The following is a 61,049-nucleotide window of genomic DNA, read 5'->3' on the forward strand; positions in this document are numbered from 1 at the left end:
GCTAGGGAGTTGTGTGTGTGTGTGTGTGTGTGTGTGTGTGTGTGTGTGTCTGCACACGTGCACACATGCACGTGTGCTCACGAGCCAGTCTGTGGGTTTGTCTTTGAGACTATCCCCCTGGGGTGGTTGTGTGAGTCGGCGTGACTCCACAGGGTGTGTAAACACATGTCTGCAGTGTAACTGCGTGATAACATCGGACACAATTCCCCATGTGTGCATGCGTGACCCTGTCCAGGCAGCACCAGGGGTGTATGCACATTCTGTGGGTATCTGTGTGCTCCTGTGCCTTCACGGGGCAGGGGTGATTTGCACCCCTGCGTGCCTCCATCCAACAGCCTGTGTGAATGTATGCACCAGCCTGCATGACTCACTCTGGGTGATGCTGGTGTGTGCACAGAGGTGAACACCACCTTCCATCCTTCCCATCCTCCTTGCCATCAGCGCCCCCTCAGGTGTATCTGACACCAAGAAGCTAGAGCCTCCTGCTCTTCCTGCATGCCTCCGCCCAAAGAGTCTTCCTGCAGCCTGACTCAGGATGCACCCTGATCCAGCTCTTCCTGCTTCCCACCTGACAGCCGTCTCTGAATTCCTTGACATAGGGGCTGGTCTCCAGGCTCAGCTCATCCTCATTGGCCCCCCGGAGCTTCAGGGGACTGCCTTGGGCCATCCCAGAGCAGGGGTAGGAGACATCCTGATGGGCTGAGACACTGAGCAGCCGCAGGAAGGTTAGCTGCACCACACCAACTGGGGAGCCTTCTGAGTCTACGTAAGAGAACTGGCAGGAGAGAGGCTGGTGGTGAGGGGCAGATGGAGCAGGGCTGGCAGAACATCTACAGAAGCGGGGTTCCCGTGGCTGGGGTCATGGGCAGGGAACGGGTGGGCAGAAAGAGCTGAGGGAGAAATGAGGGACCAGAGCAGGAGGCTGGGACTGACTGAGGGTAAACAGAAGGCAAGCTTTGTCTAGGGTTGTCGAGGGAAAAGGCAGCGGGCTGGTGGTAATAAGGGAAGAGCCAAGGAAAGAAGGGGCGCAGGCTCTGTAGGGCCAGGGCGCCTGTCACAGAAACCTACAAGCCCCTGGGACTGCAAGTGGGGCAGGGGAGGGAAGGGGGGCAGCCCTCACTTGCGTGACATCATCTCTGGGTGTCACACATGTTTCCCCTCCGGCTGTAAAGTTGCAGAAAACCCGGAAGGCATCCCGAGCACAGCCCTGGTTGGGGTCCACCCAGTACTCTCCTGTTGGGTGAGGGAGAGGAAAGGGTCAGGGTCCCCACAGGCGGGACCCAAGACACTCCTTGCCCCCCTTCCCACTCCCACCCCGCTGCTCCAAACCCCCACCCTCCCCACCATGCCCTCAGTCTCCAGGTCCCACTGTCCCCTGGAATCCCACAATGCTGCCCACCCTACTTCATGCCCCATCACCACATTACACCCCTGCCCGTCTCTGGCACCCTTCCCCACAGCAGCACGCCCAGGCCCCCGATGGAGGGGGCAGGAGCACTGACACCTCACGTCAGTACAATATGTGGTGGTAGATTCACACGCGTGCCCGTCTGTGTAAATGCAAGCACGTGTGTACACATGTGTATGTTTGTCACTTCCTGCAGGCAGCAGGCTGATCGTGAGCCGGTCAGCACCGGGAGGACCAGATCAGTTGTCAAATATTGAAAAACTCCCCACCTGGCTGGTGAAGAGCTGCCGTTCCAGGCCCCTCGACCCCCACCCCCACCCCACGCCTTCCCCCAAGAAGTCCCTGCATCCACTCTGCTTTTCATCCTGTTGTGACGTCTCCTGAGGCTGGCACTGACCATCGGGCAGCTCCGGATGGCAGAGCTTCAGGTCCTGGCAGGTACGAGCGGGGCTGTCCTGGGTCCCTGTCGGCCGCCTCATCTGCTCAATCTCCTCCCGCAAGGAGTCGAGGGAGCCAAAGATCTCCTCCAGCCCCCCAGCACTGCCCGGAGCCCCCCCAGTCGGCATGGCCTCATCCTCCTGCATCAGGCGGCTTCCATCCACGGAGCGCCGAGTCTTCTTGGGCATCTGGATGGGCAGGGGCTGGATCACCTCACCGGGGGGGCCCTGGGTGGAAGGAAGAATGGAAAAGGTGAGAGACAAATGGATAGGAAGTGGAAGCCAAGAAACCAAGAAAGAGAGGCAGGGGCGGAGCAGACAGAGGCGGGCCCTGACTTGCAACTCACCGGGTGTCCTGGAGGACCCTGGACGCCCTTCTCTCCCTTGGGTCCAGCTGGGCCCTGCCGAAGGAGTAAATGAGCTCATGGAGGAATCAAGGGCTCATGCATGCAGTCAAGGCCAAAGAAGGTTCAAGTCAGTCTCTGGGCTGGGAATGAGCAGCTCTGCTGGAGGGAGCATGTTTGCCCTGGAGAGGAAATGTCAAGTCTGGCCGGGGGAAGGGGGCAGAGCTCCGAGCTGGCTGGGGGTCACTCACTGTGGCTCCTTTGGCTCCTTTGGGGCCAGCAGGTCCCTGGGAAATGAGGAAGAAGAAAGAGATGGTCACCATGGGGGAGGGGTAGGACAAGGAGGAATGGAGAGGCAAAGTCATGAGTCCACAGGACCCTGGCTTTACTATAGGAGGGGCAGGCCTGAGGGAACACGGGGACATTCCAGAGGCCCTGGAAGGACGGGGGAGGAGACACTGTGTAAGGACATATGGAGGACACTGGGGCCTGTTCTGCTTGGCTGGTGGTTGCCATGGATGCCACTGGGGGATTATGGAGGGAGAGCAGTAGGGTTTAGGGGATTTAGTGAGGAACAGATGGGGTACTCACGGGGAGGCCGGGAGGCCCTCCAGGACCAATAGGGCCAGATGCTCCGGGAATACCCTAGGAAGGAAAAGGGCATGGTTCAACTGGGTCCCCCTCCACACCCCTCCTGACCCCCCACCCCCCAGCTGAGTCTCCACCTCCACCCTCCCCACCCCCACCACAAATCCCCACACTCATCCTCCCAGACCTTCCAGGACCATGTCCTCACCGTCTCTCCCTTCTGTCCAGCAGAGCCCTGAGGGCCAGGAAGTCCCCGATCACCCTTCTCTCCCTGCTCCCCAGGGGGCCCAATCAGCCCGATGAGACCTGGGTGACCCTGGAGAAAGGACAGGTAGTCGGTCAGGGGGAGGCAGAAAGGAGACACACGGATGCAGAAGGAGGAGCCCACAGGGGTCAGAGCCCAAATGACAGGAGAGACTCGGGCAGGGGGCCAAGGATAGAGCAGGGCCTATGAATAGCCCTCGCTGAGCAAGGACCCCAGAGACTCGGTGTCGGAGCCCTGAAGCACAGCGGTAGACACTTGGGGCCCCCATAGTCCTCCGGGCTGAGGGTAAGGGGAGATACCCAGCCGCAGGTCTGTCACTCACCTTCTCGCCCTTGGCTCCAACATCACCTCGCAGGCCAGGAAGTCCCGGGGGTCCCTGTGGGGAGATAGAAATCACTCTGTCCATGGAAAGGTGGGACCAAGCTCTCCCCAGAGCCATGTCCCACCTCCTCCAGGGCTTCAGATGGATGCCCACTGCCCAAGAGCACCACCAGCCTCGCCCCACCCACCCCACCCAATCCAGAGTCACTCACCAGAGGACCTGGAGGTCCCGCCTGGCCTGTGGCCCCAGGACGGCCTTGCTGACCCTGCAGATTCAAGGGGACCACAGAGATCAGGAGAACTGTCCCCACACGGGCACCCTTCCTAAGGCCCCTGACCCCTCCTACCCTCAGCCAAGCTGCTCCACTCCATGACTCACCACTGAGCCTGGGAGTCCCCTTAGACCATCAGGACCAGGTTTCCCTGCTGGGCCTACTGGACCCACAGGGCCTGTCTTCCCTGGGGCACCCACAGCACCGGGATCCCCCTGAAACATATACAAGGAATGAGTCTTAAAGGGCAGAGGAAAGGGGTAAGGGTGGAGGTAGGGGGTCCAATGTGGAAAGGATGAGGCAGAGACAAGGGGCCAAACCCCAGGAGACCCAAAGCAGGAACAGGAATAAGTATAGGGAACGCCCCCTTGAGATAAGAGGCTCAATATGGGGTAGACATCTGGAGAGAGGAATCTGAGGAACCAGAGGTGCCAGAAGATGGGGGGAATATTCCAGCATCCAGAATGGCCTCTACCTCACCTTGGCTCCCTTCTCTCCTTGCCGCCCCTCAGGACCAGGGGTGCCGGCAGGACCCTGCAGGTAGAGACAGGAAGGAAAAGTCAGTGAGTCACCAGGCTCAGCTGCTTACCTGTCCTCCGGGGGCCATGAGCCTGTGCGTGTGTGTGCGCTTGCCTGCGCGTGCGCGCGCACACACACACGTGCATGCACCAACAGAGTTGCAGAAGCTGATTCCCAGACGAGCTGGTACAGCTGTACCGGTTGTTAAAATACCGAGGAGTTCTGTGTATTCAGGGAAGAGCCACCTGCCCGCATACTGTCTACCATCCACACACCTTCTACCCCAGCAAATAAAGGGTTAATCCGTGGCCCAGCAGGGACCCTCCAGGAAAGCTAGCCCTTCCTCCAGCGTCCATTCTGACCAATTGATGGGTACCACCCTCCACACCCCGGCAAGAACATGCATAGCAAAGCCCAGGAACAGACATGCTCCCTTATACACGGCACACTTACAAATACAAATGTCCACACACATGCACCCCGCCCCCAGGCAGCTCCCTGCCCATCCCATCTCCGCTGCCCCCATCTCCTATCCACCCAGCCAAGGACTGCCCCTCAAGGTCCCGGATGTCCACCTCACTTACCCGCTTTCCAAGTGGTCCAGGAGGTCCATTCTCCCCAGTGGGACCAGGGGATCCCTAGGGAGGGACAGGGGTGGGTGAGTGTTTAGCCTCCAGCCAATGGAGTGGGGCTTAAAAAGGGGGTAATGGGCCTGAAGGCTTGGGCTCTGTAGTGGAGGGATGGGTCACTGGTCACTCACAGGCTGTCCTGGCTCTCCATCCTCTCCTCGGTCACCCTTCACACCATCCTGGCCCTGCAGGGATGCAGCAAGGTCAGGGTTGCCCCAACCTAGCTGGCGTCACCCCCAAAACTGCCAATCTTCCCATCCCTCTGCCTGCCCTGCCCTACCCCCAGCTTCCCACACTCAAGCCAGTCAGCCGCACAAAGGCCCATGCAGGAGCCCATCCGCTATCTCCCTTCCCCTCCCATAAGCAGACTCACCCGAGGGCCACCTTCTCCAGGAGGGCCAGGATCACCAGGAAAACCAACGGGACCCTAATGCAGAGAAAAGGGCTGAAGTCACCACCCCCTAACCCTACCCAGAGCCAGCACAGACGCTCAGAGCACATGCCACACCCTCCCTCCCCAGCCGGTGCCCAACTGCACAACCGGGGGAGATGGTCCCTGGCGCTCTCTTTTCCCCACCTCATGTGCTGCATGCTTTCTGATGCTTTCAGGGAATTAATTAGAAGGCATCTCTCACTTTCTTTCCCTGGACTTCACACCTTGCCATGGATATCATACATCCCTGCCAGGAGAGCTCATTCCAGAGCCTTCCACCCAAGTATCCCCCCATTCCTGGGTTCCCCCTACTCCAAGACCCTCCCACTCACAGACACCCCTATTCCCAGGTCTCTCATTCACAAAGCCCTCCTCCCAGCCCCTCCCCTAAACTCACAGGGTTCCCTTTGGGGCCGTCATCACCGGTGGGGCCTTTAGGCCCTGGTGGTCCTGCCTCTCCTGGTTGCCCCGACTCTCCTTTCTCTCCACGCTCCCCGCGTGGGCCCTGAAGGATGAGTAAGAGGGTATGGATGGTCCCAAAGGGGTCTCGAAGATCAAGGATGCAGCCCCTGCTTCCAAGACACCTGCAGCCTCCCCTCCACCCCCTCAGTGAAAGCAGGATGCTCACGGAAAGTCAAGCCCAGAAGGAGTCCTCGGGTCCCTCCTTCCCTCCGAAGAAAGAGCGTGGGGCTCACTCAGACCCAGGGGTCCAGCCTCACAGAGTGTTAGGAGCACAGGCTCCTGGGCTGTAGAGGAGCTCCAGCTCCAGAAGGTCACAGTAACAGGGGCTGGGGTTGAGGAGGGTGTTGGGGATTAGGGAGCAAGGCCTCAGAGATCTCACTCACCTTGACACCGGGCTCACCCTGGACCCCTGGAGAGCCTGACTCTCCCGGCTCCCCCTGCAAGGAAATTGGGTTCAAAAACCTCCTTTCACCCCCAAATCTCAATATTCCCCATATTTCATTCTCTTTTGCCCCAACCCCAACCAAAGCTGGCAGAAGTCCAACCCTCATACCCCACCCCAAGACAAACCCCTTCATTTACTCCCTTCCCAGTTACCTTCTCTCCAGGGGGACCTAGGTTCCCAACACCTCCCGGGGGACCTTGTGGACCCTGGAAGAGGAGCAGAAGTAGGAGTCATTGCTTAAGGGAGGGGGTAGACCCTGAATGAGCACCCCAAGGTCACAGCGGTGAGATAGCGGGAGGCCTTCCAGGGCCGGCAACTTCTCATGGCAGCTGAGATGAGACTAGAGTTTATGGTCTGGGAAAAGGGAGGCAAGACTGGCCACAGTGATCTGAGAGGACTCACATCAGCTCCATTGGGTCCAGCTGGGCCTCGAGGTCCTGGGGGGCCGGGTGGTCCCTGAGGAAAACAGAGCAGAGATGGGGAAGGGAAGAGAAAGGAAGAGCATTAGGCACACAGGAATGCCAGAGGGTTGGGTGGGGTTGATATCCTAGGGGGGGGGGGGGGGGTTCAGGGGGGGGGGGGCAGCCCCCCCAGGAAGCAGCATGCAGGGAGCAGGGATGCTGGGAGTGCTGGATGGAGGGGGAGAGGGGGAGAGAGGAGCAGGTGGGGTTGGGGCCAGGGGGTCAGTGGGGTCACTCTCACCATAGGGCCCACATCTCCTGTTTCTCCCTTCTCACCCGAGGGGCCTGGCAAACCCTGTGTGGGGGTACACAGCACAGACCAGGATGACCGACCCACCAGAGAACAGCTCCAGGTACACTTAGCCTCCAGTGCCCCTCCCTCCGATCCCACATGTCCCCCAGTCCTCAGCAGCAGGGGCTGGTCAGACCCCACTTCTCAGCCCCTGCCTCTACTCCCCCCAACTCACCTGTAGGCCAATGGGTCCCGGGGGCCCATTGAATCCTCTCGTTCCTTCATCACCTTTGGCTCCAAAGTGTCCCTGGGGTCCCCGAGCTCCGGGCTCCCCATCTGCTCCCTGAGGTGGAGGGAGGGCAGGGACAAGGACACAGAGATGGTCATGGGTCAGGAGTTCTCTATTCACAAACTCCACACCAAGCTGGGCACCAGGTCCAGAGCCCTCACTCCCATGCTCAACTCCAAGGGTGAAGGGGAACTGAGGGCAGACTAGAAGTTGCCAGCGCCCCTGGTGGGGCAGGGAGGGGAGCAGACGGGGCATCAGTCACTCACCGCGGCTCCAGGCTGCCCCACAGGACCAAGGGGTCCAGGGGGTCCAGGAGGGCCCTGGGGGGAAAAGGAGAGTCAGAGACACCAAGACAGGGAGAGACCAGGTGGAAACAAGGCTAAAGGCCAGAGATCAGAAGTCAAAAGTCACAGTCACTTACATGTTCACCCTTGTTCCCTTTAGTGCCCTTCTGTCCAGGGTCTCCCACCTCACCCTATGGGGACAAGGCAGATGAGATATTAGAGAAAAGACCCAGGTGGGGCAAGGAGGGTAAGACAGGGATGGGGATGGGAGGCATGTGCAGATCAGCAATCTTATCTGGAAAGATTGGGCCCAGGGTCTGTAGGTTCCCACACCTTGTCTCCATCCTCTCCTGCCACACCAGGGGGTCCAGCAGGACCGGGAAGCCCCACAGGACCCTGCACCCCATCTCGACCAGTTGGACCAATGGGGCCCTTCTCACCCTGGAAGAAAAGAAGAAAGGAGTCTTGAGCCGGAGACGACCCTCCCCCTCCAACACCCTCACAAGGAACTCTCTGTAGCCCAGCAGCTCACAACTCACAGACCCCTCCCCAGTGTCTCTCCCCAGGGACCCCACACTCACCGGGACACCTTTCTCTCCTGCAGCTCCAGGGGGACCCTGTGGGCCTGGGCGCCCTGGGGGGCCAATGGGTCCCCCCGATCCTGCTGCACCTCGCTCCCCAGGGGAGCCCTGAGACAGGAAATGGAGTCAGATCCCCACAGCCCACCCACACCAGAGAAGCCCTGAACATGGTTCCCAGGAGAATAGCCCCAAATTGAATACACAACGGCGGATCCTAGACTCCCTCTGCCCAGTCCCACAGCCCTGCCTAGATCCGGATGCCCCTCTTCATCCCTCCTCACCCACTCTTTCCTGGCTCCTCCCTCCCGCCCCTCAGGTCCCCCAGACTCACTGCAGGGCCAGGGGGACCCGCCGGACCTTCATTTCCCTTCAAGCCGGATCCACCCTGTGAACCAGAGATGGGGAGTCACAGATGTGAGTCGGGAAGGCAGGGAAGGATGAGGGGAGGGGAGGCAGACTTGGAGAAGTGAGTATGGGGGTGACACTGAGCGACTCCAGGATGCCAGGTGACTTGTTGGGGGACTGAGCTCTCACTCACAGCAGTGCCAGGGAGGCCTCTCTCTCCTGGGAAACCCCTCAGACCAGCAGGTCCATCCTTCCCTGGAGCCCCTGGGGGACCAGGGTCACCCTAAGATGAAATGAAAGGCCATGAGCCACAACCATGCTCATGAGATCTCTGGCTTTTCTCAAATCCCCAACTATATGTTCCCTTTAGCACCCCAACCCTGGTCTCCCAAGTTCCCCTCTGCCTGACCCCTTACTGACCTTTGTTCCTTCTTTTCCAGCTGTTCCAGTCAGTCCCTGCTCTCCTGGGGGGCCTGGGGGGCCCGGGTGACCCCTCTCCCCCATGGGCCCAGTTTCTCCTGCTGCTCCCTAAGAAAGAGACAGAAAGACTCCAAGCTGACCCTCTGCCCCGCTCCCCGCCCAAAGAGGCCACACTGCCATCCTAAAATGACCCCTCTGGATGCCCTTTATCCCCACCCCAAAGCTAGTGGGGAATTCCTGGGGCTCTCTTAGGCCACTGTGCTGGAGTGTAGTTCCCCAGTCTGGGGTAACTGCACCACCCCGCGTCCCCACTGGGGAACTGCCCCTTTGGGACACGAGATGAGAACTGGCCCAGTCGGGATCCTGCTCCAAAGGGGTTGGGGCGTATGATCGGGAAAAGGGAGCAGAGGATCAGACAAACTAACTTCAGGGTCTGGGGTCCACTCTCCTCAAGGGGGCAGCCATACCTGAGGTCCCACCACCCCTGGAGGACCAGGGGGGCCAGTCTTCCCTTGGAAACCCTGAGAAAGGAAGAGGAGAGAGCAGTCAAGGCATGTCAAGCACAGACACTGTGGGACAGACCCCAGATTCCTGGAGGAAGGGCAGAGTCACCACGGAGTCCTTGGCCATGGGTCTGAGCAGCACCAGGACAATCCCTTTGCCAGAAGAATCTCCATGGTGGGCCTACCAGATAGTCCTGGAAGGTCTGGGGGAGCCAGGGGCATTACTTACCACTTCCCCTCTCTGGCCTGGGTGTCCCGGCAGCCCGTCCTTCCCAGGGGGACCCTAGAAAGGGTTCAGGCATCAGGTGAATGCTGAGCTGGGAAGGAGGATGGCGAAGAATTCACAGAACCCAAGTGGGTCAGAGGTCAACTTACTGGAGGTCCTTTGGGGCCAGGAAATCCATTGGGGCCTTGAGGTCCAGGGAGACCCTAAAGACAGAGCCAGGTTGAATGAGAAGAATGGGCAGGGGGTGCATATTCCCCAGCCCCCTACCCAGGGAGAGAGGGCGAGGGTTCCACTCAGGCTCCCTGGGGAGCACTGGAGAACAAGAGACTCAAGCCATACTCACCCTTTCTCCAGGAGGACCATGGGGGCCATCACCACCTGATGTTCCCTGTCAGGGGGAAGAGAGTCAGAGGGGAAGAGGCACTGCCTTCTAGCTCTGCTGGAGGTCAGAGGAGTCAACCGGGAGCCAGGCTAAGGGGCAGATGGTGGATGGAGTCCTGCCAAGACCACTAACCTTAGCGCCAGACTTCCCCGTGGCACCTCGGGGTCCCCGCTGACCCCGTGGACCCTAGAGAGCGGGGAGGGGAGCTGTCAGAAAAACCCAAATGCACCTCTTGGGATCTTGAGCCACATGTCTGCCCCCCGCACTCACCGTGGGGCCCCGCTCTCCCCGAGGCCCTGACTTCCCCGACAGGCCCTGGTGGGAAGGAAGCAGAAAGAACACATCACCAGAGGTGCGATCCCACCCATAGGGCAGCCCTGCCCTCTGCACCCCTTCCGTTCCCCCAGCTTACCCGGGCTCCCTTCTCTCCACTGGCACCAGGAAAACCAGGAAATCCCAGGGACCCCTGGTGAGGATGGAGAAGGAGAAAATTGAGATGTCATGAAAACAGAGGCCCTAGAAGAGCCAGTGGGGGTCAGGAGAGGTGATGGAGGCAGCAGGGTGGGAGGCCTGGGCTCTTCCAAGAACTATGTGGCCTTGGACACACCACCCACACCCCCCGCGGCTGCCTGGCCCTCTGTTTCCTCATCTGTAGAATGGGGTTGAGCTAAGTTCACTCTAGGGTCCCCCACCACTGTCAGTCTATGCTTCCTAGAATCAGGGGTCAGAGAAGGGAAGAAGAGAAGGGGCACAAATGGGGCATAGTATCACCTTGGGACCCTGGCGTCCAGGGTAGCCAGGCAGACCAGGAACACCCAGCTTGCCCTGTGGAGAGACAGGGAGCAGTTGGGAAGGAATCAGACACCACACCATCCCTGGAGACCCCAAGCCCCAGAGACAGGAGCCAGCCCCCACCCAGCGAGCCTCCCCAGCAAACCTCCAGGCCCCAGCCCCTCCTCTCCTGCTCCACAGGCTGCCTGGCTTTTGTCCTCCATCCTTCCTGAGAGTGGATTTTCCCCAGCTCTGGGACTGGGATCCTGCCTCCTCTGCGCCTTTAAACCCACGGCTCCATGGAGTTCCATGATCTACCCCTGCCTACCCCCCAACCTCAGCTCCCCTTCCCCAGCACACACTCCCTGCACCACTGAGACCAGTCCCCTTGCAGGTTCACACACCACACTCAGGATGGCCTCTGCCCCCCGACCTGTGTCTGCACCACCCCAACCCTCCTGACATGCACCCCCTTCCTCCTGGTGCTTCAGGGCCCACCATGCTCAGCCAGCGGTGAAGCAGATGTTAGGAGCTGGCAGGCCTTCCTAGGCTCAAATGCAGGCCATGCCCATGACCGGCTGTGGTACGAACAAGCATCTTTACTTGTTGCAATGAACGTTCTCTGCAGCCCGGGGCTTAGGACAAGCAGGCGCAGGGCTGGCCCTCAGTGAGGGCATGGAGATTAGCTCTGTAGGTCACCTCCTCTGACTGCTTGACTCTCCCTTCTTGTAATTCCCACTGCTCTAAGTCTGGACACATTTTCCTTCTGCCTTGTACCTACATTCCTTATGCCAGCCTAATGCCTTGTCCCTACCTCTATGCCACGTAAATTCTCCCGACAGGGACTTTTCCTTGACTTCTTATGTATCCCCACCTCACCCCCAACTGTCAGTGACCAGGGGGTGCCTTCTACAGAGAGGAGCATAATTAACGTATCATGGTCTTCAAATGACTCATTGACTCCAGCTGTGGGCACCCCCAAGCCCACCCTGATCCCAGTGTTCAGGCCCTTATCCCCTCCACGTCCCCTGTCACCTTTTCGCCCATGAGCCCGGGGGGGCCAGGGTCTCCAGTGGGTCCAGTGCGTCCCTTCGGCCCCTCGGGACCATCTTCTCCCCTAGAACCAGGAACTCCAACCTCTCCCTGGGTAAGACAGTCGAAGAGGTGAGTGTCAGGAACTGGTGGTGTGGGCTGGGCCCCAAAAGGAGAGGTGGGCCCCGGTGAGGCTGAGTAGGGTCCCAGAAACTACTGCAGGACAGGGAGCCCCACAGGGACAGGGAGAACACTGCGACTATCAGGCTGGTGGGATGCAGACTGTGCAGGTTGCCATCCTGCCAGGTTCGGGCTCCAAGGGAGAAAAGCACTGGAGATGGGGAGTCTGGGGTTTCAGGAAACAGGCTGGTGATTGGGGGCTCCAACATGGAAGAACATCAGGACTTCGGGTTGGGGAGGCCATTGTGTGGGTTTCTACTCACCCTGTCACCTTTCACGCCCATGTCCCCTTTGAACCCGGGAAAACCGTCCTCGCCCTGAGAAAGATGGGGGTGAGAGGTCACCAGAGATAATAGGGGGTCAGGAGGTAAAATGGGGCATTTCAGAAAACATGGCAGAAGGGTGGATTTCGGAGCTGGAGATCAGCACAGCGCAGGCTGGAGGGAAGGAAGCGGGGCAACTGCTGGGCAGAAGGGGTGGTGTGGGGCAGGATGGAGGTGCTGGGAGGCTGGGGGCGCCTCTCTCACCTTTTCACCCTTATGACCCTTCAGACCACGAATTCCATCCACACCCTGGAATTAGTAGGCAGACAGAGACAGATCAGGGACGGAGGTTGGAGTGGAAGGATCGAGCTCCTGAGACCCCAGCTGGCTCCCCTGACCACAGTCCTTTATCTCCCACCCTGGCTGTCCATTACCTTGACACCTCGAGGTCCTGGGTATCCTAGGGGACCCTGAGGTCCAGATGGGCCCTGGAAGAAGAAAGAAAGGTATCTAAAAAGGGGTTTTGATGTGTGACTGTGGAGGCTCAGGGCATGGAACAAACAGTACAGACAACAATGGAGTCTGGATAGGGATACAGGGCATGGAGCTGAGAATATTTCAGAGCCACATGAATGGTAAGACAGGGAAAACCCAAGGACTTTGGGGCCCCAGAGTCTGGGTGGAAACTCCCTCTGGGTGAAAGCAGGTATGGAAGATCTCACCTGGTTTCCTTTGGTTCCAGGAGGACCTTCCTTTCCAGGGTGACCCTGGGGGTAGGGGGAAGAAGAATGTGACCACTGGCCACTGTCACCTTCCCTGCACCCCTCCCTTCCCCTCTTTAACTCCACTTCCCCTTGTGACCCTAATGAAGCCAACTGACCAGGGGCAGGCACCACCAGTGACCTCCCAGTGTGAGGAACACACCATGTGGATAGTTACCAAACGCACTTGGAGGTCATTCACTGGGATGGAAGGTCAACTGGAATTTGGATTAAGAGGTGCGGACCCACTCACCGGAGGCCCGTCAGAGCCAGGCATGCCAGGGAGCCCTGGTTTCCCTCGAGGACCCTGCAGGGGGAGGAGGTAGAGGGTCACGAGAGGGATCAGATCAGACGGTGGCTGAAGTCCTAGCCACACAGTGAAGGCTCTCCCTACAACCAACCTCTCCAGCCCATCCCCTGTCACCCAATCACTTAGTCACTTACCTTCTCTCCATGAGGCCCAATGGCACCCTGGGGCCCGGGGAGACCCTACTCAGAGAGAGAGAGAGAGAGAAGTCACAGGGCCCCACAGGGGTGGGCTGCTCTCTCCTGTAGCCAGCATCCCCATTCGGAGTATGGGCACTGGAGTTTGAGACCCTTAATTTCCATCCAGGGTCTGACCTTGTTAAAGGTGGGGAGGGGCTGGAGAGGACAACTCACCTGGGTTCCAGGAGTGCCCTGTTGTCCAGGAGGTCCTGGCTCTCCCTGGGGTCCCTAGAAACAAGCAACCAGGCAGAGGTCAAAAGAAGATGCTGACGGGACAAACTGAGAGTGGAGAGCTGAGTCCTAGCTGGGACAGCAGAGCACAAGAACCAGAAGCAGGCAGGACGTCAAACTGGTCACCAAGAAAACAGGACCTTGGCTAAGGTTCTCCATGCCCATTACTCACCAAGCTCCCTTTGGGACCATGGGGACCATCCATGCCTCGGACTCCCTGAAACATGAGAGGGGCTTGAGCAGGCTGGAAGGCAGGGCCTGGGCCTTGGAAGGACCTGTGGTTTCTGGGAGGCCCGGCCATTCCAGAGGGTGGGACGGGGCAGCCTCATGTTGGTCAGACCTCCAAACCTAAGCAAACATAGCCGGCCCAGATCCACAGGGCGTGGGTCTATGGGTCTGTGGGTTTGCGGGTTTTTGTTTTGTTTTTCTTGAAGATTATTTTTTTAAGCTATGCTCAGAGCCTTTGGTGGACTGTACCACAGGACCCTGCAAGGGCACCTGGGATTAAAGGCTGGAGCAGAGCGAGGTGGGGCCAGGGAGGGGGAACCGGAGGTGTGGGGAGAGAGGCAGCTAAGAAGGGTGGAGAGTTGGAAGGGTCAGGGGGTGACGTCAGGGTCAGAAGTCAAGGACAGTCACATACCGGGGGCCCAGGAATACCAGGTGGGCCTTTAGGGCCAAGGAGACCTCGAGGTCCCTGCAATCAGGTGAGGGGAAGAAATGACATGCATGGGCAAGAAATAATGTGTGCCTTTTGTATCCATATCCCTCCCCTGGCATCCCCAGAGCTCCACCACTGGCCCCCTAGTCACTCACCGACTCTCCAGGCAGTCCCCGAGGCCCAATCTCCCCATCATCTCCCTGGAGGAGAAGGACATGATGAAACAGCCTCACCCTCCATACCTCTCCCATACTGACCCCCTGCCCTGGCCACAATACTTACCCGCTCTCCATCCTCACCAGGGGGTCCAGGAAGGCCCTGGGCACCAGTATCACCCTGGAAAATGGGGACCAGGTAAGAGGGGCCTCAGAGCCCCCAGCACAGACACTGACCCTCTTCAATTAACCAACCAGTTTCATCCATTGAGCTCCTGCTGGGACCCTCAGCCTCCTTCCCTTGCCTTGCGCTCCCTACCCCTCCCACCCCCCCACAGAAGGCCTACACCCTCATCACAATGCACTACCCCCAATATACTCACCCGGTGTCCCTTCTCCCCAGGGAGCCCTGGGAGTCCATCAAAACCTCGGTCACCCTAGGGGAAGAGGGGCAGCCCAGGTGAGGTCCTAGCTCTTTTCCCTCCTCATCCCTCCCTCCTGTGTCCTGAGTGGGGAGGTGCCACTTCATGGGGAAACTTTGGGAACTTGGTCATCCCCAGAAAACAAATGAGCTTAGACGGGGCTGGAAGTCACAGGCATCAGAGAGGGACCCAGGCCTGTCACCTTCACTCCAGGTTCTCCAGGCATCCCTCGGGCTCCATCAGCACCTGCTCGGCCCTGGGGTGCAAAGGAAGTGTCAGAGCAAACAGAGGCATAGTCCCCTACACTCTGAGTCCTGTCTCCCACCCACACCCACCACACCCCCACTCACCCTTCGCCCAGCCTTGCCAGGAGGGCCTGTGAGACCTTGAGGTCCTCTGGGGCCCTGGTGAGAGAGAGTCAGGGCAGGGTTAAAGAGCACAGACAGAAAGGGAGGCACTGGATGGGGGATCAGATGGCTTGTCACCTGAGGTCCTAGGTCTCCTGATTCTCCTTTCAGGCCAGGGCTCCCAGGTTGTCCCTGGGACAGAGAAGAGAGAGCGGCTATGTTGAAGGACATACCCAACAATGACTTCAAAGCACTCCCCAAAAGTAGCAAAATAACTTTTTTTTTAAAAGATTTTATTTATTTATTTGAGAGAGGGAGTGAGAGAGCATGAAAGGGGAGAAGGTCAGAGGGAGAAGCAGACTCCCCAAGGAGCTGGGAGCCTGATGCGGGACTCGATCCCAGGACTCCGGGATCATGACGTGAGCCAAACTGAGCCACCAACTGAGCCACCCAGGTGCCCCGCAAAATAACTTTTAACTTGGTCCCTTTCCAGAATTATCCATACCCACACACACAAATAAAGAACTCTCTACCCCAATATCAAACAAACTCACCAAGGGTCCAGGGCGGCCTGTGTATCCCATGGGGCCAGGGGGTCCCCGGAGCGCCAGCTAGGGGAGCAAGGGACACGGCAGATCTGAGGAAGAGGCATCAGGAGAACTCCCAACCCCAGCACACGCTCCAAATTCAGCTTTCCACTCTTTTTTTTTTTTTTTTTAAGATTTTACTATTTATTTGACAGAGAGATCACCAGTAGGCAGAGAGGCAGGCAGAGGGTGGAGGCAGGGGGAAGCAGGTGCCCTGCTGAGCAGAGAACCTGATGCGGGCTTGATCCCAGAACCCTGAGAGAGATCATAACCTGAGACTTTAAAGGCAGAGATTAATGCACTGAGCCACCCAGGTGCCCCTCAGCTTTCCACTCTTAATTCTCATTCCATTGCCTTGTATTCTCCCCAACCTACTTCCCTTTCAGCCCCAAACCAACCAGACCTTACCTGCCCCACATTTACTCCAACCTACCCTTCCAACTCCTCCTAAAGTCCACTTGCCCTCCATACCCATCCCTTCACCAACATCCCCTCCAGCCTTACGTACCCGTGCCTGCTGCAGAATCGCCTGGGCCTGAGCCTCCTGGGCTGCCACCACAGGGCCCTTGTCACCCCCACCACTGCCAAACCGGAACTGAGGGGTAGAGAGAAAGAAAGGTCCATATTCTCTTCCAGGAAACTCATGTAACCCTCCCAGTCAAAGGCTTCATCCAGCACTTCTCCCCTTTTCCCAGGTGCAGAGACACCCCCTGCCCCATGCCCTCCTCCAGTGTCTCCTGTGGAAAGTTTTCAGACAATCATGTATAGGTTTTCAGAAACTCTACTTCTGTCTCCCTGCCCCCTGCCCCACTCTCTGTCTTCTTCCTTCAGAAAAACTCTCCTTTGTTTCCAGAGTCCCTGAAATGTGGATTTTCTGCCAAGTTCTAGACAATCCATGTTTGGTTCTGGGTCCTCTAATGAGGCCCTAGTCCATCCACCTCAAAGATCAATCTCTTTGTGTTAATGGTTTTTCAAGACTCCTCCTTAGCTTTCCTGGTCTTCTGGTTCTTGATAACAGAACAGTTTCCCCTGCCCCTCCCATTCCAAAGCCCAGAATACAACTCACTGGAAGCATAAGAGATGTGCCAGGAGGGCCAGGGGCCCCATCCGATCCAGGGAGCCCTGCTCGGCCAGGGGGGCCCTAGAATAGGGAGAAAATGAGGAGAGGTGGACAGTTAGGGAATGTTTGGGTCCTGGCATCAGTGTGAAACTCTCTACAGAATAAATATAAACTTCCCTATATCCTTCCTGAACCATCCTACCCTCATACAGAAAAATAAGGGTGAGATACCAGATTACTCCCCTCCCCAACCAGAGCCTGTCCTCTTTTCTGGGTGTTGGGGAGCACACCAACCCCTTATTCATTAATCAGCCATTTAATGAGGAATTACTTAGCTTGGCACCCCTGTTGGGTACTAGAGGCTCCTCTGCAGTCCTCTGCACACACATACACACATGCACGCACGCACACACGCACTACTCCCTTACCCTCTCACCAGGGTCTCCAACTGGGCCTGGGTTGCCCTGGATGCCAGGGGGACCAATCAACCCCTGAGGAACAAAAAAGGAGTGGGTCAGGTATGGGCATTCAGATAGAAGAGGGGTATGTGACTGAGGAGTGGTCTCTACAAAAGAGATTTGAGGATCTGGGAAGCTTTGGAAGGACTCTCCAGAGTTCTGAGAAGGAGGCCTGGGCATATGTGGGGAAGACATAGGTGAATGTGTAAGAAGGGTCTCTGAGAAAAGAATGGAGGCTAATGGGTCACAGCTACACTTACCGCAGGGCCTTCTGGGCCAGGAGGCCCCTCTACTAGCATACCCTGTAGAACCAAAGGTCGAAAGTCAGAGGCTACAATGCTAGCACCCCTACCTTCTTTTCTTCTTCCCCTTGCCTTCAGCTCAGTGACCAACAGTGACTTACAGGTTCCAGCACCGCAGGCTCCCCCTTCTCTCCCTTCAGCCCCCGGGGTCCACGGGCAGCCTGAAGAAGACACACATGTAACCCCCAGTGGGGCCTGTGAGCAGCCAGGACACCAGGACTGTTCCCATCCCAACTCCCACCTTCCTTCACTCTCAGATCCTCTGGAGACCTCCCCAACCCTATGTGACTGCCTCTTCACAGACCTCCTAGGTCTTCCAAGGAGACCTCAGAGCTCTCCACCTCCAATTCCCAGCTCCATCTTAGCAAACAAACTTCCTCATTTCCCTGACGACCTCTTTCAGGAAGATCTTCACACACTTCCCGGAATTCCAAACCACATCCTTAACCTTCCCAAACCTTCTTCTGGAAGACCCTGCCCTATTCTCCAAGCTCCCTTTGACTCCAGGAATCGTTAGAGCTTTAAGAAACTATCAGCTACCTCACCCTTACTGCAATCTACCAAATAAGCATCTCTCTAAGATTGTAGATTGATTTTTATCGGGGTTCGAGGGAGAGCATGGATCCATATGAGAGTCTGACATAATCTAAGAAGTCTTTTCTGGGGAAGAGAAAGTATATGCCCTTATGCACAGAAGTTTTCTTAGAATTTCAAAGGGTTCACAAGTTAAAAACTCTACAGAGGTTAAACACCCATACTCTAAGTACAATTGGAAGGCAGTCCCCACTGATACCCCAAAGTCAGACCTCATAACTGGTTTTTAGAAAGATACAGCTCTTGGGCTATTGCTCAAGCCCCTGAGCAGACCTCCAGTTCCTCTCCCAGCAAGGACACTACATCCTTCCTCCTGCCCTCATTTATACTCCAAGCCCACCAGTTCCTTCTTTTCCACGCTTCTCAGATGCCCACCCCCAACACTGAGGCCAGAACCAAGATACGGATGGGAAGAATGAAAATCATTCTCCACTCCCCCAACTCTCCCAACAAAGACCTTCAGAATCCACCCCTCCACCTCCATCCTGACCAAACAGCAATGATGAATTTTCAAACTTTCCCATATCCCATATCAACCCCAAATTTCCAGAAAGCAGCAAAAGGGAAAGGCAGCATAAGGTCAAGGGTGGCAGTATTAGAGAAGGAAAGTGTGGGACAAGGCAGCAGGGTATAGGAGGCAGCTCTAATTGCAAGGCAAGCAAAAGATGAGTAGAATAGACAGGAAATTTCCCAGCTGAGAGGGAGTGGTTGAAGACATGGGAAACAATTAAGGGAGACATTTCAAAGGGACAAACACTTGGAAGCAAGAATGATTCCAGGGCCAAGAAAAATTAAAGATGGCCAAGATGGCTAGAAAATGAACTGGACAAACAGGAAGTGGTTGGACAGACAGGAAGCAGCCAAGAAAAGAAGATCCAGGAAGTGGACCTTCAACAACAAACATGGCTATCATGACCAAGAGAAAGAAGTTGTTCACAAAACGGACAAAAATTGACTCCTGGAAAGGTAATTCTTCCAGAAAACACAGACATCAAGGCTAGTACACACAGGAAGTAGCCATGATAAATATCTAGGCCCACAGTGGAAACTTTATTATTTGGATGACCTGAGACACACAGGAAGTGGCTTATTAGCAAAGGAAATTGTTACAAGACAGCATGAAAAACTAAAGCCAATACATAAATAACTCCCTTTCAGTACAAACTGTCACAGTCACCAAGATGGATGCCATGGCCAAGGAAGACAGGAAAGGACAGACAGGGAGTGACCCATAGGTTAGAAAACAAGACATAGGAAGTTAGATCATTTGGCAGCAACATGGATAGGAAATTGTTTTTACCAAGAAGAAATGATGGAGACAGACTGACAATGGACAGAAAAATAGGGGATTATTGGCCAAAAGCTTTATGAAATACAGCTTGATTGAGACAGAAAGTGGCCAAGAAAGATAGGAAGTGGTTATAGGATTAAAAAAGAAAAAAAAAATCCCAACTGCCCTGGACAGAAGGATCCATGAGTTGTCACAGGGCAAGATACTTGGCAGGGGAAAGCAGAAAGTCATCCTTTCAAGCAACATATACATCTTATGTGAACAGAAAAAGGTGACTCATCAACGGGAGATAGCTTGCAGCCAATAGACAATAATCAGAAACAACAGGAAGCAATTCTTACAGCTCCCACTGCAGGTCAAGAACGGAAGAGGAGCTCCTTTCACTTACGGCTCCCGAGGGGGCTGTCTCCGCAGACAGGGCAGGGCCAAGTTCCGTCTCCTCACGATAATCGTCCCCATAGCCATAGGTGTAATCGTAGGGCCCTGCTGGGGGGTCTGTGCCACCCTCCCCATATTCCTCTGTCAGGAACCTGTCGGCTGTGGAGGGGACCTGGAGATCTGTCTGCTCCTTCCCGGAGATGGGGAGGGAGAGGGGTAGATGGGGGCATTAGGGCTGAGAGAAGGTTTTCCCTGGACCTGAAGGGTGTGGGGTCTGGCCCAAAGAATTCTGGGGGTAACTGGGACTGGATTTTTTCTCCGAAAGAAAGCAAGGGAAGTGGTTGTATAGAAAGGGGGGGGCCATGAAAGGCCCCAAATGAGGAGGGATGCCCCAAAAATGGGCCTGGTGGGAAGAAATGATGAAGTACAAGAAGGAAAAAGAGTGGCCGGAGGGCTGGACACAGAGTAGACAGTCTGTGGAGATAATGGTAGACAAAGGAGTCCAGAGAATAATCAAAGAAAAGGATGTAAAAACAGAACAGAAAAAGTGACAAGATTGGACAGAAGACTCCTGGGAACAGAAATACGATGAAAACCTTTTGACACCAACATGGGGAAGAGGTTGTTCCAGAATCAAAGACTAATGGAAGGAGACATGGACACTGAAAAAAAATGGCTATGCTTAGAAAGACAAGCAGGCCAATAGGTCTGGAATGACTGGAAGACCACAAATGGATATGACAAACAGCCCTCAGGCCAGAGGAAGAGTTGATTCACCAAGATGACATGGGGGTAGGAGGAGTGGGTCACAGATGCCCACTGCCCCCAACTGGCATGAGGGTGGGGGATGGAGTTACCTCCTCAGGGGGTGGCAAGGGGCTCGATTCCAGGATTCCTTCCTCTTCACCTGGGGTGGGGTCCTAACCCCAAGGAGAAGGGGGAGAAGAGTAATATGGGGCAGAAAGGAAGAAGAGAGGTTAGCAGGAGGGGAGGCAAAGCAGCACCTTGTCCCCCGCTGTGGGCAGTGTCTGTACTGGGGCGGTGGGGGTAATCTCAGATCTTGCAGCCCCTTTGGAGGGGGGACAGTTTGGGGAGAGGCCATAGCAGTTTGGGGGCACAGATCTGGATGCCCCAGCTCTACCTGCTGGTAACTGCTTCCTCTGGTCCTGGGGGGGGCCCGGGCAGTGGGGGGAGCTGCCCGCCGAGCTGGGTGTCTGAAGGGGGGAGGCAGGCCCCGCGCTGGGCCGGAACCTCCAATTCGAGAAGGCCTCCGGCCTGGTGAGGGGGGCGCCTGCCGGGCTGCTGAACTCTTGGCAGGTGGGGTAGGCTTTCTGGGAGGGGTCCGACGCCCCCTGGGGGGAGGGGGAGCCCTGCGGCTGGGGTTCGGTGGTCTCTGTAGCAGAGAGACATGGGAGGGAGCAGTGAGGACACTCCCATAATCTAAATAAATGATGTCTCTCCCCAAATGTTAAGAGGGGAGGAAGGTGCCATAGGAGATGTTTCCAAAGGTGGTGGGAGGAAGGGAAGAAATAAAGGGGTCCCTCAAGTTTACCTGATAATCAGGGGTCGTCCCTGCAGTCATCACATCGTAATAAGGGGTCTCGTAGTCATAGTAGAAAGACTCAGTGGGCTGGGGTTCAGGAAGGGGCAATGGGAACGGTAGGGAGAGGGAGGAGTATAAGAGTGAGTAGAGGGAGAGGAGGGGGTGGTGTGGGGGTTTGGAAATGGGGTAGGAGTTAGGGATGAAAGGAGAGGTTGGGGTCAGGAGAGAGATGGGGAGAGGTGGGGCCGTGGGTCCCACATGTGGGACAGAAGTAGACATGATTAAGAGATTGACCCTCCAACCTTCAGACCACTGACCCCAGATCATATCTGTCACCTTAACTATCTGGATGCCACCCAATCCAGCGTCTCCTTTCCCTCCCTCCCCTTGCCACCACCCAGCCCTTTATTCTGTACCTCCACATGCAGGGGGACAGAGACTGGGGCCCAACACAGAATTCCATAAACCCAGCACTCTTCTGGGATTTTCTCTATCTCCTGCTCCTCCCCATTTCTCCTCCTAGGTCTTACCATCTCAACTTTTCTCCCTGGTTCTGTCTCTCGCCTACTCTGCTCGCCCATCCTCTGTCCCCGCATCTTATCCCACACACACACTGCCCCCCAATCTCTTAATTCAAGGAAGGGATGGGAAACCCAAGGACACAGTTCCAGGAAGACTGGTGGAGGAAAGGAGACACGAGCAGGGGACACAGCTCCCAGCCATGAAGTCTTTCATAATGACTCTTTTTATTTTTAATTGAAAATAAAAAGGTTGATGAATGAGGACTGGGAAGAGGGAGTGATGGTTGGGAGAGGGAGGCATGGTTAGAGTGGCTCTAGTGGAGGGGGGACAGGAGCCCAAAACAGGATGGGGAGCTCTGGAACATTGGGGGAATTCCCCTGGGGAGGTATCTGGGTACTTTTCTTCCCTGGAGTGTGCTGTGGTTTGGGGTTCGCCCAGCTCCCTCACCTGTCGCTGAGGTTCCTGGTTTTGTGGCCTATGAAGTCTTGATGGCTGCTGCTTTGGAGATCTCTGGGCCCTGCGAGACTGTTGTTTCTGAGGTCTCTCCCTCCAAGTTCCTTCACACTCCAGCTCCTTCTGTTCACAGGATTCGTAGGCAGCTTGCACCCCTGGGGCAATGACAAGCTCCTGGATGTCACCCTGCAAAGACATGGAGGATGAACTTCAAGGGAGGGAGGCAGAGAGAGTTTCAGAGACAGAGGATCGAGTCTGGGATGCAGGGTAAGAACCAAAACTAGGTAAAAGGACATAATGGGAGAAGGTCATTATCCGCCCTCCCATGTACACAGCCCTTTTCAACTTTCAAAGGACCTTCTCATCCATAATCCCACTTCACCACAACTGGAAAATCAGTAGAACAAGGATATTTATGCCTATTGTTCAAATATTCCATTCAGGAAAGCTCAACGTGGCAATGACTGGCCCAAGGTCACTTGTAATTGTAGACTCAGGGAATTCATACATTCCAACTCTAAATCCAGCACTGTTTGTCCACCCCCTGCCCTTTGTGGTAATGCATGAACCTTTCCACAAAGGCTTCTGGAAACAGTGGCCAAGCCTTAGTTTCTTTGACTTTCCATTAAAAGTAATGATTAGAATTCTCAGGACCTCTAAAAATGGGGGAGAGGGAAGACACTTTTGAATTCCAATGACATTTGTTTGAGCCCACACATGATTCTTTGCATACCCTGCCTTGCATTATTGATTGGGGTTATTGTCTCATCTTCAAAGAGGAACTGGGAGCTCCTGAATAATGGAGACCTTATATTACTCTTCCGTGTTCTCCTTGACACTGGGACAGCAGGTGTTCAGAGAACATGGACTGGCTTGGTGGGTGGATGGTTGGATGGATGGATGGATGGATGGATAGGTCAGTGGGTGAATGAATGGGGCTCAAATGCATGACTGACTGAATGGGAGGGTTGGTGGATGGTGAATGAATGAATGGGAGCATTGGTGGGTAGATAAATGGAGATATGGAGTAGAGGAAAGAAACTGGTACGCAGAGAGATGAATGGAAGTGAAATATGTGAATGAATGAATGGTTGGATGGAGAGTGGGTGGGTGAGGAGATGGGTGGGTGAGTGAGGGGATGGATGAATACATGCATATGTACACCTCATATGCATGGGTAGATGGGCTGGGTGGCTGGATGGATGAGTGAATAAATGGATGGGTTAAAGATGATAGACTGATGGATGAGTGAAGAAAAAAGTGGCTGAGCAGAGAAGATGGGCAAGGGATGGATACGACCCTGAATGCTTGATTGGTGAGTGAGTATGTAAATGGATGGGTGGGTGTTAGATGAGGATATGAATGGGTGGGTGTAGATAAAGAGACTGGTTGGAGGGATGAACAGATAGGCAGACTCATGAAGACTGATAAAGGCAGCTGTCCTGCCATATAAGTGGGCCCCTAATTCTTCAACAGAGAAAATTAGCCCCGGGGATAGGAAATGCAAATAGAGATTCATGAGGGCTCGAATGAAGGGCTAGGCTCTAAGAAGATGGAGTACTAGGGCCAGAAGGGCAATGGGCACAAGATACAGGACAAGCAATCACTCTGTTCTCTATGTTCTGCTTACCTCAAACACTTCTTCATCCAGGATGCGGGCACCAAAGATAATCACTCCATGAGTGTCCAACAGTGGGCGAGCACTTCGGGGGAGAGGCCGGGTGACACGCTTCTTGCAGTCAACTATGAGGGTGACAGACTGGCCCTTCACAGCCACAGCCACACGGTGCCACCTGGTCATGGGCGGGGGGAGTGGGTCAAGTGATTGACTGAGGGTGGACGGAGTCAACAGGGCTGGAGAGCAGTTGATGGAAAGGTTGGAGCCAATGATAATAGTAGCAGTAATCCAAGCGGCTATTTACTGACTGTTTACAATGCACCAGGTATCAGGCAATACTTTCCTCATTTGATTGTCATGAGTCTATCAACCTTATAGCCATAGAAACTGAGGCTTTAAAAAGTTCACCTGCCCAAGGCATAGACTAGTACTACGTACAAGGATTTAAACACTAAAGCCCAAACCCTGGGCCAGAAGTGTAGGAAGTTTGGGCAATAGGTAGGTGAGGTGAGGCCAAAAAGGTCAGTTGGGGTTCCTAGTTCAGGGAGTGGGGGTTCTGGGGTCAGTGGTCCAAGGAGACGTCCTGAAGGGACAGCCCAGGCAGACCAGAGGAGCAAAGTGACTTACTTGCCATCTGCTAGGCTGAGGCCTCTGAAGACTGGCTGAGCTGGGGGTTGAGGCTGTCCAGTCTGGTCCTCATACAGGAAGCGGAATGGTCGGCCAAGCTCCAGGCCCAGCTGTTGGACACCCTGGGCACTGTAGAGAGTCAGGAGGGGAGCCTGGAGGCCAGGGCGGGTCCGGACAGCAGTCAGCAATGAGAAATCTTTGGGAAAACCTCCTGGTACCCGAGAGAGACACAACCAGGTGGAATGAGAGGCAAAAAGAACCATAAAACCTTTCCCTTATGGTGTCTGACTCTAGACCCCACCCCATGGCCTCCCCCAGCTCTCCCTACTCTAGCATGTCACCCATACCTGGGAAGAGCTGGCGGGTGGGTGCACTGAGCTGGGCAGGACGGGATACTCGGTAGGCCACATCAGCTGGACAGATGCCTCTTGCCCTCCGGACGCCATCAGGAAGGGAGGGGAACCTCAGGGCCCGGAGCACATCCACAGGCGGTGTACCTGGGAGAGTCCATGAGCATCAGGAGAAGGGACACACCTTCAGGAGGGCCAAGATATGGGGGCATTTGGGGTCTGGAACTCAGCTTCCTGGAGCTCAAGCTCCCTGAAGGCAAAGGTCACCCCTCCCTTACCTGCCCCCAAATGGACCCTGAACAGATGGGAAACCAGAATCACCTGGAAGAGGGCAGCACTGGCCCTGTGTTCAGCTCCACATAACCCCTGCCCCTCTTGCTCCCAGTGTGTCTTGCTCAGTCTCTCCTGATCTCTGTCTTTCAACCTATAGATCTCTCTCCACTCTCCACCATTTCCCCTTCTCTGTCTCTCTCACTCTTCCTTTCTTTACATCTGTTGATCTTCCTCTCTCCCTGTCTCTTCTGTCTTCTTCTACCTCCCTCCCGCTCCTTCTATGGTTTTTTCTCCCCCTTATTTGTCCCTCTCTCATTCCCTTTCCATATCTCTGGGTCTCTGGGTCTCTGGCCTCTTTCCCGTATCTCCAGCACAAACAACATCTGGGCAATCGATCATTCTGGGCACAGGAGGTGCGGGCTGAGGGGGGGGGGCACTTGGGAGGGAGCAGAGAGGCAGGTCTATGGGGATGGGACTCCAAGCTGCTTCAGTGCCCGCGTTTGCGGAGGTGGGGACAACTCTGACCATGCTGAGGATGGAGATAGCAGAAAGAGCAACCCCAGGAGCCTGTGCCCCTGGCTTGGGAGATGGGCTGTGGGGCCGGGGGGTGGGGGGGCAGCTGCCATGAGGAGCCGAAGCAGGTCCAGGGCCCAGAGCCACACATCTGTTGATCCCATCAGAGTCCTTGCCCAAAACCCGGGCAAGCTCCCCGAACCTGGAACTTCAACCCTGCCCCACTACCCCCACCTCTCGGATCCAAAGATTTGAGACCCAGGCCATCCCTTCTATCCACCTAGAATTCAGCTTTCTCAGACTCAAACTGACTGGAAGACAAAGGTCACCTTTCCTCCACTTGCTCCCTGGTACACACACTCCTCACGCCATCGGGTCCAGATTGGAAAAATCCCAAAGAAAGTCCAGCAAAATTTTCATAGAAGCATGGGGCAGGGCAGGGGCCAGAGCGATCAGGAGAGCAGAGCTGGGTGGGGTGGGTGAGGTGGGGCGGACAGGCAGAGAAAAGGCCCTTTGAGTCCAGGAGCCGGGAAACCACGGCCTTGCCCTCCCCTTTACCACCCCCCCCTTGCCCGAGCCTGGCCCCTGAGTGTGGCAGCTCCGCAAACACCAACACACAAGGGCTGCTTTGAGAGAGGAAGGGTGAGTGAGACAGAGACACAGAGACTCACAGAGACCCCAGGCCAAGGAGACCTCTGAGGCCCCCGCCTTTCACCAAACCCCACAGGAGAATAGTTCCATCCTATAGACGACCTACCCACAGATCTGCCCACCTCAGGCCACATATGTGCCCACTGACTCTGGCCTCGGTCTGCCCCACAGGCTCCTCTCAGGCAGCCCCAACACCCCCCTTACACTCTACCTTTGGTCCCCGAATACCCCCCTTATTTTTACTCCTATGAATTCCACACCAGCCCATTTCCCTATAGAGTCCCATCTCTAGCCACTCAGCCCCAAAATAAAAGACAGTCATCTTAACCATCCCCCATCTCCATGCTAGAGGATTCCTTTCCTCCTTGAAAAAGGCTCCAAGAGTCCACAGACATGGCACACTTCCATTTCCTGTCCCTCAGCCTCATGCTCCTCGCATCTTGGAAGTTCCTCTTTCTGTGATCTAATCTAAATCCTTTATGCTCCTCTTCTGACCATTTTTCTCTCCAGAACGAAGAAGAAATGAATAGTAGAGTTATATGCAAATCAGCCTTCAGTGTTGCCAGGAGTGGGAGGCTTGTTCCTGCCTGCCCAGGACCCAGGTACTCCCAGCCCCCTTCTCTCCGGCATCAAATCCCTTTCCTAGGCGCCAGGACTTCTGGATCCTGGGAAAAAGAGGGAAAAGATTGGGGTTGTGGACGCCAGGGTCCCAGGGGAGCCCCGCTGGCCAGAGGGGGAGGGGTGGGGCAGGAATGCAAAGAGTTGGCTCCTGCCTCAGACACCTGATCCCAGCCTGTCCAGCGGCCGTCCTGTTGGCAGCCAGCCCCAGTGCTCCCCAGAGCCAGCCGCGTGGCAGCAAGGAGGGCACAGGGAGGGGGAAGGGGATGCTGTCCGGGAAGCCAGTGGGACAAATAGTCCAGTGGTCCCTTCTTTCTCTACCTACTAGGCTCTGCGCTGACCCACAGATACCCCCTCTCACCCCAGACATATAGATAGGAAGACATACACACAATGCTCACCCATCAATACTGACATCTGCCTCCCCACCCCAGCATCTGCAGGACCTGGCACAGCTTCGGCTCTCCCTGGAGAACCCCCAGCACCCAGTCCCATTCTCTAAGGTGAGCCTTCACCTTTCAGCTTTACCTGCCCTCTCCCAGTCCGTACAAGGAGGCAAAGAGATTCCCCCTACCTTGGTTCCCAGGGACCCAGGTGACCTGCCCTCCACCCAGGACCCTTAGCCCCCAAAATCCCCTTCTTGGATTTAGAACCTCTGCCCTAAGCATCAGCTGTCCCCTACCCAGGGGGATACTGAGAGCTGGAACCTGACTCCGAGGACGCAGGCGTCGGGGACTCCTCTTACCTGCCCTGGCGGGGACCACGCTCAGCCCCAGCACCAGCGGTACCAGCAGGAGGAGGCGATGGCAGCGGCTGCATCGCTCCATGGCTGGCGACCCGAACACCGGGTCCCAGGGACCTACGGGGGGCCAGAGGCGCAGAACGCCCCAAGGCTGACAAGAGAGAATAAGCAGGCTCTGAGCCTCAGACGCTGGGGTCCCGCGGAGGTCAGAGGCTGTCGTAGCGACAGCTCTCAGCGGCCCACCTCCATGCAACCGGGCGCCCGTCGGGGCTCTGGCGCCACTCCTTCCTCGGTGGCCGCCGCTCCTGTGTGTCCCCGGCCACCCTAGCGGCCCAGAGCCCCCACCACGCCCCCGGCCCAGCCCAGCCCAGCCCCAGCCTCCAGCCGCCCGCCCACAGCCACCGAGGGGAAACCCCACCCTCAGTCTCCACCTGGTTGGGTGTGGGAGGACGGGAGCCCTCCTTCGCTGATCCTCGGACTGCCCTCCCCTGCTCCTTGCAGACTGAATGGCCTGTACCCAAGATTACCTTTTCGGGAACCCCGGTATCTCTTCCCTTGCCGCTTCCTTTTCTAGGACTCAGGGGTCCAGTCAAAGCCCCCACCCCAACTCCCTCCCACCTGGGGGCCCAGAGACCCTTTTCAGCTGTCCTGGGAGGGACTTAGGGCACAGTGGGAGGGGAGAGGCGGGCCTGGGGGGGGGGGGTCTCTGCCTCCCCCCCCCAATCAGGTCTCCATAATTACTTCCCCTCGCCCCGCCCAGTGTAATTACAGAGCCCGGCTGGGGCGGGGGTATTTATAGACTAGGCTATAGATAGCGACTGGGAACCTGCTACCCGACGGCTGCAAGGGGCAGGGCGGGGTGGGGTGGGGCAAGTGGTTACAGGGGAGGCAGAGGGACCGGGCGTGGGGGAAGATATCGCCAGAGACTGGACAGCCCGACACACGTAGGCTAATCAGGTCCAATGAGATGAAAACGGGGGGAGGGGGGAATGGGGGGGGAACGAGGTCAGGGAGTCCGGAAGCCCAGGTGACAAGGGATCCAGCGGGGAGATGAGGGGGCCGTCGAAGCTCGTTGCAAGAGCGCAGGGAAAGAGGGTTACTCAGGGACGAGAGGCCGCCTCTGGGCGAGCAAAGCCCGAGGAGGCCAGGGCGCTCAGAGCCCGGTGAGCCCCCACGTACGGGCACGGCGCCCGGTCTGCCCGGAGCCCGCGGCGCGGCGGGAGAAGACAGGAGCGAGCCCAGGCGCCGCCGCCCGCTGGCGCTAGGAGGGCGCAAGCGAACAAGGCGCCTTTGAGAATCAGCCGCCCCCCTCTTCCTCCTCCGGCCGGCCCCGCCCCCAGGCTGGCACACCCTCTTCCCCCCTCCCCGACAAAGCGCGCCTTGTGTCCCCCACCCTGTGCCCGCCTCTCCAGCCCCAGGGAACCTCGGCGGCGGCGTCAAGGGAGCGCGCCCGAAGCTCCCGACCGGATAACCCCCTACGCGCGCGGCCAATACAGTTACCTCAGTCCAGAAAACAGCGATTTAATTTGAAAGCTATTTTATGTGTGAGTGAAAGAGAAGGGAAAGGAACCCCAGAGAGAAGAGCTGCAGGGCAAAAGTCATGCAGCCCCAGCAGGCCATCTCTGCAGGCTGACCATCCCCCCTCAATTCTCAGGCCAGGGTCTTGTGTCCCCCAGGCTACACTGTGTGTGCCCAGGTCTGCGGGAGGGCTGTGAAGGGAAGGGCCTGAGGACTACTCACCAAACCATCCCCGCCCCACCCTGCCAGCACACCCCAGGCCCCTTCCCCTAGTTAGACAAGAAACGGTGGGGGAAGGGGTTGGGAAGGCCAGTGCTTGAAGGGCCCCGGGGACAGACCATCTCAGGGCCCACCCTTTCCCAAACACCACCTCCACCACTGGCATTTCTTAGTCAACCTGGGAAAGTACAGTACTTCTTTGAGTCTAACTGCAAGTCTCTATCCTCAGAGGAAATTAAAAATAGCAGATGGGTTCCTACATCTCCACCCACCCCTTAACCACCATCACCTTTTTATTTTTCAGTCTGATTGCAGCAGGAGGTGAAGTGTGAGAGGGACTCTGGACAGGAGACAGTGACAGGGCCCCTCCCTCTTCCAGAGTAGCCCCCACCTGCCAGGCTACTGTCAAGGCTGGCAAGGCCTCAAGGAAGGCCTGTCAGAGCACTACTCCCATGTCCATCAGTTTGGGGGGCCTGCCCCCCGATATCCATCTCTGAACGAGTTCCCATTTTCTCTCTTCGCATGGGTAGCTAAGTGAGGCAAGATGAGAAGGAAGCAAGGTCCTGTGAGCAAGGCCAGTGCTTTGTGCTGGGGGAAGGAGAGATCGTTCCAGGCAGGGGGTGAGAAATCACCCCAAATCATGGCAGACCCAGACAAATTCAGAGACTCAAGGCCATTGAAGAGAGAGGTCCAGCCCTCACAAGGATCTGGGGTCCCCTCTGACTTGGGATATCACGCAAACCCCCTGGAGGGTTTATGGATCCTCTTGGAGGTCTCAGCTCTGCCCTCTACACCTCACCCCACCGAGATTCTAGGGCATGGCCCCTCCCCACCATGCCCCAAGGCCAGAGTCCCCCTTGGATGCGTACTCCTCAGGTGAGGAGCACCACATTTGGGTCTGGGCTCAGGCCAGCTGGTGGGGAGCCTCAAGCATCTCCATGAGGAAGGTGTCAATGGGGGTGTCTCCAATGAGCTTGAAGAAAAACAGATGCTCTAGACACTTAAGGCCAATGGACCTGAGGGCAGGAAGACGTAGCAGCAGCTTGGCAAACCTGAGGGAGAAGCAAGAGAAGATAGCTGGAACCACATGGGCCCTGAACACACCCTCATGGCACCCAACCCCTCACCCCCACAGCTCCTTCTCACCGTCCCTGCTGCTCAGGGTACTTCTGCTTGCAATAGGTCTCCAGTGATGCGTACACTTTCTCCCGCAGAACCTCCACCTCGCTAGGATTGGAGAGGCCCTTGGCATCTGGGATGGCAGGGAAAAGAGGGGGAAGAAGGAAGACAAATCAAGTCAGAACAAATGTGGAGATGCAGCCCACACAATGTCCCTTCTGGGCCCCACCTACTGGGCCTTTACCAGATGCCTGGCAAGGGAAGCAGGGCAAGTTATGGAATGGGGTCAAATGGGAGCGTATCAGTGGATGTGGGTTTTTCTTGGTCAGCTGGGAGATTGCCGGGTTGAGGGGAATAGCTGGTAACTTAGGAGTCTCTGGAGAAGAGGAGGCTCCAAGGTTGCCTTGGTCTTGAGAGATAGGGGTGATCCTCCTCTTACCTGGATTGAACAGAATGATTGCCCTCAGGCAGCCAAGCTCTGTCTTGTCCATCCTCATGTCACGCATTTTGGACACTAGCTCTGTCAGCACCCTGGAGAGGGACCTGCAGGTCACTCAAAGGTCACAGCTCAGCCAGCCTTGGACACGGACCAGCCTATAGCCCCACCCCCTCTACCTACAGGCCAGCCCAGCCGAGGGCCACTGACCGATCGAAGATGGCTCCCACGCCTGCAGAATGGGCAGAGTTGCGGTGCACATGAAGACCTGTGGCGAGGAGGATGCCATCTCGGACATCAATGGATCGGTGGGAGAAGGAAGCAATGAGAAGCTCATTCCAGCCTGGGTTGGGGCAGCAAGGGTCAGGAGCCAGAGATCAGACCATGGGATTCAAAGCATATCAGGGGAAGAGAAGAAGAAGTGGTGAGGTCAATGAACTTGGGCCCCTTGGTATATAAGTATGCACTGGGGTCACTGAAGGTCAGAAGGTGAAGTAGGGGTCATATGTCAAGAGCTCAGGGGGATCCAAGGTCACTGACCTGCCCGGAGCAATATGACCTGGTCATCCAGAGGCAAGGAGGAAAAGTGTGGGATCCTCTTCGCCCACTCAACAAGCGTGAATAGCTGTTTGTCAGCTGCCTGACAGATGTTAGTCACGGGGTCATTTGGCTGCGGGGGATGGGGGGTAAGAGTTATGGAAGGTCTGGAGGTACAGTGGAAGCCCCCCTTGTAAGAGGTTTCTGACATCACCTCCTTAAAGGAGTCTCCCTTCAAAACCATCTGAACCAATCCTTGTAAGTCAGGCTTCTCCTCTGGCATTCGTGAAAACAATTATGCATTTAGAACTTGCCTGTGGTTCCACCACTGGGTTGTTTTGGGATGGGGACAGAGAAAACTATCACACCCACCTCAGATGTTTGAGAGACCTTGTTTGGCAGTACTTCCAGTCCCAGGCAGTGTTGGGAGGGAGGGTTGGGAGGGGAAGGGAGAGGAGAGGGAAACAGAACCAACCTAGACTCCCACCCCCCCATCCCCCATCAGGAAAGAGACTGGATTGACCCCATCACTCACGCTGCTGCCGCTACCCCCGGTTCCCCCAGGACCCTCAACGCCCTGGTCACTCTTCTGCTCCACAGCAAGCTCTGCCTCCAGGATCCTGTCCACAGGCATCTCCTCGGGGGCTCCCCCAGCCCCCTCCCCATCCCCGTCCTTGTCCTTCCCCCGCTGACGCTCCTCCTGTACCGCTGGGGGTGGGAAGAGGAGGAAAAGAAAAAGGGAAAAGTCAATAGTCAGCGGTAAGGGGTTCTGAAATGTCCTTAGGGCCTTATCAAGGTTCTCATGGCCCTTAGGAAATATTTATAGGAACTGGGGAAGTCACTAGCAACTGGGGACCAGGGGCAGTCTGGAAGCAGGGGTTATAAAAGGGCAGATAAATAAACCAAGAAGGAGGAGGGGAAGGGACGGTAAAGGATTAGGGAGAAAGTTAACATTTAAACTGAGGACCAACTACATGCTAAAAAATATGAAAACACATTTTAATATTCCCTCAATTATTGTGAGAATCCTGTGAGCTCTTATCCCTGTTATTAAAGATGAAGATTGTAGGGCTTAGAGAAGTTAGATAGCTTGTCTAAGTTCACATAATACACAGTAAGTCATCCATCTAAATCCATGTGTGCCTGACTGCAAATCTGATGCTCTTCTGACTCAACTAAGAGGCAGTGAAAGGATCACTGGCCTGGGTCTTCAAGGATGGGTACTGATCCCCCCTTTGTTACATGACCTTAGGAAAACCAGGCCTCAGGCTCATCTAAAAGGAAGGATTTGACCAAGATACTCCAAAGTGTCTGAAAATTCCAGAATCACACTTAAGAAGATAAAGAAAAGGAAGGCAGCCCTGAGATCTTCAGTAAAGTCTATAACTTAAGAGAGTAGAGTCCCAGACTTTGGAGGAAGAACCATAGATAAGCAATCATTGTATCAAGGAGGAGCGACTATTCAGGTAACTGAAGGGGAGAGAGAGAAGCTCATCGTGGCTCAGGAAATGTTAGCCTACCCTAGCACGAGGGAGGGGAGGGGTCATAGGAGCAGGCAACAGAGGATACCCCCTTTAAGAAGGAAACTCAGGGACAAGAGCTGATGAGGAGAGAGAGAAATCAAATATCGCCCTCTAGAGGAGGAGAGAGAACAGTCCAGTCCTCCTGAGAGGTATAGTCCAGGGTTTTCTGCAGTCTCCCTTCACCTCCTCCCTCCTTTCCCACAAGGTAGCCCAGAAAGCTTGGCTGACTCAGGCCCTTACCCTCCCTCTTCATGCCGGTGGCCAGGCACTTCTGATAGCGGCAGTACTGACAGCGGTTTCGCTGGCGCTTGTCCACGGTGCAGTCCTTGTTGTCCCGGCACGAGTAGGTCAGGTCCTTACGGATGGTGCGCTTGAAGAAGCCTTTGCAGCCCTCACAGCTGTAAACCCCATAGTGTTTGCCTAGAAGGCAAGGGGAATAGCACCAACAAGGCTGCACGTAGATCCCTCACCATTAAGTCTCTTGCCAACTTCCCCCCAGCAAACTTAGCTTAAATACATTGTGTGTTTACCAAATCCAGAGACGGAGGACCCAGACATGAGGGTCCTCCTCATTGTTAACTGTTCAAAACCCTATACCAACCTCCTCTTTCCTCTGACCATCCCCCATGCCATATTTGAGCTTCAGGTCCCTTACCTATCACCAGGCTTCCCCCCACCCACCTGCTCCAGTGCAACCCCATGAGCCCCTGGGAATCCCACAGGTGATGGTAAATGTCAGACACTCTCTTTCTTCCTCTCTGGTCATCCTCTGAGCCCCATACCTGAGCTTCGGTCCCCGCAGATTGCACATAGCCGTTTGCCAGCCCCAGGGCCACCTGGAGGGGGTGGACAGTGCAGGCCCCGAACCCCTAAGACTGGTGGCTTCACATCTTCAGGCGGGCCAGACCCACCCCCAGGGAGCGACACTGTTGAGTTAATCTGGGATGGGGGGAAATAGGGAAGTCACAGGGAGACTCATTGGGAAGGAGAATCTCTCAGAGGTCATGGAAATCATCCCTTACCACCCAGGCAGGGCCCTGCATTGCACATTACAGAGGACATTATTTACACTGCAGTCTACGTGAAGGGGAACCCCTGGAGCACAACCTCAAAGACGTTAGGCATACAATTCTCCCTGAAATTATGCAATACAGGGGCCCTGAAGGGCAAGTATCTCAGGATGGCAGATGGGACAAAAAGGGCAAAAAAACCTGATAAATGAAAGGGACATCAGAATATTAAGGTTCTTTTACAGGGCTGGGGAGGAAGCATGCACTGAAAGATCAGTCACCTCAGGAAGGGCAAGGGGTCTCACAAGGACCACAGGCCTGCCAGGATTAGAGGACTGGAAGGTCAGTGGGCCATGGGGAAGTTCACACAAGGATCTGGGGTCACAAGGAAAACAAGGAAATGAAAGTGGAGAGGCAGTCAGTGAGCCATGACCTCTCACCTGGGGACTGCTGACAGGCCCGGAGAATCCTGGGGGAGCTGGAGGGGGCAGACCAGGGGACCCCATGGAAGAGCTGATGACAGGGAAAGGGGAGCCCAGTGGGGGAGGTGGCATCGGGGGCGGGGGTGGGGCCCCAGAGCCTCCAAGGGAGGAGGCTGCTGAAGGGGGTAGGGGTAGCCCAGGAGGAGAAGAGGGAGGGGCCCCCTGGGGAAGGGGATTTGGGGAGGAACTGTCTGGGCTTCGGGAGTCTGAGGGAGGGGTACACACAGGCAGAGAGACACACAGACAGAAAGACAAAAAAGAGAAAATGAGTCTTAGATCAACCAATTGGAGACTTTAATTCTCTAATCCCCCACCGCACCCCACCCCAACCCATCCCACTCATCCTCATGTCCAGAAACACCCTGTTGTCAAACAACAGTTTAACTCCGAATTGTGGTGAGAGGAGGGGGTTGACAAAAGACAGGCTAGATCACGCGAGGGAGAATTCCACGCAATGCATTTGGTCACCCCAAGTCAGACATGTCTTATGTGGGTGGGGCAGCACGTGGGGTGGAACTGACGGCCCCTCCATTCCCAGCTTGTAGCCGGACTGTACAAGGAAAAGAGGCGGAAGAGACCCCTCCTAGACGCAGGGTCTGCCATCAAGCGTCCAGAGTCCCCAAACTCAAGGACTCGTGTCCCACGCCCGGGACCTCCAGATTGCAGGGCCTCACACAGCCAAAGCTGGGAGGGCGGAAGCTCCCCCTCCCCGCCCCGCCCCGGGGGGGAGGGCGCTAAGGCCCTCGGGAGGGAGGGGACGCATGTTTACAAACAAGGGGGCGGGAGCGCCAGGGAAAGCGCGCCAGGGGACGGGGGGGAGGGGTCGCAGATAACGCGGTCACTGGTTCGCCTGTCCGTCCGCTAGGACACTCACCCCGCCCGCTGTCGCCCATCCCGTCCCGTCCAGCCTCCCCCGGCTCCGGCTCCGGGGTTTGTTGCTCTCCGGCTGCTGCCGCCGCCGCCGCCGCTGCGGGATCCAGCCAGGGCCGTCGCCGCCGCCACCGGGAGGCGACCCCACAATGCATTTCTTTTCGCACCCCCACCGGCCCACACTGCCCTGCGGCATGCCGCTCGGGTAGGAAGGGCGGGCGAGCAGCCCAAGACATGATTCTTGGCTGAGTGCAAGGATACCAAAGAGGTACCAGGGATTCCCAAGTATTGACCAGGGGACTAGCTGAGCACGAGGAAGCCCCAGAGGAAAAGACTCTGGGCTAAACCGGATCAAATTAAGCGCTTCGCTCTGCTCTGTACCAAAATGACAGCACCGACATGGCAGCCATCTTGGTATAGACGGGAAGTCTCCGCGCTAGTTCCCGCCCCCTCGTCTAGTTGGAAACGGAGGAGGCGGTCTCCTCGGCCCTGTTAGCCGGCCTCGCCCAGCCTTCCCTCAAATAACCTCCACGCCCGCGCATGCGCGCCAGAGCAGGCGGCTAGGCCGCCACCCGAGTGCCGCCATATTGGTAAAGGTATTGGGACCGAGGTGGGACGGAACTTCCTGTTCTCGCGGGAGCCAGAGGCGGGACTGCCACGTCCGAGCAAACCGGGAAAGGAGAGGATCCCGAAGCCGGTGAGAGAGAATTCCCTGCTTTACCCTACCGTCCTTTCCAGACCTTTTCCACTACCTAGTGGATCATAGAGACTAGGGCCCAGAGAGTCCGTAAAGTAGAGAATCAAAGCCTAGAGCGGTGTCCCGGGGGCCCTATATCCGGGAGGGGGGTTGAGATAAAGAGACCGAGTCTTGGGAACAATGTGGGTGGGAACAGCGGAATGTGGTAGCGGCCCCTAGAAGTGGACGGAAGGCACGAACGGAGTAAAACTGACACCTCATAGGTGTAGAGTTGAGGGTCAAGTGGAGTCACTGTCTCTGTCCCTCTGGTCAGCGTGATGGCCAGAGGCCAGGGGGCCCCCCACTGGGTGGCCGTGGGACTGCTGACCTGGGCGGCCTTAGGGCTGCTAGTGGCCGGACACGGGGGTCATGGCGACCTGCACGAAGACCTGCACGAGGACTTCCATGGCCACAGCCACAGGCGCTCACATGAGGATTTCCACCATGGACACAGTCATGCCCATGGCCATGGCCACACTCACGAGAGCATCTGGCACGGGCATACCCACGGTCACGAACATGGACATTCACATGAGGATTTGCACCATAGCCATAGCCATGGCCAATCACATGAGAGCCTCTACCACAGAGGACATGGACATGACCATGAGCACAGCCATGGAGGCCATGGGGAGTCTGGGGCTCCAGGCATCGAGCAGGACATGGACACTGTCACTCTCTGGGCCTATGTGAGTCCCCAGGGGATGGGGGAGAGAGGGGCCGGTTCTGGATTTTTGGGAAACCCCGCACCGCTTGACCCCTGACTCTTTCCCTCACCAGGCACTGGGGGCCACCGTTCTGATCTCTGCAGCTCCATTTTTTGTCCTCTTCCTTATCCCTGTGGAATCAAACTCCCCCCGGCACCGCTCTCTGCTCCAGATCTTGCTCAGTTTTGCTTCAGGTGGGCTCTTAGGAGATGCCTTTCTGCACCTCATCCCTCATGCACTGGGTAAGTTATTTTGGGCCACTATTGTAAATCTTAATATTTTATTCTTTAGGCAGAAGGGTTCTTTGCCCTTTTTTCATCTCTTACTATCCAATATTCCCCCAAAGGCATGCCACTTGGCCAGGGTATTCTCTCATTTGACATCTCCTCTCCCTTTCTCTAGAACCTCATTCTCACCACCCTCTGGAGCAGCCTGGACATGGACACTCTCACAGTGGTGAGGAAGGAGTGGATGAAGATGTGTTGGGATGTTGGGGAAGGTCTTTCCCTCCCTCTTCTCCTCCTGCACTTGGGGGAGAGGAGTCTGGAATCCACATCTCCCTTAATGTCTCAATGCCTCTGTTTCCAGGCCAGGGCCCCATTCTGTCTGTGGGACTGTGGGTCCTCAGTGGAATTGTTGCCTTTCTTGTGGTGGAGAAATTTGTGAGACATGTGAAAGGAGGACATGGACACAGTCATGGACATGCTCATGGTCACACACAGGGAAGTCATGGGCATGGAAAACAGGGTAAGTCCCTTTCCTTAAAAAGCATTTTGCCTGCCTTAGAATCCCCTTATTCTATGGCTCTTAGGTAGGAGGGAACTTCCCTTTTGAGTACATTTTTGGAGGTCTCTGTTCTCCACTTTTACCAACTCCTTCCCGCAGAGTGTCCTTCAAAGGAGAAACAGAGTTCAGAGGAAGAAGAAAAGGAAGCAGCTGGGTCTCGGAAGAGGAGAGGAGGGAGCACAGGGCTCAAAGATGGGCCAGTGAGACCTCAGAATTCTGGAGAAGAAAAAACAGGTTCAGGTGAGGGACAGAGTTATTGATAAACTTGGGCCAGGAATATTATGTTTCACGTGGAATGTGCATTGTGAGTAATGGTAGGTGTCCGGGAAACGTGAAGGGGCTGGGTGGTGAAGTGATCTCTGGAGGGAGATGTGATAATGGCTGACCAGGGCTAGAATTAGGAGTGATAGATATCTCTAATTATTTTGTCTTCCTTTCCGCTTGTACAAGACCTGCGTGTATCAGGGTACCTGAATCTGGCTGCTGACCTGGCACACAACTTCACAGATGGTCTGGCCATTGGTGCTTCATTTAGAGGAGGTCGGGGGCTTGGGATCCTAACTACAATGACCGTCCTGCTACACGAAGTGCCCCATGAAGTCGGGGACTTTGCCATCCTGGTCCAGTCTGGGTGCAGCAAAAAGCAGGTTGGTGATTTGTGCATCAGACATGATTGCCTCAAACTCTTTATCTCCTGCTCACCCACCCAGAATCCACGATCAACTCTCATTAGTTCCAAACAAGCTGTACTGTGAGGAACAACAAATCCTCCAGAAATGAGGGGGAAGAAATTCTCTCTTCAGTTGTGGTCTACAAACCATCTCAGTGGTTTATGAGGGTCTTTCACCTTGACCTGTTCACTCAGAGTCTGTCTGTAGGTAGGACCTCTTTGATATTTTAAGATTTTTCAGAAGTGTCTATTCTAGATCCTTCTCTTTTTGCCTCAGTCTTTAGTTCTCTAAGACATGCACCCTGCCCATATGTACCTATACCCCACCAAACATGACTAACTGCTGATCATCTTTAGATGCTGCTGAGTACCTTTCTGTCTTTTCTGCCCACCAGGCGATGCGTCTACAACTACTGACGGCAATAGGGGCGCTGGCAGGCACAGCCTGTGCCCTCCTAACTGAAGGAGGGGCAGTGGGCAGTGAAGTTGCTGGTGGTGCAGGTCCTGGCTGGATTCTGCCATTCACTGCAGGTGGCTTTATCTACGTAGCAACAGTGTCCGTGTTGCCTGAGCTGTTGAGGGAGGCGTCACCATTGCAGTCACTTCTGGAGGTGCTGGGGCTGCTGGGAGGAGTTGCCATGATGGTGCTGATAGCCCACCTCGAGTGAGAGGTGGGGTAAACTGTCCCCACCCCAGTCCCAAACCTCTAGCCTCTAAGTCCTCCAGGTCAGGGGTCTGTGGAGGTTGGGGGCCCTCACCAGGGACATCTGGCAAAGGAAATTGTATCCTAGAGAAGTGGTGACTTTGGCATTAGGGCCATCAGGATTTTGCAGTGTTACAGGAGCTGCAGAAGTGAGAGTGAGAAGTCAGAGGGACCATAGTGTAAGTCATGTGCTGACCATGTTGTTGGGTTTGGGGGCTAAATGGGGCCATGAAGAAGGCTGGAAAAGAGAGCGGGTGATGACAGCCTATGCCGTGTGCCCTACCCAACCTGTTTTCAGAGGACCAAGCTACTACACACAGTCTTCTTCCAAGGTCTGCCTCCCCCTCCCACCTGTTGGTGGAAGCTTCAGGGAAGACCAGAGCCCTGGACAGAGCAGGTAGCAGGAAGAGCCGGGGATGTACATCAGTTAAACATCAATCGTGTGTCCTGATTTGGGAGTGATTGAGGGGGTAGGTGGGTTGCTAATCTCCTGGCCCGATTTTTTTTTTTTCCTATTCTTTTGATATCACTGTTTGAATCAAGAGGTAGGGGTGGTGACCGGAAATAAAGTCCTCGGATCTTCCGCCCCACACGCGGTCTTTTGTCTTTTTTGGAATAAGGGCCCCTCATCTCCCCATTCCCCAGGCCCCCAAGTGGCGGCGGCTGGCCACGCCCCCGCGGTGGGAGGTCAGCCTGCGCTGGTGGCCACAGATGGCCCAACGCCGGCCTGGCTTAGATTGGCGCGTCTTTGCTCTTGCCACGCCCCCTCTGCGCTAGGATTGGCTCCGTACTGGGTGCCCGCCCACCCGCCGCCGGACATGGCGTCTAAGCTCAGGCTCCGCTCCGCGCTGGCCCTGGTCACAGGTTGAGGGGAATGCCCTCCTAGGCGGGTTGGGGTGCTTGAGTGTTGTCGGGGCGCCCCCTCCGCGTCTACAGTCGCTGTGACCTCTGGCCCCCGGCCCAAATTTTACTAACTTTGCGCCCTGTCGACCTCTGACCCCTGCCCACTCCCCTTTTCCCCCTCCCGCGTGTTCTTTCCCACCTCAGGCGCGGGTAGCGGAATCGGCCGGGCCGTCAGTGTGCGCCTGGCCAGAGAGGGGGCCACTGTGGCCGCTTGCGACCTGGACAGGGCGGCGGCCTGCGAGACGGTGTGGCTGTTGGGCGGGCAGGGGAGCGAGGAGGTGGCGCCCGGCGTTACCCACGCCGCCTTCCAGGCTGACGTGTCTGAGGCCGGGTCGGTCAGGCGCCTGCTGGAACAAGTACAGGTGAACGCGACAGGACCTCGCCCTCTTTTAAAGAGACGACGTTGCCTCCATGCCCCGGCTGTACTTGGGTTTTGGTGTGTAATCACCCCCTTCCATAGGCCTGCTTTTCTCGCCCGCCATCTGTCGTCGTGTCCTGTGCGGGGATCACCAGGGATGAGGTTCTGCTCCGCATGTCTGAGGATGACTGGGACAAAGTCATAGCTGTCAATCTCAAGGTGGCGACCTCTGAACCTGTGGCTTCTAGCTCCTCCAGCCTGGGGGAGGGAGCTGGAAGAAGACTCTCACTCCAGCTGATCCTTTCTGCCTTGTTACTCTTTCCTCACCAGGGCATCTTTCTAGTCACTCAGGCTGCAGCCCAAGCCCTGGTGTCCAGTGGTTGCCATGGGTCCATCATCAACATCAGTAGCATCGTAGGGAAGGTCAGATTGAGTTGGGATGAGGTCAGCCAACTAGCATAGAGAGGAGAGCCCCTCCTTGGGACTCTTGACTCATCTCAAATCTCTGACTCACCTATAGGTGGGGAACATGGGACAGACAAACTACGCAGCATCCAAGGCCGGAGTGATTGGGCTAACCCAGACTGCAGCTCGGGAGCTTGGACGGTTGGTCAGACATCCCTGGGGGTACAGAGGGATTTGCTGAGGTGTGTGGGAGGTCTGGGGGGCAGGTCAGTACTCAATCCTCTCCAGAGTCAGCAGCCACTCTCCCTTCCACAGACATGGGATCCGCTGTAACTCTGTCCTCCCAGGGTTCATTACAACACCCATGACACAGAAAGTGCCACAGAAAGTGCTGGACAAGGTAGGAGGCTGTGGACAGAGGGCAGAATCGTTCCAGATACCCAACATCTCTGGGCTTCAGAGAGAATCTGGGCACAGGGCCTGGCAAATAGTAGATATTTAATAAGTGTACAAGGAATGAAGACAAAAGAAAAAAGGGTCATAGACTCAGCCTACAAAAAAAAATCTGTAAAAAAAACTTTCACCCACTTACGAGTATTTTCTTACAGGTGATTGGAATAATCCCGATGGGACATATGGGGGATCCTGAGGGTGAGCACTGAATGAGGAGGAGGCCCTAGGGAAAGGGCCTGAATGAAGAGATCCCAAAATTTGTGGTATCTGAGAGGATATCATTAGGATTGGTGGTTGGAGTTTGTGTGTTGGTGGGGAAGGGTTCCGGTGGGAGGTGATGGACTTTGGGTCCATGAGAGTGAGTAGGATTCTGCCTTCTTCCCACCATTCCTGTAGATGTGGCAGATGTGGTCGCATTCTTGGCATCTGAAGACAGTGGATACATCACAGGGGCCTCAGTGGAAGTCACTGGTATGAGGCCATCATGGGGAGGGAGAGGGAAGAGTAGTGGAACCCAGATGATAAGAGAAAGCAAGTAAAGGGATTCTGGAGCCACTGAGGGAACAGCAGAAGTTCCCATAGGCATGGGACCGAAGTGGGCGCCCCCCAGCCCATTTGTCTCCACCTGTGCATCTGTCCAAATGTTTCTGCCCCTCCCAGGAGGTCTTTTCATGTAACTGCCTCACGGACCCTGGACTCTGCTTACTCCCCCACCACTCTACCCGGCCTCCTGCTGACGAGGACTCTGAGTTCCCAGGCTACAAAAGGGGTGGCAGTGTATGGCTCTGAAATGCTGAATATGGGAGGCAGGGGTGCTTGTGACCCTAATAAATTCCAAATCCTCTTCCCTGCCACCTCCGGTTCTTCTTGTGTCTAAGCCCTCAGACCCTTCCCCACCTCCCCCTCCTTTCCCTTTCCCGAAGGATTGTTCCCTTTCACTGCCTGGTCTCCCAGGGCAACCCCCGCCGCCGGGTGTGAGAGGAGAGAGTGTGTGTCACTGTGTATGCCTGACACTCAGTCTTTTTAGAGGGAGGGTGTCTCTGCCCCACCCCCTCCCACTGGTCCTGCAGCACCAATCCCCTCCCCACAGTTCCTCGGGTCCTTATGGTCCCCAAGGGTGATTTGTTCATGGCCCATCCTGGTGTCCAGTCTGGCCTTGGGAGGGGTCTTGGAACAGGTGGCCCTCCCCCACCCCTCTCCTTTCTCTGAGTCCCCCCTCCCCTTTCTCTCCACCTTACAATAGCTGCAGCCGGCCTGGGGTCGGGTGGGGGGGATTAGGGGAGGGGGCCAGGATTAGGGGAATGGACCAGCCGATGAAAGGGGCTGGAGGAGAGCAGAAGGGAGGGGGCTGGGAGGAGGAGGAGGAAGGGGAGGGGGTCTGCGCTAATCGACTCTGGAGCCCACATAAGGACTGGCCACGGACTGAAGGAGAGGACAGGGAAGTAGGGGGGAACTGGGGGAGGGGGCGAGGGGACCCACTGTTGCCTTGTCCCAGAAACAGGCTACCCCCCTGGCAGCTGCAGCCCAAGTCCGGGAACCCCAGCTCAGGCTGAAGGAGACAGGACGCCCACCACGGTCTCTTTCCACCACCCGCACCCCCCCTCCCGCCCCGTATCTCATCCCCTGCCCTCAATGGGGATCGCTCTGCCCCTTCCTCTTCTCTTTCCTCCCCGTCCCCTTCCTTTACTGCAAAGTCCTGGAGGAGGCTCCTGCCCGCTTCCCACTCCAGACATTCTACCCCTTGTGCCCCCACCCACACGCGCACACCCCCTCCCCTATAGGGGCCCCATCTTGTGTCTGTGTCCCTGCTTCCGCGTGGTGTCTCCGTTCCCCCGTTCCTCCCGTGCTCCTCCCTCCCCCGCCCCGGGCCGCGGCTCTTGATTGTCCAAACGCAATTCTCGAGTCTCTGGCTCTGGCCGAGAGTTGAGTCTGGACGTCCCGAGCCGCCGCCCCCAAACCTCGAGGGGAGAGCGGGTCGGAGGGTCTAGGGAGAGCCAAAGCGGAGGGTGGAGCAAGTCCCCAGGGTGGTAAGGGGAATCCCGGGTTCATCCGGATTTAGTTGCATTCACAGGACTGGAGGACTGAAGCGGCCAAGGATCCTTTGCAGCCTTCCCCCCTACCCTCCCGGGAATGCCGGGCTGGGGTTACAGAGAAGTGGGGAGGGGGGCAGCTGTTCCCCAGAGCCGCTAGGGGACGCGGAGTGGGGGAGGTGGCCCCTTTTCCAACCTTCTGTCCCCTCCCGGGGTTCAAGAGATCCCAGGCCCCGCCCTCCGGAGCGGATGCCTCGGGTGGGGACCTCGGGAAGAGAATGGTGGCTAAGGTTGGCAGCACGACGGTGCCGGCCGGGCTACTGAGACCGGGGTCCCCACGTAACTCGGGACTCCGGGGACGCCGGCTCTATACGCGAAGCGGGCGTGTCCCGAGGGCGGGGTGCCTGGGCGCCCACGTCGCGTCCCACCCGAGCCCCGAGTGGCGGTGACGTCTCTGCTGACGGGGGTGGGGGGTGTAGTTGAGGGACAGGCGGAAGTGACGTAGGGCCCCAGCGCCCGGGCCATGGCGGCGGCGGCGGCGGGAGCTGCTGTCTGAGCCGCGGCTGCGGACCGAGGGATTTGGGGCTGGGAGCCCGGGCCCTGGGAGAGGCGCTGCGGCAACCGGGGCGCGGACGGCTGGAGCCGGGTGAGGGGCAGAGCGGCGCGGGGCGGAGGGGGGTGGGGGGAGTCACCGGAGGGGCGGGGTCTGCGCGAGGGCGGCCCCCCTAACACTCCTTCCCCCTTCCCCCCCCCCAGCCTACCTCTCCTCCTCCTCCACCGCGGCGGAGCCCTAGTGGGGGGTCTGTGCCCGGTCACCATGACGACGCCGGCGAATGCCCAGAATGCCAGCAAAACGTGGGAACTGAGTCTGTATGAGCTCCACCGGACCCCGCAGGTGACAGGGACTCTCCCTTCACAGCTTACTCCCTTTCCCAAACCTTTGAATCCACAGACCCCATCCCGCAGCCTCTTTTCCGTTTCCCTGCCCCATGTCACAGACCCCCTTGGTCCTATCTTTGAATCATCTTAATCTTTTCCAAGCACTTCACGTTTACCTCATTTAATGCTCACATCGGCTAGTGCCACAGACATAAAGCACGTATGACTTCCTTCATCTGAAAGATAGTAAACAGACAGAAATTACCTTCACTGTTCCTCAGCTCCATGTCATAAGTCAGTGCCTGTAAGAATCACCCCCCAAGTTTATTAAAAATGGAGCCTCTCGGCTGTCCCCCACCGACCAACGTTCTGATACAGTAATGAGATGAGGCCCCAGAATCTGCGTTTTAAGCACTTACCCTGGGGGATTCTGATATAGGTTGAACCTGGACCCACTTTAAGAAATTCTGTAGAAAAAGCCCTCCCCAAATTCCAAATCTGTGCCACCCCCACCCCCACATCTCTCGCCAAACCTCCGATCCTTCTGTTGCGAAGCTCCTACTTTTAGTTCATGGACACTAATCCTTTCTGTTTTCCATTCTCTCCAAGTCAAAGCTCCTCTCTCTCAGAATTACCATCTTCCTCAAGTGGCCAACATGGGGTACCCAGATTCTGCTATTTCACTGTATTTCTCAAAATTCCCATTCCATGGACCACTTACTTCTAAAACCCCTTTCCCCCCCAACCCACCATCGTTTCCACTCACTGATGCCTCCAGGAAGCCATCATGGATGGCACAGAGATTGCGGTTTCCCCTCGGTCACTGCATTCAGAACTCATGTGCCCCATCTGCCTGGACATGCTGAAGAATACAATGACCACCAAGGAGTGCCTCCACCGATTCTGCTCAGACTGTATCGTCACGGCCCTTCGGAGCGGGTAACAGGAGGGATGTGTTTGAGATGGGATGAAGGGTACAGAGTTGGGGCCTCAATGCCCCCGCAGCTGACTGTTCAGAGCCTCCTCTCTCCCATGCCAGGAACAAGGAGTGCCCTACCTGCCGCAAGAAGCTGGTATCCAAGCGGTCTCTGCGGCCGGACCCCAACTTTGATGCCCTGATCTCTAAGATCTACCCCAGCCGGGAGGAATACGAGGCCCACCAAGACCGGGTGCTCATCCGCCTCAGCCGCCTGCACAACCAGCAGGCACTGAGCTCCAGCATCGAGGAGGGGCTGCGCATGCAGGCCATGCACAGGTTCGGGCCGGGAGAAAAGCAGTAGCAGGGCTGGTGGGACAGATGCGTGGGTCAGACTCCTGGTGCTTTCTTTGCTGCCTGCCAGTTTCTAAGCCTTAGCATCCTAATAGCTAGCCCCAGCATGATTGTCAAAGCTTGGAAGTCAGGGGCGTAAATTGCAGCTTCTTAGTAGCTGGCACTGCTATCCTTAAGAAGAAAACAGCTCACCCTCTAACTTTTTAGAAGTTAGAGCAGTGGAGTGATTTCGAGCATAGACTCTGGATTCACACTGCTGGGAATTAAATGACCTTCTAGGCCAGCATTGCTCAGTCTTCAGTAAGAATCCAGATTACCCAAGGGTCTTGTTAAAAATGCAAATTCTAATTCAGTGGGTCTGGAGTTGGGCCTGAAATTCCACATTTCTACAAACCTGTGCTTCTGATTCTTGGGAGTCCATGAGGAGAGTCAAGGGGCTATGATCGCAGACAAGTTATTTAACCTCTCTAAGCCTCCGTTTCCTCAACTATAAAGAGAATATAATTCCTTGCTTCTAGGATTTGTACTGTGTGGGCGATCAGTGCAAAATACTTAGCAGTGTGCTTAAGCATATAGTTAGTATTTCATAAATATTAGGTGTCATCAGTAATATTTCCCTGATCTCTTGTTCTCTCGTAAGTTTAAAGTCTAAACCCCTTATCCTTGGTGCTTTCTAACTTCAACCACTTGCTTCTACAGGGCCCAGCGTGTGAGACGGCCGATGCCCGGGTCAGATCAGACCACCACGATGAGTGGGGGGGAAGGAGAGCCTGGGGAGGGAGAGGGGGATGGAGAGGATGTGAGCTCAGACTCCGCCCCTGACTCTGCCCCAGGCCCTGCTCCCAAGCGACCCCGTGGTGGGGGCGCAGGGGGGAGCAGTGTAGGGACAGGGGGAGGTGGCACTGGTGGGGTTGGTGGGGGTGCCGGTTCTGAAGACTCTGGTGACCGGGGAGGGACCTTAGGAGGGGGCACCCTAGGCCCCCCAAGCCCTCCTGGGGCCCCCAGTCCCCCGGAGCCAGGTGGAGAAATTGAGCTCGTGTTCCGGCCCCACCCCCTGCTCGTGGAGAAGGGAGAATACTGCCAGACTAGGTGAGAGCCCTGTCTTTCCCCTGACCTCTGAGAAACCAGAGATCACATAGACTTCCATCAGAAGTGGGCTTCACCCAAACCCAGCAAGAAACCCTAACCCAGAGGCCCTGTTGGAAAGTTCCCTACTTCCCTTGTCCATTTAAGGTTTTCTGTGCCCTAAACCTACCCTCTTTCCCACTTCAGGTATGTGAAGACAACTGGGAATGCCACAGTGGACCATCTTTCCAAGTACTTGGCCCTGCGCATTGCCCTAGAGCGGAGGCAGCAGCAAGAGGCTGGGGAGCCAGGAGGGCCTGGAGGGGGCGCCTCTGATGCCGGGGGACCTGATGGGGGTGGTGGAGAGGGTGGGGGTGCCGGAGGTGGTGACGGCCCTGAGGAGCCTGCCTTGCCCAGTCTGGAAGGTGTCAGCGAAAAGCAGTACACCATCTACATCGCCCCTGGGGGCGGAGCCTTCACGGTGAGAGCCTCTGAGGGCAGTACTGTAAGAGGGAGTGCTGGGGAGGGTGGTCTGGGGCCACACAGAACCATGGATCCCGACCTTCTAACTGGCCCACCCTCCTCTCCCTGGACATCTCCCATCTGTGTCTCCTCCCCCATCACTCCCTGTGCCCCTGCTTTGCCTTGCCCCAGCTCTTTTATTACTCTTTTTTCTTTCTTCCTCCCTAGGTAACTTCCTACCTTATTCATATCCTTTACCACCTTCTCCAATTTTCTTTTTTCTTACCCTGCTTCTCTCTCTTCCACCCTCTCTGTAGACACTGAATGGCTCCCTGACCCTGGAACTGGTGAATGAGAAGTTCTGGAAGGTGTCCCGGCCACTGGAGCTCTGCTATGCCCCCACCAAGGATCCAAAGTGACCCCATAAGGGGACAGCCAGAGGATGGGGACCATGGGGTGTCCCTATGTCCTGGCCCACCACCCCCAGCTTCTTTGTCCCCCAGTGCCCCCCCCCACCCGGCCAGCCAGCAAGAGGACACAAATGAGGACAAGTGGCTTTTATACAAAGTATCTATATCAGATTCTTCTATATTGTACAGAGCGGGGCATGTACCCCCATCTACTGCCTTTTCTATTGCTTCCCCCCCCCACCCCCTGCAGCCTCCCATCTACACAAGTTGTTGGGGAAGGTGAAGAACCTTCCCCTTCATGCCCTCCTACCAACAACAACAAATTTGCTTCTTCTCCTCTTTGAAACCTGCAGTTCTGTGTCTCTGTTCATCAGGGGTGTACTAGAAGGGGAAAACCAAACCAAAACAAAAAGACTGGGGAGACAAGCCTGGAAATCATGTGGAAATCAGCCTTGGAAATGGGGAGGAAATGCCAACAGTTAATCACGGTGTGTAAATCCCAATTTTCTGAACCCCAAGTCAACAGATATGTATGAAAATAGTGGGGCACAGTCTGTGAAGCTGGAAGAGACAGGGTGAAGAGCTGAGCAGCGTCTCAAGTCAGATCTCACACCTGACCCCTAAAAGCTGGATCACGCAGCCTGGAATCCAGGGTTTCAATACCAAGGGGAATGTAGGAAAGTGACTCGAGAGTAAGGCACGTTTGTAGCCGCCAATGGGACCGTGATGTTCGGAAGCAGAGTAATTCCTCATCACTGCAAGAAGCTGGTGTCTATAGCTGGAAAGACAGGAGGGAGGGGTCGTGGAGAGGGCTGTGAGGACCTCCCTGCTGGACATCCCGACCGCCTCCCAAAGAAGGCGGCCAGGGCCAGGGACTACAGTTCCCAGGAGCGCGCAAGCCAGTGCCCGCCGAGCCGTGGGCTGAGTGGAGGGAGGGCCGCAGGGGAGGTGTAGTTCTGTTCCTGCCCGGGCTGCGGCCAAGAGCAGAGCGGTGGGGGCCTCAAGTGAAGCAGTTGCTGGCTCCCGGCCTCGAGTTGCGCGGGCTGCGCGGGCAGACTGGGCCCCAACCAGCGTTGGGAGTTACAGGGGTGCTCCGCTGCGCGCCGCGTCAGGTGTAGTGCGGGGTTCCGACTCTGATTCTCCCTCTGCCCCCACCTTCAGCCTCTCTGCCCTTCACTTCCTGTTTCCTTTGCCCTTCGCGCCCCCACCCCGATCCGCCCCAAATTCCTGCGGCTAGCTCAGTTCTCTGCCCCGCTGGCAGAGGAGTTAGGCTTTCGGTGTGATCCACAGACCCGAGGTCACACCACCCCACGCTTGGGATTTCTCGTTTTTTCCCTCTTATCCCTAGTACCTTCAATACCTACCGACTCAGGGGCACCTTCCCGCCCAGGCAAGTCCTACAGATCTCCTGGCCTGAACTCACCAACTGAGCCCTCTTGCCCTGCAGAAATAGACAACACCCACTTAACCCTTGAAGGAGCCCCGTTCTATACCCGCTCCCCAGAACCCTTGATCCTGGCTCGCCTCCTTTCCAACCCCAGGTATCCAGCAGCTGCGGCGCTGCCGGGGCGTTGGGGCTGGAGGAAGGTGGGCGTCGCTCCCGGAGTTTCAAAGAGGGAGAGACAGGCGTGGAGGAGTCGGGAAGGATACAGAGGTGGAGGCTGGAGAGTACGGAATGATCACGGCTTCTCTTCTGGTTCGAGGGCCTGCCAGGAGCGCCACACCCTCACTTTTCTCATTCTCTCCAGGAAAGTGACCGACCGGCAGCTTCTTCTGTCTCTCTTCCCCGCCCTCTCCCTTAACCCTGTAACAGCCCCTGGTCCCCGTATCGCCCCTCCTCTGGCCCGTCTCTCTCTTCAGCTACGGGTCAACACCACCCCACCCTCCCCTTCTCTCCACTTCTCACATTTCTGCTGCTGTCCCCTCTCTGCTGCCTCCATGACTGAATTTCGAAGATGCGCCTGTTTATTTCCGTGACATCATGTGGGAGACATACCAAACTCTTACCCACGCAGGCAGGAAAAATAACTACCTCCTTGACCGGGTGTTCTCCTTCCCTATTGCTGGGAGAAGGTGTTGTGGAGTGGCGGGAGCAGGTCAGATCCTGTTGCCCTGGGAGCTTCCCTGGGTTAGTTCCCCAAATCCTTCAGTCTCCTGTAAATTAAGCCCTATGATATAGGCAAAGCCAGAGATACAAAGTATACAAAAAAGAACTTGACTGTTCTGTTGAGGAACTAGATACATGCAGGAGAATAACTAACTATGCAAAGGAGTGAGGCAGGGGAAGAAAGGTTACTAGAGGCCAGGGAGACCTGGGAGTAGTAAATCTTCATCCTGCCGCTTAAAGGGAGGGTTCTTCACACAGGAAACTCTGGAGGCGGGGCATCGGGTTTTTACAAACCCTCCCCGTGATTCTGATGGGCAGTGAGGCAGAGGAGCAGTCCAGTAGATGTTCCATGAGATGTTAGCTCCCTCGGGATGGGTCCTCATCGGGTGAATGGCAAGTGCCCCATGCAGAAGGGGCTCCAACCTCTGGAGCAGGGGGATCACTGGGAACATGTAGGGCAATTGGAAAGGGCCTCACAGAGGAGGTGACGCTGTGCCAGGATGCTTGAGAAGGGAAGAAGAAAGTCTTTGCTGGAGGGGTGAGGAGGAAAGGAGCCTCTCTCTCCCATACCCATCCATCTCCCACTTTTCCCTGGCTCAGGCTTCTCAGTCCCCAAACCATAGCAGATCATGCGTCTGAGCGCAGGAGTGAGAGCATCGTGTAAGACAATACACACAAGAGACATCTCAGAAAAACCTAGGACTGCCGTCAGGTACAAATGTCACCAGGGAGACCACTCATCTGTTCTTTAGTTTGGGGGTTTCCTCCTGTGTTGTCAAGCTCCGAGACAAGTACTTCGTGTCTGGCTATTTACACTTCTTCCACAAAATTGTTTGTTTAATGTCCTGGGCAGCTGGTTTTGAACAGTCATCCTGGGGGTCCCACAGAAGCGTCCCCTCTAGATAGCACCTCTGGCTCCAGCCTGGCACTGAGGAGGGTGGTGTTACCATTCACCTTTTAATTTTTTTAAAAGATTTATTTATTTATTTATTTGACAGAGAGATCACAAGTGGACAGAGAGGCAGGCAGAGAGAGGGGCGGAAGCAGGCTCCCTGCCAAGCAGAGAGCCCGATGCCGGGCTTGATCCCAAGATCCTGAGATCCTGACCTGAGCCAAAGGCAGATGCTTAACCCACTGAGCCACCCAGGCGCCCCACCATTCACCCTTTTAGAAGGTTCTGTTGGCGGAGTTCCTCACTTGGGCAACACTCGCAGTAAGATTATTGTTACTATACATGTTAAAGGATAAGGTAGACCTTAGTTCTGCATTAACTCCCCCCAAAGTATATGCTTTAGAATTTGGCAGTGTTCTCCCTATGGATGTATCAGAGAGGCTGATTACAGACACATGCCAGAAGGAATGAAAGAAGCTTAGAGGTAAAAGGATCACTTGGGAGACCGCTAGTCAGTTTCACTTTTTCAGGAAGTACCTGTTGAGTCCGCCACCTAACAGGGACACTGTTCGTGACCTCGGTATTACAAACAGGTGTATGATGTAGCCCCTTGCCTTCGAAGGATGTGATGTAGAGGTGTTAGTGGTGAGCATCTCAGTACTGAATCCACCTCTATTCTGATCAGTTGTATCTACTATAATATCGCTCGAGTCTGTCCCTCTTCTCCATCCCTCCACCTCCCTGGTCCAGCCAACCATCTGGACCATCTGGCTGTCCTCTCAATCACTGCAGTAGCTAGAGACCTTGAGAATGGCCTTCTCTACTATGCGTTGCCACACTCCTGAGTTAGAAGCCTTTTTGAAATGCAGATCTGATTGTTTCAGGCACCCTGCTTATTCATTCAATGGTTTCCCGTTGATCTTTAGGCTAAAGACCCAAGTCCTTAACCTGCTAAGGCCCTGCCAGGTGTGGCTCTGTCTGCCTCTCCAGATTCTTCACCCACCACTCTCCCAGTGGGAGGGCTCCTCTTCCTCCTGCAAAGAGCCTTTGTGCAGGCTGGGCCCTCAGCCAGAAAGGCTCTTTCTCCCATCTCTCTTTTAGCTAGCTCCTCTTCATTCTTCAGATCTCAGCATCTCTGCCACATCCTCAGGAAAGGTACCCTGCCCTTCCTTCATGGGTCAGATTCCACTCTTCCGAGCTCCCACACCAAGGTGTGCCTTTCCTCAGAGGCACTGGGCACAGTTGCAGTTCAATGTTTGTTTGTTATTTGACCCCCTGGAGGATGTAAGCTCCCTGAGGGCAGGGATCATGACTGCAGATGCTCACTGTTGTCATAGGCAGGGGACCTCAAACTCCATAAATATTGAGTCGAAATGTCGGTTCAATAGATGCATGCATGCCAGGATCTGGGGTAGAGGGCTACATATTTCAGGATCTCAGAGAGGATGGTTCGAGGACATGATTCTCCCTCCAACAGCTGCGGCCCAGGCATATGCCATTTTCTTAATACCATTACTTCCTCTGTATTTCCTATCTTGTCCATCTCCACAGTTCTGCCTTCATCTCAGGCCCCCTCCGTCTTGCCTATGAGACACTCCTTCCCTTTAACTTTGCAATGCCCCTTTCTGGTCTTGCCTTATTGGCTTCAGAAGACAGCATGGAATAATGTGGCAACAGCACAGAATCTAGAACCATAATATCTGGGTTCAGTTACTAGGTTAAAAGTATTAATGGTGCAACCTTCCTCAGGCTGTTAAGTCACTCTGAACCTAGCTTTCTTATCTCTAAAATGGGAATAACTTCAGAATCAAGCAAGATGGAAGATGTAGAAAATCTAAACGCACCATCACCTGGAAATACTGGATAAAATATGGGGGTGGGGAGTAAACATGATTGAGTTCTCAAAAGGAAAATAAAATCCCGAGTGTTATAAACAAAGAGAAAACTGAAAGCCAGAGAATAAGCTGACCATGGCAACAGTTGCTGGAAGAGGACTGGAAGATAATTGGTTCTATTAACTAAAAAATGTTTTACCAGCCACCAAAGGTTGGGAGATGAAGTCTTGGTCCTGAAAACATGGGGAAATTAGATGAAAAGTGGCCAAAGTTGACTCAAGAAGAAATAGAAAACCTGAACAGATCTATAAATTCTAATATATGGAATGAGTTAAAACACACACACACACCCCTATCTAGATGGTTTTATAGATGTATTATTCTGCCAACTATTTTTTAAAAGTCAGCTCTACACATAACATGAGGCTTGAACTCATGACCCTAAGACCAAGAGTAACATGTTCTACAGATTGAGCCAGTCAGGTGCCCCTATTATGCCGACTTTTAAAAACCAGTTGTTTATTTACTTATACAAACTATAGCAGATAACAGAAAAAGAGGGACAATCACACTTATAATACTAAAATCCAATGGGCGCCTGGGTGGTTCAGTCAGTTAAGCCTCTGCCTTTGGCTCAAGTCATGATCTCCTGGTTCTGGGATCAGCCAGTATCATCTGCTTTTCTCTCTCCCTTTGCCCCTCCCCACTGCTCATTCTCTCTCTCTCTCAAACAAATAAACAAAATTTTTAAAAAAGAAAGACTAAAATCCTAAATAAGATATTAACAAACTGAATCTGGTGGAGTTTGTGCAAGTGTGTGTGTGTGTGTGTGCACGCGCGCGCACACATGACCAAGCAGGCTTTATTGCAGGAATACAAGGATGGTGTAATTTAAAAATCTATTAATGATGTTTACAATTTGTCAAATTAAAAGGACAAAAATGTTGTCCCAATAGGTACAGAGAACACATTGGATAAAGTTTAACAGGAATCCATTATTTTTTTTTGTTTAAATCTAGCTAACTGGATGCCTGGGTGGCTTGGGTAGTTGGGTGCCCGCCTTTGGCTCAGGTCATGATCTCCAGGTCCTGGTATTGAGCCTCATGTCATCAGGGTCCCAGCTCAGCGGGAAGTCTGCTTCTCCCTCTCCCTCTGCTTGTGCTCGCTCTCTGTCTCTCAAAGGATAAATAAAATCTTTTTAAAAATCTAGCTAACTAAGATTAGAAAATAACTTCCAAAGTCAAGACAAGGATATTAGTTTTTACTCTTTCTTTTCTTAATTTTTTATTTTTAAATTTAAATTCAATTAATTGGGCGCCTGGGTGGCTCGGGGGGTTAAAGCCTCTGCCTTCGGCTCAGGTCATGATCTCAGGGTCCTGGGATCAAGTCCTGCATCGGGCTCTCTGCTTGACAGAGAGCCTGCTCCCCCCTCTCTCTCTCTGCCTGCCTCTGACTACTTGTGATCTCTCTCTGTCAAATAAATAAAATCTTTAAAAAAATAAAATAAACTCAATTAATTAACATATAGGGTATTATTAGTTTCAGAGGTCATGTTCAAAGATTCATCAGTTGTATATAAAAATATTTAATTATTTTTTTAAAGTTTCATTTATTTAAGTAATCTCTACACCCAATATGGGGCTTGAACTCATGAGTCCAAGATCAAGGGTCACACACTCTTCCAACTAAGCCAGCCAGGTGCCCCCCTCCCTAGTTTTTACTGTTTCTATTCAACTTGTGCTAGTGGGTCTGAACTGGCACAATAAGAAAAAAAAGTAATAAAGCCATCACTTTACATAGATAATTAATTAGTGACAAAGAAAATTTACAAGAACCCACAAACAATTAGAACTAATACACCCCTTTCTGGGGACAAGATGAATATGCAAACATCAATTTGCCTATATGACAGCAATAAACAAGTAGAAGATTTTCTTTTAAGAAAATACCATGTGTGGGATGCCTGGGTGGCTCAGTCAGTTGAGCAGCTGCCTTCAGCTCAGGTCATGATCCCAGCATCCTGCTTCTCTCTCTTCCTCTGCCTGCCTCTCTGCCTGCTTGTGCTCTGTCTCTCTCTCTCACTGCCAAACAAATAAATAAAATATTTTAAAAGAAAAATGAAAATACCATCTGTAATAACAACAAAGACTGTAGAATATTTAGAAATAAATATAACAAAATATGTGCATGATCTTTGTGGAGAAAATTATAAAACTTTATTGGAGAACATTTTGAAAAGAAGACGAAAAAGAATGGAGAGCTATTCCATGCTCAAGAAGAGGAAAATTCAATATAAAGCTGGTAATTTTTCTCAAATCTATAAATATCGGTACAATTCTAATCAAAACCCCAATAATATATCTTATGGAACTTAAAAACACTATTCTCAGGTGTGCTGGGGTGACTCAGTTAAGTGACTGCCTTCAGCTCAGATCATGCATCTCCCTCTCACTCTGCCACTCTCCGTGCTTGTGTGCTCTCCCTCTCTCTCCCCTCAAGAAATAAATAAATAAAATCTTTAAAAATAAATTAAAATTTTTTTAAAAAAGAACCGTGGGGCGCCTGGGTGTCTCAGTGGGTTAAGCCTCTGCCTTCAGCTCGGGTCATGGTCTCAGGGTTCTGGGATCGAGCCTGCGTCAGGGCTCTCTGCTAGCAGGAAGCCTCCTTCCCCCTCTCCCTCTGCCTGCCTCTCTGCCTACTTGTGATCTCTCTCTCTGTCAAATAAATAAATAAATAATCTTAAAAAAAAAAAAACAAACTGTACCTGGCAATGAAAGCGCCCAGTATCTGAGATGTCCCAAACTCTCCCTTCAGACAACTAAAATTAAAGGTGGCAAACTCACATTTCTGTGAAAGCCACGCAGGTAATGTGCCAAATGCAAGGTTTTGTTTTATTTTGTTTTTTTTTTAAGATTTTATTTATTTATTCGAGAAGGGTAGAGAGAGAGAGAGTGGGGTGGGCAGATGAAGAGGGAGAAGCAGACTCCCTGCTGAGCAAGAAGCCCAACTTGGGGCTCCACCCCAGGACCCTGGGATCATGACCTGAGCTGAAAGCTGATGTTTAACGCACTGAGCTGCCCAGGCGCCCCTCCAAGGGCAAGGTTGTCTGGAGAGGCAGCAGCTCCTGGTTGGGTGTGGCCATGTAGGAATTCAGAACTAGCGTTGCCTCATTTTATTTATTTTTGTATTAACATATAATGTATTATTTGTTTCAGGGTTATAGGTCTGTGATTCGTCAGTCTTACACAATTCACAGCACTCCCCATAGCACATACCCTCCCCAGTGTCCATCACCCAGGAAACCCCAACCCTCCCACCCGCTCCAGCAACCCTCAGTTTGTTTCCTGATATCAAAAGTCTCTTATGGTTTGTCTCCCTCTCTGGTTTCATCTTGTTTCATTTTTCCCTCCCTTCCCCTATGATCCTCTGTCTTGTTTCTCAAATTCTTCAAATCAGTGAGATCATATGATAATTGTCTTTCTCTGCTTGACTTATTTGTCTTAGCATCATACCCTCTAGTTCCATCCATGTCGTTGCACATGGCAAGATTCCATTTTTGATGGCTACATAGTGTGTGTGTGTGTGTGTGTGTGTGTGTGTGTGTGTATCTCACATCTTCTTTATCCATTCATTTGTTGATGGACATCTAGGTTCTTTCCATAGTTTGGCTATAGTGGATATTGCTGCTAAAAACATTCGGGTGCAGGTGCCCCTTCAGATAACTACATTTGTATCTTTGGGATAAATACCCAGTAGTGCAATTGCTGGGTCACAGGGTAGCTCTATTCTCGACTTTTTGAGGAACCTCCATACTGTTTTTCACAGTGGCTGCACCAGTTTAGCATTCCTTCATTTAAGGCTTTTTTTTTTTTCCCAAGAGGAACTATAAATCCCAATTTTTCTATAAAATGTCTCCATTTTTAAGTATTGTAATTAATTCAAAAGAATCATAAAAGCACATTGAGAACCAAATGAAATGCTTGAGTGAGTTGCCAGTTTCTGAGCTCTGAGACAGAGGCTGGCACAGAGGCAGATGCAGGAGCAAGTCTTACAAATACACCGTAATTCTAGCTGCACTAAAGACAAACGACAGAGTACAGCGAGGGCATGGGGAATTAAAGATGGTGGCAGCTTCTTTGTCCTTCCTCCCACTAAGATGTTCAGTCTATCTCCCATTCCCTAAGGTTGGGGTTGGACTGTGACCTGTTGTGACCAACAGATTGTGGCAGGAGTGAACGTGTGACTTTTGAGGTTTGGTCTTACTTGATCTGCAGCTTTCACTTTTGGCACCTGGAACATGCCTCCTCAGAACCCAGTCACCATGTTGTGAGGAAACCCGAGCAGCCACTGAAAGACCCACATGAAGTAGACCCAAGGCCCACAGAGGCCAGCAGTGGCTAAGCTCCAGTGTCCACAGCTTGCCAAGTGATGAGGCTGGGACATCCCACCACCCCAGGGCCTCGACCAACACTAACTGAAGCTGAGCTGCCCAGTCAACTTGCAGACTTGTGAGAAACAATACATTTCTGTTAAAACACTAAATATTAGGGTGGCTTGTGGAACAGGGATAGGAAACCGAAACAGGCCACATTAGAAAAAAGAGGTCTCACTCTACCTAGAAGAGTCAGAGCTGGGTTCAGAGCATTTGAGATTTGAGCTAATTCTTGAAAAAGGTGTATGTTGGCTTTTATTGTAGAGGGGGAGTGGACGGTAGACTTTCCAGGAGGAAAAAGCATGCACACGGAATGGACGATGGAAACTGTGACATAATCAAGGATCCCCAAGTAAATCAGTTTTGCTGATTGGAACATAAAGCGTGGAGATGGGAGGGAAGGGTGAGAACAATTGCTAACGTTTCTTGAGCACTTACTATGCACCAGGATCAGTGATACAAAATCATATAAATCATGAGTCCTCACAATAGCTCTCTCTGATTTTGTACATGAGGAACTTGTGGTCCAGAGTAACTTGCTAGAGATCATAGAGCCTAAAAATGGCAGAGCCGAGGTGTTTTTTTTTTTAATGTAGTTTCTTTTCGGCATTCCAAAATTCATTGTTTATGCACCACACCCAGTGCTCCATGCAATACGTGCCCTCCTTAATACCCACCACCAGGCTCGCCCAGCCCCCCACCTGTACAGCCCATGCTCTTTCCTGTACAGCCACCTCGTACAGCCTGTGCTCTTTCCACCCTACTTCATATCTTAAGTCAGATCCCAAAGGGCCTTGTGTGCCAGGTGGACAAGTGGAGATTTTACCTGAAGGGGAGAGGCAGCCATTAAGGAATTGTGAGTAGGAGAGTGAGAAGTTCTGGTTTTCGCTTCAGAAGTGTCCCTACAGCAGCTGGGAGGAGCATGGGCTGGAGGGGATGGCAAACTAGAAACAGAAGACCAGCAAAGAGACGTCTTCAAAAGTCTGGGTGGGGACACCCGAGCAGTGCTGCATTCCTTCATCAATGGGCTAGCTTAGGCCACCTGTGGCTGGCCAAGGGGCTGATAGGGAGTTAGGTTCAAGGGCAGAAAGTCGGATAAAAACCATCTCTGAAGCGTACGGAGTACTGAAAGCCATCTCACAATACAGCAGGGGAAACTGGGTCAAGCCCTAGAATCCAGAAGTCCAGAGATGAGATTAAGGTTTGAGCCCTAGGGCCAAAGTTAGGAGCTGGAAAGAAGCAAGACTGGGGGAGTAGGTCAAGAATGACCAGGAGAGTCCTAAGCAGAGGTTCCAAAGCCTAAGGAGCACTTGTGATTCATCTGTGAACTGGGTGGGCACATGGTGTCGGGTGCTGGGGAAAGGCCAGAGGTCGGGAGGCAGGCAGTGGCAGCAGGGTTGGTGATGTAATTATATGCTGATGAGCTAGACAGTAAAATCACAGGACTTGGTTGTTAGGAAGGGGGTGGGAGGGGGCAAGAAAGAGTGTGATCTGAGGATCCTTCCAGGTTTCTGGCTTGAGCAACTGGGTGGTTGCTGATTCGGTCTCCTGAAACCAGGAATAACGAAGAAGAAGCAGGTTTGGGAGAAGAGACACATTTCAAATTAGGGAATATTCAATACTTGCTCAATAAGCTTAAATTGAATGTTAATTTTTAAGCAACTGGAGACATTCAGATGGAAAGATTCATGAGACAGATATTTGGGAGTAAAGGTCAAAGGAGAAATCTGGGCTAAAAATACACATTTCAAAGTCACCAGCATAACGATGGGTATGAGAATGCCTTTAAAAAGTGTATAGTATGGACATTGGGGAGGGTATGTGGTATGGTAAGTGCTGTGAAGTGTGTAAGCTTGACGATTCACAGACCTGTACCCCTGGGGCAAGTAATACATTATATGTTAATAAAAAAATTTTTTTAAGTGTGCAGATAAGGAAAGAAGGGAGATGGGATCAAGTCATGGAAAGTAGCCTGAGAAAGTCCAGGAAGAGGCGCAAGAGGACAAATGAGGGAGAGAGAGCAACAGAATGGTTTCACAAAAACCAACAGAGAAAAGAACTTCAGTGGGTAGTCAACAAGGTCAAATGCTTCAGGGAAAAAAAAATGAAGATAAAAAATGCCCATTAGATTTGGCAAGGGGAAGATCTATCGTGTTCAACCTTAGTGAGAACAGATTCAGTGGGAGGGAAGGAAGTAGAGCTGATGGCAGTCAATTGAGGAGGTTGTATTAGTCACCCACATCATGTAACAAAGTACCCAAACCTTAATGGCTTACAACAGCAATAACCATGCATTATCCCATGGATTCTACAGTTAGGAATTTGGCCAGGGCACAGTTGGGGCCACCTGTCTCTGCTCTATAACGTGTGGGGATTGCGCTGAAAGTGACTGAATGGGTGGGAGCTGGAGTCATCTGAAGGTTTTCACTTGCATGTCTGCCAGCTGATACTGGCAATTGGTTGAAACCTTAGTTGAGGTTGTCGGCTCCTATGCCTGAGAGCTGGGTCCCAGGAGCAGGCCTCCTGAGGGGAAGAGAGAGAACCCTAACATTTGAGGGGTCTAGATACAGAGTACAAATAAAGAATATGAAGTTGCAGGGCCTTAATCTCCCTGTTGTGGATTTGAGAAAAATGAGCAAGAAAATGATTTTATCAAATCTACAACTTGAATAGGTCAGATCGAATTCACACAACTTCGTATTATTTATTGATTTAGTTGTGGATAAAAAAATGAAAATACGTGTGGCCTCCATTTGTACTCTTCTCAGTTTTTAAAAATTTCAGTAGATTGCTTCCTTGAAGATACTCCATTTTTCTTTGAGTTCCACATTCATAGTTTCTACTTCTTTTTTTTAAAGATATTTATTATTTATTTTATTTATTTATTTATCAATGAGAGAGAGAGATAGCACAAGCAGGGGGAGCAAGAGAGGGAGAAGCATGCTCCCCTCTGAGCAGGGAGCCCACATGGGGCTCCATCCCAGGACCCTGAGATCAAGACCTGAACCAAAGGCAGTTGCTTAACCGACTGAGCGAACCATTCAGGTGCCCCATAGTTCCGACTTCTACCATAATTTCAATGGCTTCTATTTCTATCATAGTTTCAAACTCCTTCCCAGTGACTATGATTTAAAAATATATATATGGGGTGTCTGGGTGGCTCAGAGGGTTGGGCCTCTGCCTTTGGCTCAGGTCATGATCTCAGGGTCCTGGGATCGAGCCCTGCATCAGGCTCTCTGCTCAGTGGGGAGCTGCTTCTCCCTCTCTCTCTGCCTGCCTCTCTGCCCACTTGTGATCTCTGTCTGTCAAATAAATAAACAAAATCTTTTAAAAATAAATAAATAGATATATCATTGTAGTCAATGTTTACAAAATTAAAATGTATTTTTACCAAAATATGTAAATGTAAAAAAACTTTAAAAATCACTTTAGTAGATGTTACAAAAGGTATTTTCTTCTAAAATATTCAAAATTGTGTATTAAAAAGGCAAAATAAAAATTATAATTAATAAATATTAATATCCTAAATCAAACTAATTAAATAAAGCTATTTTTTGCTTGCTTTAAAAATCCTTATTAGACAACTTTATAGAAATCAAACTATTTGTAATCTAGTGTTCAGTGTTCATCCACTTACCAAACAGAAAATCAATGTCATACCTCACAAAAATTATGTCTAGACCTATATGCATACAAATTTTACAGTAAAAAAAATTTAATATTGCAAAATGTTCCTCAGTTGTCATTTGTAACTATTGTGAATGCAGCACAACATAAATGGATACCTCTGAGACACAAAGAGAAGTAAGAAAAATGGACACTTTATGTGATAAATGATACTTTATCATGCCATTTGAGAGATAATATTTGACAAATTAATTAAGTTGCATTTTCTCTTACCTAAGTGCTTCTGCCACTTAAATCCTGCCTACACACCAAACCAGCATGCACCTCGGAATCTGGCAGAGGCATAGTCTAAACTTTCACAGGATTCAGTTGTAGTCATCTTTTGTTTCCAGGATACAGGGCAAGAGATTGCAGAAGCATTTCCCTGGGGTCCAAATGGCGTTAATTATGAGAGCAGATATTCAGGGTTTCAGGTTGTGCTATGCGAGCACTGAAGGCCAGATCCTAAGTGGCTGGGTGTCATTTAATAAATGCTGTGTGTGATAAACAAGGGCCCCCAAAGTATGTGGGCCAGAGCAAGTCCTTGTGGTCTGGATATGACGATGATCCGGTCTATGGGCAAGATCATGATTAAGTTACAAGTATGCTAAGTTCACGGTACCTTTCAGATATCCAAGTAGGGTTTCCATGTAGGCAGTCAGATACACAAGACCAGAGACCAGAGGAAGAATACGAGTTTGAGAATGACCAGCTGACAGCATCTGAAACCATAGGTCAGGTGTGATGGGTCCCAAACCTGGGAAGTAGTTACAGATTAAAATTCTAGCCCCCCAACCCAAACCAATGAATCAGGAATACATAGTTTAACAGGCC

General features: G+C 53.8%; 6 protein-coding genes across 7 annotated transcripts; 3 read left to right on the top strand and 3 right to left on the bottom strand.

Moving 5' to 3' along the window:
- Positions 1 to 5,663: 5,663 nt before the first annotated feature.
- Positions 5,664 to 8,598, bottom strand: LOC116863084. The gene is made up of 12 exons (XM_032850585.1): positions 8,509 to 8,598; positions 8,302 to 8,355; positions 7,971 to 8,078; positions 7,723 to 7,830; positions 7,527 to 7,580; positions 7,372 to 7,425; positions 7,052 to 7,159; positions 6,826 to 6,879; positions 6,526 to 6,579; positions 6,276 to 6,329; positions 6,062 to 6,115; positions 5,664 to 5,721 (listed from the first exon to the last, which is right to left on the bottom strand). The coding sequence occupies exons 2-10, from the start codon at positions 8,331 to 8,333 to the stop codon at positions 6,293 to 6,295; spliced, it is 609 nt and encodes a 202-aa protein (XP_032706476.1). The 5' UTR covers positions 8,334 to 8,355; positions 8,509 to 8,598; the 3' UTR covers positions 5,664 to 5,721; positions 6,062 to 6,115; positions 6,276 to 6,292.
- An 11,263-nt stretch (positions 8,599 to 19,861) lies between these two features.
- On the bottom strand, positions 19,862 to 27,996 carry LOC116863083 (collagen alpha-2(XI) chain-like). Its single transcript, XM_032850584.1, has 9 exons — positions 27,976 to 27,996; positions 27,736 to 27,883; positions 24,933 to 25,082; positions 24,586 to 24,796; positions 23,971 to 24,133; positions 22,335 to 22,526; positions 21,375 to 21,452; positions 20,680 to 20,742; positions 19,862 to 19,981 (listed from the first exon to the last, which is right to left on the bottom strand). The coding sequence occupies exons 1-9, from the start codon at positions 27,979 to 27,981 to the stop codon at positions 19,967 to 19,969; spliced, it is 1,026 nt and encodes a 341-aa protein (XP_032706475.1). The 5' UTR covers positions 27,982 to 27,996; the 3' UTR covers positions 19,862 to 19,966.
- Positions 27,997 to 29,237: 1,241 nt separating this feature from the next.
- LOC116863087 (retinoic acid receptor RXR-beta) lies at positions 29,238 to 35,888 on the bottom strand. 2 transcript variants are annotated; one of them, XM_032850589.1, is made up of 10 exons: positions 35,451 to 35,888; positions 34,535 to 34,782; positions 33,867 to 34,023; positions 33,325 to 33,504; positions 32,097 to 32,269; positions 31,565 to 31,694; positions 31,235 to 31,367; positions 31,028 to 31,119; positions 30,616 to 30,721; positions 29,238 to 30,521 (listed from the first exon to the last, which is right to left on the bottom strand). In XM_032850589.1, exons 1-10 carry the CDS (start codon positions 35,680 to 35,682, stop codon positions 30,374 to 30,376), a joined length of 1,599 nt encoding a protein of 532 aa, XP_032706480.1. In that variant the 5' UTR covers positions 35,683 to 35,888; the 3' UTR covers positions 29,238 to 30,373. The 2 variants fall into 2 exon arrangements, with proteins under 2 accessions (XP_032706480.1, XP_032706478.1); XM_032850587.1 differs by having other exon boundaries at positions 31,028 to 31,131.
- A 144-nt stretch (positions 35,889 to 36,032) lies between these two features.
- LOC116863088 (zinc transporter SLC39A7) lies at positions 36,033 to 39,640 on the top strand. Its single transcript, XM_032850590.1, has 8 exons — positions 36,033 to 36,143; positions 36,457 to 36,871; positions 36,963 to 37,131; positions 37,292 to 37,345; positions 37,478 to 37,636; positions 37,775 to 37,915; positions 38,126 to 38,322; positions 38,741 to 39,640. The coding sequence occupies exons 2-8, from the start codon at positions 36,461 to 36,463 to the stop codon at positions 39,011 to 39,013; spliced, it is 1,404 nt and encodes a 467-aa protein (XP_032706481.1). The 5' UTR covers positions 36,033 to 36,143; positions 36,457 to 36,460; the 3' UTR covers positions 39,014 to 39,640.
- Positions 39,641 to 39,803: 163 nt separating this feature from the next.
- Positions 39,804 to 42,021, top strand: LOC116863089 (estradiol 17-beta-dehydrogenase 8). The gene is made up of 9 exons (XM_032850591.1): positions 39,804 to 39,912; positions 40,096 to 40,313; positions 40,412 to 40,528; positions 40,640 to 40,732; positions 40,830 to 40,915; positions 41,030 to 41,114; positions 41,323 to 41,365; positions 41,564 to 41,638; positions 41,828 to 42,021. Exons 1-9 carry the CDS (start codon positions 39,867 to 39,869, stop codon positions 41,842 to 41,844), a joined length of 780 nt encoding a protein of 259 aa, XP_032706482.1. The 5' UTR covers positions 39,804 to 39,866; the 3' UTR covers positions 41,845 to 42,021.
- A 1,081-nt stretch (positions 42,022 to 43,102) lies between these two features.
- Positions 43,103 to 47,629, top strand: LOC116863086 (E3 ubiquitin-protein ligase RING1). Its single transcript, XM_032850586.1, has 7 exons — positions 43,103 to 43,843; positions 43,954 to 44,092; positions 44,855 to 45,015; positions 45,116 to 45,331; positions 46,046 to 46,435; positions 46,619 to 46,892; positions 47,191 to 47,629. The coding sequence occupies exons 2-7, from the start codon at positions 44,015 to 44,017 to the stop codon at positions 47,290 to 47,292; spliced, it is 1,221 nt and encodes a 406-aa protein (XP_032706477.1). The 5' UTR covers positions 43,103 to 43,843; positions 43,954 to 44,014; the 3' UTR covers positions 47,293 to 47,629.
- Positions 47,630 to 61,049: the final 13,420 nt, after the last annotated feature.

This window comes from Lontra canadensis, unplaced genomic scaffold, assembly GCF_010015895.1.
Source record: "Lontra canadensis isolate GAN:19392208 unplaced genomic scaffold, GSC_riverotter_1.0 scaffold517, whole genome shotgun sequence".
In the NCBI taxonomy this organism is placed as follows: domain Eukaryota; kingdom Metazoa; phylum Chordata; class Mammalia; order Carnivora; family Mustelidae; genus Lontra; species Lontra canadensis.

Bases quoted from the DNA above. Each gene is read 5' to 3' on its own strand.
- LOC116863084 (XM_032850585.1), bottom strand. From the start codon at position 8,333: ATGAAGGTCCGGCGGGTCCCCCTGGCCCTGCA. The intron at 7,581-7,722 runs GTGTGGGAACCT...TTGTCCCCATAG, and splicing joins CAGGAGAGGATGGAGACAAG to GGTGAGGTGGGAGACCCTGG. The intron at 6,880-7,051 runs GTGAGTTGGGGG...ACCCCCACACAG, and splicing joins CGGGACCCATTGGCCTACAG to GGTTTGCCAGGCCCCTCGGG.
- LOC116863083 (XM_032850584.1), bottom strand. The intron at 24,134-24,585 runs GTAAGTCACTTT...GCCCATGACCAG, and splicing joins CTCAGCCTAGCAGATGGCAA to GTGGCACCGTGTGGCTGTGG. The intron at 20,743-21,374 runs GTAAACTTGAGG...CCTTGGGGTTAG, and splicing joins GGACGACCCCTGATTATCAG to GACCCCACCCCAGGTGAAGA.
- LOC116863087 (XM_032850587.1), bottom strand. From the start codon at position 35,682: ATGTCTTGGGCTGCTCGCCCGCCCTTCCTACCCGAGCGGCATGCCGCA. The intron at 34,783-35,450 runs GTGAGTGTCCTA...CCCCTCCCTCAG, and splicing joins GATGGGCGACAGCGGGCGGG to ACTCCCGAAGCCCAGACAGT. The intron at 31,132-31,234 runs GTCAGTGGCCCT...AGTGACCTGCAG, and splicing joins GTGGGAGCCATCTTCGATCG to GTCCCTCTCCAGGGTGCTGA.
- LOC116863088 (XM_032850590.1), top strand. From the start codon at position 36,461: ATGGCCAGAGGCCAGGGGGCCCCCCACTGGGTGGCCGTGGGACTGCTG. The intron at 37,346-37,477 runs GTGAGGAAGGAG...CTCTGTTTCCAG, and splicing joins ACATGGACACTCTCACAGTG to GCCAGGGCCCCATTCTGTCT. The intron at 37,637-37,774 runs GTAAGTCCCTTT...TCCTTCCCGCAG, and splicing joins TCATGGGCATGGAAAACAGG to AGTGTCCTTCAAAGGAGAAA.
- LOC116863089 (XM_032850591.1), top strand. From the start codon at position 39,867: ATGGCGTCTAAGCTCAGGCTCCGCTCCGCGCTGGCCCTGGTCACAG. The intron at 40,314-40,411 runs GTGAACGCGACA...CCCCTTCCATAG, and splicing joins GCCTGCTGGAACAAGTACAG to GCCTGCTTTTCTCGCCCGCC. The intron at 41,366-41,563 runs GTGAGCACTGAA...CCATTCCTGTAG, and splicing joins ACATATGGGGGATCCTGAGG to ATGTGGCAGATGTGGTCGCA.
- LOC116863086 (XM_032850586.1), top strand. From the start codon at position 44,015: ATGACGACGCCGGCGAATGCCCAGAATGCCAGCAAAACGTGGGAACTG. The intron at 45,332-46,045 runs GTTCGGGCCGGG...TTGCTTCTACAG, and splicing joins CGCATGCAGGCCATGCACAG to GGCCCAGCGTGTGAGACGGC. The intron at 46,436-46,618 runs GTGAGAGCCCTG...TTCCCACTTCAG, and splicing joins GGAGAATACTGCCAGACTAG to GTATGTGAAGACAACTGGGA.